The sequence below is a fragment of the Camelus ferus genome, chromosome 16, assembly GCF_009834535.1.
Source record: "Camelus ferus isolate YT-003-E chromosome 16, BCGSAC_Cfer_1.0, whole genome shotgun sequence".
Taxonomy (NCBI): Eukaryota; Metazoa; Chordata; class Mammalia; order Artiodactyla; family Camelidae; genus Camelus; species Camelus ferus.
The window spans coordinates 46,705,504-46,772,731 of NC_045711.1; the positions used below are offsets into that span (position 1 = coordinate 46,705,504).

At 52.3% G+C, this 67,228-nt stretch overlaps 5 protein-coding genes and 1 long non-coding RNA gene across 13 annotated transcripts in view; 5 read left to right on the plus strand and 1 right to left on the minus strand.

The window, feature by feature from the left end:
• Positions 1-1,641: 1,641 nt before the first annotated feature.
• Positions 1,642-10,219, plus strand: HOXB6 (homeobox B6). The gene is made up of 2 exons (XM_032457840.1): positions 1,642-8,274; positions 9,317-10,219. The coding sequence occupies exons 1-2, from the start codon at positions 7,860-7,862 to the stop codon at positions 9,574-9,576; spliced, it is 675 nt and encodes a 224-aa protein (XP_032313731.1). The 5' UTR covers positions 1,642-7,859; the 3' UTR covers positions 9,577-10,219.
• Positions 10,220-12,133: 1,914 nt separating this feature from the next.
• On the plus strand, positions 12,134-14,700 carry HOXB5 (homeobox B5). Its single transcript, XM_032457832.1, has 2 exons — positions 12,134-12,801; positions 13,475-14,700. Exons 1-2 carry the CDS (start codon positions 12,240-12,242, stop codon positions 13,720-13,722), a joined length of 810 nt encoding a protein of 269 aa, XP_032313723.1. The 5' UTR covers positions 12,134-12,239; the 3' UTR covers positions 13,723-14,700.
• A 1,107-nt stretch (positions 14,701-15,807) lies between these two features.
• Positions 15,808-56,465, plus strand: HOXB3 (homeobox B3). Of its 7 annotated transcripts, XM_032457824.1 has the most exons (5): positions 39,987-41,774; positions 42,660-42,770; positions 49,706-49,793; positions 52,675-53,273; positions 54,123-56,465. In XM_032457824.1, the coding sequence occupies exons 4-5, from the start codon at positions 52,826-52,828 to the stop codon at positions 54,968-54,970; spliced, it is 1,296 nt and encodes a 431-aa protein (XP_032313715.1). In that variant the 5' UTR covers positions 39,987-41,774; positions 42,660-42,770; positions 49,706-49,793; positions 52,675-52,825; the 3' UTR covers positions 54,971-56,465. The 7 variants fall into 7 exon arrangements, with proteins under 7 accessions (XP_032313720.1, XP_032313714.1, XP_032313717.1 ...); XM_032457829.1 differs by lacking the exons at positions 39,987-41,774; positions 42,660-42,770 and adding an exon at positions 15,808-15,825; XM_032457823.1 differs by lacking the exons at positions 39,987-41,774; positions 42,660-42,770 and adding an exon at positions 32,115-32,168.
• On the plus strand, positions 27,434-32,056 carry HOXB4 (homeobox B4). Of its 2 annotated transcripts, XR_004311835.1 has the most exons (3): positions 27,434-28,111; positions 28,954-29,857; positions 31,991-32,056. XR_004311835.1 is itself a non-coding variant. In XM_032457835.1 (2 exons), the coding sequence occupies exons 1-2, from the start codon at positions 27,655-27,657 to the stop codon at positions 29,250-29,252; spliced, it is 756 nt and encodes a 251-aa protein (XP_032313726.1). In that variant the 5' UTR covers positions 27,434-27,654; the 3' UTR covers positions 29,253-30,502. The 2 variants fall into 2 exon arrangements, 1 of the variants encoding a protein (XP_032313726.1); XM_032457835.1 differs by lacking the exon at positions 31,991-32,056 and having other exon boundaries at positions 28,954-30,502.
• A 3,784-nt stretch (positions 56,466-60,249) lies between the features above and the next one.
• HOXB2 (homeobox B2) lies at positions 60,250-62,431 on the plus strand. Its single transcript, XM_032457831.1, has 2 exons — positions 60,250-60,792; positions 61,569-62,431. The coding sequence occupies exons 1-2, from the start codon at positions 60,414-60,416 to the stop codon at positions 62,240-62,242; spliced, it is 1,053 nt and encodes a 350-aa protein (XP_032313722.1). The 5' UTR covers positions 60,250-60,413; the 3' UTR covers positions 62,243-62,431.
• A 2,102-nt stretch (positions 62,432-64,533) lies between these two features.
• Positions 64,534-67,228, minus strand: part of LOC116669228 — a 5,389-nt gene continuing 2,694 nt past the window's right edge. Inside the window, exons 2-3 of the long non-coding RNA XR_004326568.1 lie at positions 65,117-65,213; positions 64,534-64,933 (exon numbers count right to left, since the gene is read on the minus strand). This is a non-coding gene — a long non-coding RNA (uncharacterized LOC116669228). The remainder of the gene's footprint in view (positions 64,934-65,116; positions 65,214-67,228) is intronic.

Consider the following 67,228-nt stretch of genomic DNA (forward strand, 5'->3'; position numbering starts at 1 on the left):
CTTATTTCCTTTCCTGCTTTTGGGCACTGGTAGCCCAATTCAAAATACGGGAGTATTCAGGGTACTTGGGAAACACGGGGTGAATTTTGGTGGCCGTTGTTTTGCTCTAAAACATCCCCTTGATCGAGGGAGAAAAACCAGGAGGATGGCGCCTACAGCTAGACCTGCAGAGCTGATTTTTAGTCTTTATTCGATTATAAACCCTGAATTATTTAAATTTAAAGAACAGGCGACCAGACAAAAAAGGGGAAGAGAGCGAGTTTAAGGAGAATGCTTAATTTGAATTTGCAAGTAAAAGGCTCCAAAACCTGCAGTTTCCCCCGTCAATGACCACTGAACCCCCACCCCACCCCCCAGAGAGCACAGGGCGTTATCCCTGAGAACGTGGGTGTATGGACATTTGGGCGGGAGAGACCAGGGTCCGGCTTTACCCTCCAATTTCTGAGGTGCAGGGGTGACAATCTGGTGGCTAGACTGTTCGCCTTGGCCTCCATTGGGGCCACCTTTCTTCCCGGAGCAAAAACTAGGCCCTAGGGGATCTAAAGCCCCTACACCCGCAATGCTACAAGCCTCACTGGTGGGGTGCCCACCATTTATAAGACTGGGAATGAAGGGGATGTTCAGGGGGGAAAGGGGGCACTGAGGCTTTCATTTTGCCCTAATACAAGTGGCAACCCTGGACACTGGGTGCTGCTCCAGATTCACTCCCAAATTGCCTTAGAACAGTCCCTATGTGGAGGTTTTGGGGTGAATTTTACTAGAATGGAGGACAGCGCTCCTGTGAGAATAGAGAGGTTCCAAAAAGAGCCCCCCTTCCCAGATGGATGTTTGTGGCTCCTCCGCCTGATTCCCTGCACCCCAAATCTCACCCCTCCTCAGACTGGGGTTTCCCCAAAAATCGAGAAGGAGAAGAAAAGAAGATGGCGACTGAGAAAAGGGTTGCTGGTGGAGCAGCCATGAAGAAATGCAATAAATTCCTTGTTGTTTTATGAAAATTTACAACTTTGTGATAGAAGTTTATGAGTGGTTGAATCCAGCGATTGGCCAGCGCCGGTCATGTGGCCGGGCGATCGTGAACATGAACTTTTTATCATTTCCCTGGTGGTTATAATGCAGCATTCTTTTGGACACCACACCTAGGTCGGAGCACTGTCGTCCTTCAGGGCTCCAGCCTCTTGATATTTTTATACTTCAGTATCAGCTCGATAAAGCAAGAGAGAGAGAGGAAAAGACAGGGGGAGAGGAAAGAAGAGAGAGAGAGGGAGTGAGAGAGAGAGAGAGAAGGAGGGGTGGGAATTACACAAAAGAGAGAACCAAAAATAATTTTAATTTCTAACTTAATTTGCTTGCTGATTTGGGATTTTAGTCATCATGGAGGGTAAATGGACAATCTGCCCAGGACTGCAGCCTGATACCATTTTTCAAAGCCAGAACTTACTCCATTTTCTATGCAAATATCAGAAAAGCGAAACACCCTCTCTCTCAACTCTGAGAAGGGGAAACAACGGCTCTCAGGTTGGGACAATATTATCTGGAAGATGAAGAAGAAACCGAACGCTCTTTTTTTTTTTTTTTCTCCTCCTCTTTCTCCCCACCTCTTTCAATCGGAGGAAAGAAACCCCAAGGTCTGCAAAGGTAAGGGATATTCTACAATTCTCTTCTTATATTTTTGCTTCGATTTTGTAGGGGGTGGGGCTTAGGTTTGTCTCTCTCCTCCCCACCCCCAAGACGGGGCTGAACCCCACCTCTGGGCGCTGCAGGGAGAGGCTTCCCAGGAAATTTGGTGCTTCCAGGAGGGGGAGCAAGGCAGGGAAGACGGGAGGAGGAACCGAAAGGGGCCACGGAGGCGAGCTCTAAATCGCCTTTTTAAGCTGGGAGGAGAGGTTTAAGCCAGGGGGCTGAGAAAGAGAGGATGGGGTGTCTGAGCTTTGGGGCGCTGGTAGAATCCGGTTGCTATGGCCTCTGTGGGCTTGTGCCCCCTCCCCCTCCCACCACCCCTCCCTTGTTCCGGCCTCCCCCAATTGCCCCCATGCAGCTCTCTTGCCCGGTGCGAGTTTCCAGTATCGTATCAGTGGTTTCCCGGCAGCGTTGGCACGAGGGGCGGTGGCGCTAAGGGACGTCCTGGTCTCTGGAGGGCCTGGAATCTCCGCAGAGGCCAGCGAGGGTGAGGAGGTGGCTAGAGAGACACAGAAAGAACAATTCACAGAGAAATACTCATTATCTCCCTTCGGAGACATTTCTGAAATTAAAGGGCTGTGGGTGGAGGCACCCAAATAAAAGGAGAGCCCCCCAGGAAGCCTTCCTGAGAATGCCAGGTCTTTCGCCACTCCCACAGGAGGGAGCCTCGCTCTGCAGGGAGACAATTTTGTGGTTTTTAATGCGGTAGGTTACAGCGTGTTGGTTTCTGTGCAATATTGATTCTAATACTTGTGTCTATTGGTATGAGGTGTGTGGATTTCGGTGCAGGAGAAAAGTGTGCATCTGATATGGAAACATTTCAAACTTTCCTGGATCTAAATGTGGTGATTGTGAAGGAGCTGTTTAGCATGTTGTTGTTTTAGGCTTGTAAATAAAAAAGAGAGAAAAAACAATTAAAAGAAAATCCCATTAGGGGACCTGAATGTATCCAGACTGAAAAGCTGCCTGGCACTGAGCTCAGACACCTAGTCCTGTCCCTTCGGCGCCTGATTCATTCCCCAGCCAGGCCTCCTGGGGGGTGGGGGAGAAGAACCTTTGGGCTGGAGGCTGAGATTCCTAAAGTAGCTGGTGGGGTGGAAGAAGGTGTAAGCTGCTAGGTGAGGACTTAAAAATAGAGTGAGAGGGCTTCTGGGGAAGCTGTGAGTCTAGAGATAAGTGTATTTGGGCGCCAAGGGCAGGAGAGACTGTGATTTAGTTTGGTTTGAAGGAATAGGTGATTGCTTTTCTCTTTTTAAAGACCAGATGCAGAGCATTCAGCCTCGGGCCTCTGTCTGCCTAGGGATTGTGGGGTCTGGGCGTGTGTAGAGGGATCCTGGACGTTTCAGTCTTGAGCTGGGAAGAGAGAGACGCAGCCACTTGTGGCGTGGAAGGGGGGCCCCTGGAGGCACAGGTAGCTGCCCTCGAAGCAGGCCCGGAATGGGTGCCTGAAGGGTCCCCTCGGCTGTGTATCGAGAGAAGTTCTCGGTCAGCACCCACGGCACTCAGAGCCTATTCTCAAAACGAAAAATTTCGCAAACCCACCCAGACTAAAGGTCTTTTTCTCCTGTAGTCTTGGCGGGGCATAAATCATCCCTTTGACAGTTTGCTCTGACCCAAATTATGCGGTTTGCTGCCATCTACCGTCCGTTTGGAGACATGCGGCTTTGGCGCCGCAAGCCCCGCGACACTGCCTGAACCCGGAGCCCCCGCCGCTCGGGTTCGGCGGGATTCTGGGGGCTTCGGCCCAGATTGTTGCTTTCTGCTGGATCTTGGTTCTCGCCTGCCCGCGTGTGGATTCAAGAACAAATGTTCTCTCCCCCTTGGCAGCCGCATCCCAGAGCCAAACCTAGCGGCTGGCTGGGGGAAGCGGCTTTTTCTAGGGTATATTTTAAAAGGACTAATGCTGCATCCCGCGGGCAGGCAGGGGGCCCTGAATCAAAGGGTTGAGGGGAAATCAGAATCGAGAGCCCTCTCCCCTCTACCCCATCAAAGCGCAAGAGGGGATCACCAGGGCCGCTAGGGAGATACCAGGCCAAGACTGCTCAAGGTTTATTTGGTTTTCTTTTCCGCCAAGGGAGGGGGCCAGCAGGGGAGGCGCCGAACCCGGCAGTTCCACTTGGTTGTCAAAAGACAAACCGGGTCTGTGTTCTCCGTGTTGGCTAGTGGGTCTTGCCAGTTTCTTGGCCGGTGAGTCTGTGGTGAAGGAATTGAGCTGAGTTTTCGGGAAACTATGGTGTAAGCAAGTGAGTGTGAGTCCCCTTCCCCATTCCCGATCGTTTCAGGCGAAATCGACACAGATAATGCTTTGGGGAAAAAACGGGGAGTGGGAGTGGGGATCAATCATTAAGGAACCAAACCATTGTAATTTCCGTTCCTGCCGGACCCCTCACACCCGCTTAAGCTGACTGCTTTCCCAGAAGGGGGTGGCGAGGGCGGGGGTACGCGCCGCTGCCGCTGCCTTTGAATATTGGCCCCTGTCTCACGGGTTACTGATTAGCTCGGGCTTTCAAGCCGCAGGAGGAAGCTCTGGTCGCTCCTTTCAAGGTGCTGTGGCCCCAGTTCCTGGGCGGGGGATCCAGGAAATTGCCTGCGGTGCCAGGCAGGCCGAGGTGTTACTAGGGTCTGGCTCGGAGTTGGAGGAGCTGCCGAGGCCGAGGGGCCCAGCGGTACTGGGAGCAAATGCGGGGGCTGCGACCCCTCCAGGCTTCGGTGCCCTGAGAGTCTGGGCAGTAGGAGCAGTCCTTTCAGCTTTTCAGCAGAGAATGATTTTCTGGCGGCTAGAAGGCCGGGCCCACTGCGAGAGGCCCCAGGGGAGCACGCCTGAAAAGCCTTGGGCCCCTCGGAGGTTTTTTCTTGAAGGCAAGCGAAGGACAGGTAGGGAGGGGAAGGCGGCTGGTACAGAGGGATGAAACACTTCAGAGCTCTTATGGTGCTGGTGCCGGTGGACCCAGGGAGAGGGAACAGAGCGCCACTGCTTCCCGGAACAGAGACGATGTCGTTCATTTGCATAATGGAAATGATGCTTTTGTACCGCGAGTTGGACCAGCCGATTTTAAGGCAATGTCCCTACTAAACAGCTCTCAAAGGTTGGGAGTGGCCACACTGCTCCTCTGGGAACATTAATGTTCCCCAAACCCAGAGAAACACACAGAATTCAGGGGAAGAACTAGGTTGAGATGTTTTAATTCACCCCACCCCAGCCAGGGTTGAGAGTGGGGTGGGGGAAGGTGTCCACAGTCCAAAGAGCTGGGTGTGGGGTGGGAGCATGGCAGATGAGAGGAAATACAAAGCCTGGACAATGTCTCAATCCCCTCTCCCCTACACATACCTACTGGCAAATACCCTCCCTGAGGTTACCAGTAAAGGAGACTTTTACTCCCAAGCTGAACACAACTTAGACATTTCCCTGGGAGCTGCAATGTGTGTACCTCCACAAGACCACAGATTCACAGCTCAGAAAATTACAATTATAAATCCTGCCTATGGGGTTTCTAGACAATCCTCCTGTGCGTACTCCAGACTTGGTACATATTTATATCCACCTCTCCATATACACACTTTCTCCTTGAGCAGGGAGAGAATCCCCGAACCAGCTGGTGGCTGCGCCTGCTGTGTATTTACATATTTCCCCTTGAAGACAGATCGACAATGGCAGTGGATCGAACCACAGACAGATTCTTAGAGATCTGGCTCCAGAAACCAGGCGGCCTCTGGCTCAGCCCTGCCTGCCTGCTCTTTCTCCCAAACAAACGGATCAGACGAATAAACGCTCATAAATACCTCTGGGCTTAGATAAGAGCGATGAGGCGCTATTTCCTTTCATGCTGGACTCCAGGCGCCCAGGCCCTGCTTTTGCGGCTCCATCTCATGACAGGCAACCTGCAGAGGTGAGGTTAATTTGGGGGTATGGCTCTAAGGATAAGGAGATTATTTCATGCTTCTGTCACAGGGAAAATCTCCCTCCCTCATTGGATCTTGTGTCATCCAGGCTTCACAGGAAAGCCCACACCTTTCAGTCTTAGTATAAAGACATTACAGCCAGAGAGGAGGCAGGGTGGGCTGAGGCCTAAGGCCCGGCCTCAGTGGCAAGGAGGAGGGAGATACACAAGGCTCTCTCCCCACCTTGCTCCTCCTGCCCAAAAGTTTCCTGTTCCTCTCTAGGAGTGGGCCTAATCACAGCTAGATTGGAACACTTGTGACTCTCCATTATTAGGAAGCTTGAGTTTATTTTCTTAAATCTTGACAAAATCCCGATAGAGTCAGGGTAGGAAGTAGTTGATGGGGCAACCAGGAATAGCCACTTAGCCATGAAGGTACAGCCCAGAAGTTGTCCTAAGCTCAGGGAGCTTTGTAAGCCATTTTGCAAGCAACCAAGTTCCCACCCTTGGTCACCAACCTCAGCCCTCTACCACTTCCTAGTGTCTTGTGCCATCTTCAGTGGGCAGAATTGGCCCACAAAAAGAAGCCCAAAGAACAATCAGAGGAGGGTCAGCCTAGCCCTTTCATCATCAGATTTTGTCCCACACCCTGGCCTTTTCTTTGTCCCAGGTCCAAAGGTTGTCACCCTTTACTGCCTGGCCTCCATGTGCACATTATAATGTTAAAACCACACCGTGATTCAGGCTTCCAGCCTGGCTCTAATGCTCATTTTCCTTAGATGAAGGAGAAAGAGAATGTCGGAGATGCACACCCTCTCTTGCACCAAAGCTTGTAGACAGCAAGCTGGTGATACAAACACGAGATATAGGAGGGGTTGCAGAGATGCTGAGAGACATACAGAAGGGTGGCAAGTATCTGGAGAGGGGATGCAGAATGATACGTTGTAAGCTGCCTACTGAGACCTCAGGAGCCCCGCCCCCCATAAAACTGAACAAAACTCAAGTCTTGAGAAAGAATTAATTTTAAAAAGAACTGCCAGCTCTAGAGAGACCTGAAAAGGAGTGAGGGCCCCCTCTCTTCCCTGTGGTCTCTGATTGCCTCCTATATCAGGAGGGTTTGAGGACCTAGAACTGGAGAGGGAAAAATTTCTTCCCTGTACCCAGACTTACTGAAACATCTTTGATTCCTAAGACCCTGTCACCCAGGGTATTCTAATGTCTTTTGGGGAAGGAGGTGGGATGGAGTGAGGGTTGCAGGCAAGATAGGGATCAGACAAACCTAGGCTGGGGGATGTCCCTCCCCCTCCTCTCCCTATCCCCAAGTGAAGAGAGGACTAGTCCCTCTTCCCAGTGCCCCCTTCCTGTGCCAAGACCAAGCAGTACATACTAGAACCAGGTAAGATGTCTTGTGCAGCAGTGGCCGTAGCCTTCCCAGAAGCTCCTGGCCTAGCCGCACAGCTAGTGAGAGAAGCTTGGGCTCAGACCCTCCTCCCAATTCTCAGCCTTCTGGGTCTTCTGGGCTGCAGACTCTGGCCTGCCCCTCAGACCTTAAGAGTTGTGGAGAAGCAGAAATAATAAACCCAGGCTTGGAGGAGACACAGTAGATCTGAGAAACAGGAAAAACGGTTTTCAAAACCCTTGGAGAGGGTTTCATCTTCTTCGCGTCTCTTTCTGAAAACGATGCTAATCAACGGAGAACTCATCTCTCCTCTATCAACACAAAACCCGAGAAACAAGCCTTCTCCTTTAGTTCCTTCCTAAGGAGATTGAGGTTCGAGATTCGGATATATTTATCCACCTTCCCTAGAGGGAAGGGGCTCAAGCAACGCAGGGGTTAACTTTTCTGAAAACACAATTAACTTTTCCCTATCCTGCATGGGGAGGGGAGGGATATATTTAATCACTGGGGGATGGGGTGGTCTCAATCCAAATGCTCCCTCCTTTCGCAAGACGCCTCTTTCGCAGATCCTACGTAGGTGGAAGGGGAAGCGTTGTGCTGTTGGGGAGAGAGAGAAAGCAGAAGGAGAAGAAGGAGGGGGGGAAAAGGTTGATAGGTTTGTGCGCGGGTCCCTCGCCCGGGCTGCGCTCCTCCTGGGTGCTATTTGACAATTCCTGCCTCTGCCATTGGTCAGTGTTGGATCAGATGGTTGTATTTCCTTCTGGCCCTCACTGGCACCTCGCCATCCCCCCTCAGCTAAAACCCAATCTCAGATATACTACTAATAGGCGCGGCGCTCGGACTATAAAACACAACAAATCATAAACCCGGCGGAGCAGCAGCGGCCGTGCGCGCCTCCCCTCCCAATGAGTTCCTATTTCGTGAACTCCACCTTCCCCGTCACTCTGGCCAGCGGGCAGGAGTCCTTCCTGGGCCAGCTCCCGCTCTACTCGTCGGGCTATGCGGACCCGCTGAGGCACTACCCCGCGCCCTACGGGCCCGGGCCCGGCCAGGACAAGGGCTTTGCCGCCTCTTCCTATTACCCGCCGGCCGGCGGCGGCTACGGCCGAGCGGCGCCCTGCGACTACGGGCCGGCGCCGGCCTTCTACCGAGAGAAGGAGTCGGCCTGCGCGCTCTCGGGCGCCGACGAGCCGCCCCCGTTCCACCCCGAGCCGCGGAAGTCCGACTGCGCGCAGGACAAGAGCGTGTTCGGCGAGGCGGAGGAGCAGAAGTGCTCCACCCCTGTCTACCCCTGGATGCAGCGGATGAATTCGTGCAACAGTGAGTGAGCCTTGCTGCGGCCGCCTTGACCTCTGCGGGCCCCCCTCCCGGAGACAGAACTAGGGAACACCCCCCCGCCCCCATTCTCCCACAGGGTGCTGGGTTGGTGTCTCGATTGGAGCTAAGGGACGATTGGGCGCCTGCACCGGGTCTCCCGCGCTTCTCTCCCGTCCTCAGGAGTTGCAAAGTTTGCAAAGTCCCAGATGCACTCGGAGCCAGGGGGAGCGAGTGGGTTCTCTCGGAGCGCCAGGCCGCAGCTGGGATTCTGGGTCATGGAGATGGGCAGGACCCCCTCCTCGCAGTCAATGGGGGCTTTCCTTGGCGCCCTCAGCTCTAGTCGGGTCCCCACCCAAAGACTGTTCATTGAAAACGGAGTGCGTCATGGGAAGGGGAGCGGCGTGACACTGGCGAGAGAGAGTTGTGTCTGTCCCGGACTAGGTTTCCCTGGGGGTCAGGGGCTGAGGAAAGATGAGGCACCAGGAAAGGGGTTGTAGTCAGAGGACGGAGAATAAAGGGAAGAAACAGAGGAAGCGAGCAGAGGCGGAGAGAGGGAGAAGCAGGCTCCTGGGTCTCAGGTTGGATTATTTGTCGGCCTTAAGTCCCAAATTGATGTCCATTAGCGGGACACGAAAGTGAGGAGCCGTTAATGCCGACTGTGGATCGATCCACGTCATTACGGATTAAGGGCCGGAATCTATCACAAGGTGGTGGGGGAGCCAGATGAATGGAAGGAAAAGATGCGGCTAGGAAGAGACACACCTGGCCAGTGCTTCCCCAGCCCCTCCCCCTAGGCTCGGGTGGGATTTAAAACTGTTCCTCCCATCCCCCACCAAGAATCTAGACAGAAGGCATTAGCCTAGGAGACCCCGAGGGAATCTGGAGGGGGCGCTGGAGGAGTGAGGAAGGGGGCTGCGGAGAACAGGGAACAGGGAGAGTGGAGGGCATCCCGGGACAGGCTACAGTCCACGTTTGAGGGTCGAGTGGGGGAGGGGGCTCTGGCCCTGGTGACCCCAGGCCTCAGCATCTCCTTTCTGCGTAACAGGTTCCTCCTTTGGGCCCAGCGGCCGGCGCGGCCGCCAGACCTACACACGCTACCAGACGCTGGAGCTGGAGAAGGAGTTTCACTACAATCGCTACCTGACGCGGCGGCGGCGCATCGAGATCGCGCACGCCCTATGCCTGACCGAGCGGCAGATCAAGATCTGGTTCCAGAACCGGCGCATGAAGTGGAAAAAGGAGAGCAAACTGCTCAGCGCGTCTCAGCTCAGTGCCGAGGAGGAAGAAGAAAAGCCAGCCGAATGAAGGCGCTGAAAGGGTGGTGGTTGTGGGGGACGCAAAGGGAGAGGCCTCTGGGGAGCCGAGGGCATCCGAGAGCCTCGAGAAGGCTCTGCGGGCGGGGGAGCCTGGGGAATTGCTCTCCTGAGCCCAACAGGCGGGGCCCAGCGCTCTCCCGGACCCCCGCCCGCAGATCTGTCGCTGGGTGCTGGGAGGCCGTGCTGCCTGAGCCCACCCAGCACCCCAGCGCCCCCTCCATCCCTGCGGAACCGCCTCAGCCCGAACAGGCTCCCCCAGTGAGAACTGAGGACCAGACTCACTTGATGTTTCCTGGAAGCAGAGCAGAATGCTCTTGTCCGTGTCGCGTCTCATTTCTTCCATGTCCCCGGTGCACGGTTCAATGGTAGATTCGCAGTTCCCTCAGCGGGGGGGCTCGAAGACTCCCTGACCCCAGACCTCTCCCATCCCCTCCCCAAAGCCACTGGAAGGAGCACATACTACCTAGAAGTAAGAAGAGGAGCCTCAGAAGAAAACAAAGTTCTATTTTATTAATTTTCTATGTGTTGTGTTTGTAGTCTTGTCTTAGTTCTGGACGTGAAATACTTCGGTAATAATATTAATATTATTAATAATGATAATAATAATAATAATAATAAAGATGTAAAAACTCGCCGCTTAGTCACCTCTGCTCCTCCCCTGCCACTCCCCCACCCCCACCGCCACCCCTGCGTCCCCGTGCCGGAAACTCAGCAGCAAAGGCAGGAGCCCTGGTCGGCCCCAGCGGGCCGGACACGAGACTCGGAAGTTACAGTTGAGATAAAGGCTGCAGCGGTCCCGCCCAGGCTCCAGCACCGCGCCCGCCAGTACTGAGGCTCACAACGGCCTCTCCTGGTGCAGACTTGGGGGACTCATTCTCTAGCATTTCCTCGTTTGTCCGTGGCACGAGGACCACCACCGAGGTCCCTTAGCCAGGAGCTCCTGCAGAGACCGAGCCAGGCGAGTCTTGCGCCTCGGCAGCACTGTTCTGTCCGCATGATCGCTGAGGCCCGCCGTCTTTGGCCTGCCCACATGGCCTGATCTCCGCCGGCCTTGGCCCTCTGCTCCTGGCCTGTGGCTCTGGAGACTAAATTGGGGCCACTGGGTATTTATCTCTCCGCCAGCAGCTAAAGGCTCCAGGCATCCCTTCCTGTCTCAAGTAGTAGCTCAGTGACAAGTAGGGGAATGTGAAGCCATCGGCAGGCACGGGGTAAAGGACAAGATTTTCTCTTGCTCTTTGGAGACCTGAGGGCGGGAGGCCAGGTGATGGGGCAGTTCGGTCTCATCCCATCAACCAAAACCGACCTATTCTATCCCCACCCCACCCCTCACCCAGGCAGCAAGCTGCAGAGACTGTTTTCCTTTCTTCCTCCTTCTCGCTCTCTTTTTTATTTTTAAAGAAAATAGCCGCCTGGCAGAAGGGGCCCAGCTGTGGCGGTCTCTGGCTGCCCAGAGTGCTCAGGAAGGCACTGCCGGTCCTCAGAACCCCTTTCTGGGGAAGGAGTGGGCCTCTCGACAAATTCTGAAACTACCCAGCCACCAGAATGGGACCTTGAGTGGAGCTTCCCAAGGCAATAGCAGGCATCTGGTGAGGAGGTTAAAGGTTTCTACCTTGATCCCGAACTCTGAGAGCCACATTTACACCCAGACCCCAATCCCCGACGCTGTAGACCTTGCGGTTTTTCTCACAATGAGGCCACTTAGCACCAGCTGGGCTTGTCTTCTGGGGTCCCTGTCATGCTCTGCCACCCCTCCGTTGTAGGCTAAGGATGGGGAGGAAGTCAGGAAGAGGATTCCAGACTTCTAAGAGGATTAGGAGAAGTGAAAGCTTTTCCTTCAAACCCTTGGCTTAGCCCTGCCGGCTCAGTCTGGATGCTGTGGACTGGCCATTGCAGCAGGGTCAGGAAGCAGGCCAGGCCAAGCTCACAAGGAAACCAGTTGCAATAATTGTTTTTCACACATCTTCCAACCTCCCTCTCATTTCCGCCCCCAACTTTGAGATTTGCAAAGCCCCAGTAAAGGAAGAGCAACTCAATCTTTGATCATCTTATCCAGAGTTAAAATAATAATAGTAATAATAATAATAATGACAGGGAGAAGGACACAGAGAGACGAATTCCACTTCCATATAAGTGGGTAAAGGCTCAATCGGGTCTTTCCTCTAAAAGATTCAACCCTGCGGGTGAGCCTAGGCCGGATTTCTTTTTAGCCGAGCGATAGCACAGAGACAGCAGGGAGGTCGCCGTCGCCGCCATGGCGGTCTGCGGCCCGCGCTCCCGCCGTTCGCCGGGAGGTGGCGCGCTCTGCTCAGAGGCCGCCGTCAACCTTCTCCGTTTCTCCCCCTTCTCCTTTTTCCCCCTCTCTCCGAGGCTCGCATTGAATCGGCCCTAACGATTCTCGGATCGTCATTATTTGTAACCATAGAGCATGAATTACCTCTTGAGGTCATCAGCGAGAATTTACGACTGGTCAACAAAAGCACGTGATTCCCTAACGCCCCCCCATCCCCCTTCCAACCCCCCCCCCATATTTGGCCGCATACATAGCAAAACGAAGTACAGTGCATCGCTATAATTCATTAATACATCATAAATCGTGAAGCACAGGGTTATAACGACCACGATCCACAAATCAAGCCCTCCAAAATCACCCAAATGAGCTCGTACTTTGTAAACTCCTTCTCGGGGCGTTATCCAAATGGCCCGGACTATCAGTTGCTAAATTATGGCAGTGGCAGCTCTCTGAGCGGCTCTTACAGGGATCCCGCTGCCATGCACACCGGCTCTTACGGCTACAATTACAATGGGATGGACCTCAGCGTCAACCGCTCCTCGGCCTCCTCCAGCCACTTTGGGGCGGTGGGCGAGAGCTCGCGCGCCTTCCCTGCGCCCGCCCAGGAGCCCCGCTTCAGGCAAGCGGCGTCGAGCTGCTCCCTGTCCTCGCCCGAGTCCCTGCCCTGCACCAACGGCGACAGCCACGGCGCCAAGCCCTCTGCTTCGTCCCCCTCCGACCAGGCGACCCAGGCCAGCTCCAGCGCCAATTTCACCGAAATAGATGAGGCCAGCGCGTCCTCGGAGCCTGAGGAAGCGGCGAGCCAGCTAAGCAGCCCGAGCCTAGCTCGGGCGCAGCCAGAGCCCATGGCCACCTCCACAGCCGCGCCCGAGGGGCAGACTCCGCAGATATTCCCCTGGATGAGGAAGCTTCACATCAGCCATGGTAATTCTCGCTCCCTTTTTTTGTCTTCTTGGCTTTCCTTCTCCGCGTTTGGGGAGGGGGAGGTTAGCGAGGAGAGCTTGGCTTTTCCTCAAATATAGATTTATTTTTTTCCAGAGGGGGAGAAGTCTCTAAGAGGGTCCTCACAGCTCGGGGGATAGAGCCAAAGAAGGTCTTTAGCTGGGGGGTTGGGGAGGAGTATTTTTTAATAATTTGTTCCCAGATTCGCCTTAGGTTTTATTCGCCCAGCTACACTAGCTTTAGGATGAAGGATGGGGTTTAAGTAACGTGGGGAAGGGTTCTGCTTGCCCCCCGAAATGTTGAGACTGCTTCTAGCAGAGGAGGGGCGAGCAGCAAAACGAGCTTTCCAGGGCAAAAGTGCAACCGCTCTCCTCCCTCCCGGGGTGAGCGGCCGCCTGAGCCCAGCGAAGGGTGAGGCACAAGGAAGGAGCAAGAGACAAAGCCGGGCGCATTCGCTGCCGGCAGAAGTGGGGGCTGCAGGGAAGGGGGTGCAGAGAGCGAGCTCGGATTCGGGCGTCTGGAGTGGGGAGGATTGGAGCTGCGGTGAGCTGGGTGCCGGGGACGCCTGGGTCCCGCTCCACGCCCCCCTCCCACCCAGTGCCCCCTCCCTTAACCGGAATAACGTTGCCTCGCGGCTCTGCTCCGTCTGCTCCAGATATGACCGGGCCGGACGGGAAAAGAGCCCGGACCGCGTATACCCGCTACCAGACCCTAGAGCTGGAGAAGGAGTTCCACTTCAACCGCTACCTGACGCGGCGGCGGCGCATCGAGATCGCCCACGCGCTCTGCCTGTCCGAGCGCCAGATCAAGATCTGGTTCCAGAACCGGCGCATGAAGTGGAAGAAAGACAACAAACTGAAAAGTATGAGCCTGGCTACAGCCGGCAGCGCCTTCCAGCCCTGAGCCCGCCGGGAGGAGCCCTGGGCAGCCCAAGAGCCCGTGCCGCCCCCAGCCCCGGCCCCTCCAAGCCTCCCCGCGCTGCCGCCGCCCGCTGGGGACCGGTTCCCACGAGCCTGCCTCGCCCGGGCCCTGTGTTACGATTTTTCGTTTGGTCTTAGGTCTTCCTGTGGCTCCCTCTCTCCTGGACTGGTTAATCTTATTATTGTGAATAATAATGATAATTATTATTTTCCCTCTATGGTCCCCACTCCCCTCCGCTCACCCCAAATCTGCCAGTGTTTCTGAATGTTCGTGTCTGTGGTTGCACTCCTTTCCCCAGGAAAAAAATGAAACTCGCATGTTTAATGTGAACTTTCCCCTCCCCATCTGTGTTCTTCTAACTTATTTATAAAAAGATGATCGCAGTATTTTGAGTTTCAGCTTGAAACTTCTCTAAAAGGGGCGGCAGTTGAGGTGGGGTAATACCGCAGCACCGGGGCCCAGCTGAGCTGGCCTCCAGAGAAGCAGTCCATGACTGTGTCTCTTTCCACCATCCTCTTCCTCCTCCCTCCCCACTCCTAGGCCCAAGTCTCCCAGTGGCTTGGTCCTGGGGTGAAAGGGGGCCAGGGAGGACCAAAGGAGTGATGTTGAGAAGAGGGAAGGTAAATAGTGAGATTGAAGTTCCTGCCGCCTGGGTAGGCCCTGCAAGGCCTGGTCTGGGAGCACCCGGAAACAAAAATAATCCTCAGTGTAAAATGTCTTGTGTATTTCTCTGTGAATCGATGGGTCTGGGATAGAGGGCCCAAAGCTTGTAAATATGGGGATAGTCTGGGTCAGACCCATCCCCTCCTCCCCACCCATTTCGCTTCTGAGACCATTTGTAGTGAGCAAGTGGATGCTGTGCTCCGTGTGAAATCTGTCTTTGCCGGGCCTGTCTCAGTGATTCGCTTTTGGTATTTGTTTGTAGCTTTCCTTGAAGTCAAATAAATGTTTCCCCTATTCCATTGCCCTTCCACTTGTCTTTTCTCTGGTGGCCTGTCTCTCCCATCACTGGGCACACCCTAGACCATTTTTGATAGATCTGGGGTACAGGGAAGGGAAAGCAGGATGCTCATCAGCAGCTACTCTCAGCCACCTAAGTCCCTGCCTGGTCAGCGGTGCTTGGGCCAGGGGACAGGCTTTCATGCCTGGGGGACTGAGAGGCCCTGAAACCCCACATGAGGCTGGGGCAGGGGAAAGGCTGAGCTGGACTCTACCGTGGCCTTCCACCAGCTGGCGAGAAAAGCCTCTGGAAACCTCTTCAGGGAAAGTAATTTGGGCCTAAGTCCTGAGTAGGAGGCTCCTGGCCTTTGGGAGTGGTACAGGCCTGCCCAACCCCGCTAGCTGTCCCCTGGTCCAAATCCCAATTCAGTTCTACCACCCACTAAGGCCAAACAAACAAACAAAAAATCAGCTCGATTTCAAAGGTTTCCTCTCACCCTCAGTCTTCTCTACACCTATTAAGGGCTTGCTCTCTCCAGGGGTCCAACTGACCTCCCCTCTTAACTAGGAGCTGGGGCGCATCCTAGAAAACCCCTGGTTCCCCCATCAGCTGGACTGGCCCAGGGCCAGGGCCCAGTCCTCCTCTGTCCAAGTCAGCCTCCACCCTGCGCACAAGAGTCAAGTCTGGACACTTACCCGGTCAATCCCTTCCAGCTTGGCCCAACTTCTTACAGGACTTGGGGGGAGGGGGAACTGGTGAGGAGGCAGCCGAGGGTTGTGGAGGCTCTACTGGGCCCTCCTTCCTCCTCACCCCTTGACTTTGTCCCCCTTTGTCCATAGCAAACTATCCCAAAAGTCGCTATGACATTTAGATGTCAAATGGATAGGGGTTTTATCTTGAAGTTAGATCGTAAAAATCGCCGAGAAGTCAGACAGATACCCCTCACTGGCTCGAGAAAGTCACGTGAGGTCCATAAAGTTAGTTTTATGGTTTTGGGGAGTTGACACCGCGCGGTATATTTCACATTCTCCAGAATGTTAAGTGACACTTTAACTGCTCGCCGTGGTGGGGAAGGGGGCAGAGGTAGGTGAGCGCTCTCCCAGCCCAGAAGGCGGTGGCGGCAGCCCAGGCCCAGCTCTCCCGCAGTAAGTCGCTTCCAGTTTTCGCTTTTCTCCTCGCGATTGTGGGGCTGGGAATTGGGGGAAGGAAATCTTACCTCCAGCAGGGCTGTAGGGTGATAAGTGGGGCAAGTTGAGTCTGCTTTTTATACCAAGTTCTGACAAGTTGGGTGTCTGAAGTGGGGGCACTCAGTTCAGTTTGATAAGGCCTCTGAGGTCGGGGGTGCTTGGTTTTATCTGCGGGGGCGTCTGACTCTTTGTGGGGAAAAGGCTCGTGTGGGTCCCTTCAGTGACCTTGGAAATTTAGGGGGCAAAAAGGAGGGGTGTGTATTGCTGAAAGGAGGACCCCCATGTGGGGGGCCACTTCACTACTAGATATCTTCAGACAGACATCTCTCCACCCCCAGGAAAGAGACTTTATGACATTCATTTGTCAGGGGTGTGAGGGGGTGCGCTGCTGGGCACTTTTATCTGGATCCATCTGAGCTGAGAAAAAGCACCCGAAAGGCTAAAGCAGCTGCTGTGGGCTGCCTTGTGCTGGGGCACTCTTTGGCTTTCAGATCTTTGAACCCCACGAAAAGGGGGTACACACCCTCTCTTCTCCATGACCTCATCAGGGCTGTCCGGGACAGGGAGTGCAGCACCTTTGCACCCAACTTCAGCCTATTGGTCCCAAGCCAACCTTCCGGCTTGGCTCTAAGTAGGGTCCTGAGGCTCAAGTGGGGAACAGACAGAGGGGGCATTTCCCTCAAATCCAAAACCTAATTCCGGGCCAGGAGCAGGCAGAAGGGGAGAGCTTCCTTTTTTGTCTTGAGGTGTTAGGTGTTTAAGTAGATCCCTGGCAAGCCCTCTAAAAATAAATGTGCTGAAGATCACAGACCCCAACTGATTGGAAAAAAGGGGGGGATTTAGGAGCTGGGAGAGAAAATGGGAAAGGTGCTCTCTTTCCTCTCTTCTCCTTTCTTCTTCTCTCCCTTTCAGAGCCTAAAGGCCCCTTCGTTTTTGTGGCACCACAAACCAGAGGGATTTCATTATTTGACCCCAGGAGGTCCGTTATTTTTTTAGGATAAGTCACCCTCCTTCTGAAAGCCAGAGGCATCTTCCTCAGCAAATTTTAAGACATATGAGGGTCAACCATGATATCATTCCTACTTTTGCCAGCTCACCATCTCTAGAGTCAGTTCACCAACTCCCGTTGTCCCTGGAACTGGACATGTGGCACCTTAAGGGGCTTCTAATCTGTGGAACAAGGAGAGGGTCACAAGATGCCTTCTGTTTCATAGTAAAGAAAGTCTGTGCTCTCTCCCCATCTCCTCTCTGCTCCCTGAGCTGTCCAATCCCTGCCGGGATCTGACTTGCAGGAGACCCTTCACAGGCTTTGAGTGCAAAGAGGACAGAGAGCTTGGGGTCCTCACCTTGGTTTGAAGACACAACTCCCCAAGAATGATGGGGTATTTGTATCCCTTGGGAAGGAGACTCTAGTCAGCTCCCAAAGGATGTCAAGCACCATTTAAAATAATTCTAATCAATTTTGCAGGTACAACTTCTGCAGGCTTCCTCTCTGGACAAGGCAAATGGGTTGAATGAGGTGCAAAGGAAGAGTGCAGTGGGGGCAGAATCTGACCTGGGGCCTCCAGGGAAACCCCAGTCCTGTTGTGCCCCTGGCCTCACTCTAATGCTGCCACTCTCTCTGAGAAACCTCAGACCACCCCCCCCAAGGCTTGCCCCTGAAGATTTTTTTGGCCCCCTCCCACATTAGTTCTGCAAAGTCTGATAAACAGTGTGTGGGGCCAGCAGCCCAGGGACATCTGCTGGGCATATCTAGACAGATTTTCCGGAATGGCAAAGAGCAGCCCCTGGCTTCCGCTGCAGAAGCCACAATTCTTGGAAGGGTCTTCTCCGGCTCTGAGCGATCCTGCCTGGAGAAGATGCCGCCCTAGCTGGGCTTTCCTGTTCTCCACTTCGAGTTCTCTGGGCAATGTCTCCCCTGAACTGCAGCCAGGATGCAATGGGGGAGGGGATGAGAGTTTCCAAATGGTTTCTGGTGCAAAGGAACCCTCTCTGCCCCAGACCGGCATCCTCTTCTCCTGTCTTCCCCAAGACAATCTGCGGTAAAGCTGCTCCTTTCTCTCCTTCTCTATCAGATTCCCCTTTCTGGCTGAGTCCAAGCCCCAGCCTTCTGAGGTGCAGGCCGGCCAAAGCCCTTATGCCCATCCCTCCAGACCCTTCACCTGGGGCAGGGCGCAGGAAGCCAGCAGCTAGAGGGTAAGACTGCACTTTTTCCCTCTGAGGCCAGCTTGACCACCACTCAATGGACAATTTAATTTTGTTTGGTTTCGTTTGGTTATTTTTTGGTTTTGTTTTTTGTTTTGTTTTTTGTTTTGTTTCTCTGAGGCCGCCGGGTGGGAGGAAGTATAAAGAAGTGTAAACAGGAAAGCCAGCCAGGCCTGGAGTTCCAAGTGCCCATATTTCATCGGCTTCCTCTCCGTAACTGCAGCGGGGACACTTAACTCTTCCCTGGCTGTGAGACGTATTCACCGGGGTTAGGGGAGCAGAGTGGGGGGGGGGGGCAGGATCCAAGTGGAAGCTCCTCTCTCAGGCTGCTTCCTTGAAATCTGGTTGCTGGGGTGGAAGCCAAGGATTCAGAGCAAGGGAGAGAACACACTGCTTAGCACAATCCCCCAAACTCAGCTCCTGCCAGGACAGAGCAGAGAAGGCTGTAGCCTGCATGGGCTTCTCAATTTGGGGCCCAACCCCACCAACCAAGGAGGACAGGGCTAGCAAGAACCCCTCCCCTCTTTTAGGGGAGAGCCCACTGGTCACCATCTCCATATTCGGAGTTTCTCAGAGTAATCAGATTTTGAGGCTAGGATCTGCCCACAGCGGGATTTATCGATTGCTGGAGCACTGTTTCCCATCCATATTAATTAACCCAGACACCGCCTGGAAACCAAGCTGTTTGGGGAGGGGGAGAGGAGAAATGGGGGCCCTTAAGGAGAATGGACATTTCTCCCTAAGAGGCGCCCCTGGGGCCCAGATTGGAGAATCGATCCCCACAAGAAACATGTGTCTTCCCCAAGTTCCTTGTTCCTCAACTTCTCAGCAAGGGTTAGTGTGACTTACTCTTCCACAGTCTGACTCCACACACGTCTTTAAACACCTCCAAGGCCCAACACTTCCTTGTCAGAGTGAGTTTGCCCCAGCACTCAGATGGATGGATCCTCTGCTGGTTGGATGTTCTCAGCAGGACCTTTCTAGAAGGGTTAATGCCTCCTCCCCACCTTCCTTTCAACTCCCCAAAGTAGAAACTTTTTATGGTTTTCCAGCTTGTTTTTAGTGTTTGTTGTTGGTGGTAGTGATAGCCTTCCCCTTCCTCCTGCCCCTCCCTCCAAAAAGTGATTAAAATCTGTTAAAGGATTTAATTAAGAGAGTTAAATGAAAAGGAAGGAGGCGCAAATGAGTTGGGGGAAAAAACCCACACGAAAGCTATTCTCAACGATTAAATCGCCATTTTAACAATATAATGGAGTTTGCATCCTGAAAGGGGAAATCAACGCTCATATCTCATCAATAATTCATAGAGTCCGGGATCACGCAGAGGTCAGCAGACGGGGCCGGAGCGCCAGCCTACTTGGGGCTCTAAGCCTCAGCCTGCCGTATACATTAAGCGCCGCCGGCCACCGCTGCCACCTCTGCCTCCCTGCCCGTTGGGGGCAGGCCCACAGGTTTAAGCCTACTTTTCCTTCTTTTGTCGAATTTACTGAGACCCAAATTTTGGGCTCCAAAAGGAAGTAGGGGATTTAGGAGGCAGGAGAGAACTGGACTTCCCAGCAATCCTGGACCTGTCAGACCCTGAATAGCAACACTTCCTAAGTTTTAATCCTATTCTCTCTCCCTTCTTTCTCCTATGTTTTTAGGCACTGTCTACCCTGTCTCTTCTCCCTAAATCTCCTCTTGGAGAGGAAAATGTGCTCTTTGCAGCATCCCTTAGCTTCTCCTCCCTGGAAACATCTCCCAGGCAGCATGGCCATGCTCTGGCCTTGCTCTCTGAGTGGATTCGGGCTAAGCCGCCAGAGCTGTGGCCTCTGAGCGAGGCAACTGGCTTTGGTTGCCACAATCCCTGGCTTCGGAGCGCTGCGGAGTAGGGATGAGTGCATCTAGGGAGGAAAGTTACCTCGCAGGCACCCGTCCCGCTTGCCTAGCTAGGGGATGACCCAGACCAGGTGGGAAGGAGAGGACTCAGCCTGAAAAGAAGCTTTTAGGGGAGCAGAAGAGGGAAAGTCTCAGCATGTGGAAGTGTCTCCTCTTTGGGGCTTGGAGGCATGATGGAGTACATTTCTTGTTCCAGTCTCCCCTTCTCTCTAGTATGTCTCTCTAACTCACTCTCTTTTCTGTTTTCCGACCCCTAAGTGACCGTACAGCAGGAGAAACGAAATCCTTCCCTGTGAGAGGTGGGGGCCTGGGAGGCTGTATTTGGGAACAAGGGAAACCGAAAGAGCGCTGGTTGCCCCGCGGCCGCTGTGCTGGCCGAGAGGCAGAGGCTGTAACGTCCCCGAGCTGCCAGTAGAGTCCGCCTTAGACCAAGTTCACAGCCAGGCTGGAGCCTCCGAGGCGCCAGCGAGCGGCGGCGCAAGGTGGCCCCGGGACCGCTGGGCCTCGCATAGCCTGGATACTGAGCTCTCTCTCCAGCCTTTTGGCGCCTGTGGCCCCCTCCGCTCCCAAGGAACACTTGATCCAAGCTCTCTCCACTCTTCACCCCAGAAACACCCTTGTCCAGGTCAGCCCATTCTATGGCTTCCCATATGTTCTCTCGCCCAGCAACCGCGGCCCCACTCTTGGGGACAAGAATGGAGAGGGGTGCGTCATCAAAAGCTCTTCCAAGCAACCTAACAGGAGAGACCGGTGGAAATGCGGGAAGTGGTTTTTAAAAAGCCGGAAATGGAGTCAGCATCTTTTTCCGAGGAGGAGTTATTTCATAATAATAATAATTAAAAAAAAAACCTACTGCTCTTCCCCAGGTCTAAGGCCCTTGTGGGGGGCGGGGGCGAGGGGGGCGAGGGGGGAAGGGCAGGGAAGGCATTTTGCGCTTGGGTTTCTGCAGCCGGCGCAGCAGAATGAGACCCTGGGCGGTGAGGCCAGCGTTATTGCCAGAGGGGTCGCAAAGTTGGAGGGTCAAAAGTTTACCGCGTGCGTGAGCCGGCCGCGGCGGCGTCTAGCGGCGGGGGCGGGGGCGGGGTGGGAGAGGGAGGGGAGAAGGCGGGGTGTGTGTGTGTGTGTGAAGAGAGAAGAGAGCGAGCAAGGGATGCTCGAGGTAAGGAAGACTTGTGGGCTCGGGCAGTGGGGGAGCGGAACTGGGGAGCGGGAGAGGCTGATATCTGGGGAAGGAGAAACAGAGAGGAAGAAACCTTCCTCCCCAAACCGGCTCTGGTGGGGTGGGGATTGGCAGAAAAGGAAGAGCTCTGGGCATGGTCAAACCTCTGCGCAATTTTCTCTCCCAAAGATAACCTTTGAGTCACCATATAAAATTTAATTAAAACCTACCCAGCCGCACGCATTTAAAAAATCCAATTACCCACACGTCCTTGCAGGACGTTTGGTGGGGCCAAAGAAGTCTTCCAAGGTGAAGACCTGATTCCCACCAACATCAGCTCCACCAGGCTTCCCCTAAAGGGGCCAAACATCTGGCTTCCCCAACTCCCCCTCCCTCAGACAGGCCTGTTTTTCAGCGATTCCTAACCCCCAGGCTGTGTCCAGGCAGCTGGAGCCCATGACCGTGGGCCAGGACTGGAAGGAGTTTAAAAACTCCCATCCCTCTTTCCAAATTGCTTGGGTTTAAGAACTTGGATATCGAAAGGTTAGCTTAATTCTCTCGCTGTCTCCCCAACCTACATTTGTATGTTCATCCAGATTCCCTCTCTTCCTATTTCAAGGAGGGAGGGGAAATTAGAAGGAAAAATACTGAATGGCCTCACAGAGATCTTTGTAATTGGAATTGAAACAGGCGACCTGAAATGAACCTTGAATCCATGCATTAAGCTTAGCTCATAAGTAAAATGCTTAGAGAGACTCTGTAATTATAACACCAGGGCATATGCTTATTTGGGGGCTTTAAATGACTGTTTGTTGCATTATGAGATGTCATCATACTCTCTTCTAAGCATTTAATATAGGAGGTACACTCTGGGTGTTTGTCCTTCCAGGATAAAGATAACCTGAGTTTTCATAAAGATGTCTTTTGAAATATGCCCAGAAGAGACATGGTTTAATGTCAAATTTCAAATTAATTTGACCCCAGTCTTCGACTAAAACAACTAGAGTTCTCATTTCTATTCAGTTGGCAAGTTCTTCTGGGGAGTCAGGCCAGTAAGGAATTCCTGGGGTCCAGAGGAGGTAGAGGTCAAAGCCTAAACCAGAGAATCTATCTCTTTCTGTTCCTACTCAGTCTCTTTTTCCTACATTCCAGGACAGAATATTAGCAAAGTAATGGTTCTGTGGAATGACTGAAACAGCCCAAGGCCCTGGGCTGGAGGGGCCTCAGAATGAGGAAAGGGAGTCCTCTGCCAGCCCAGGCCAAGCTGGGTGCCTTGAGACGCTGTCTCAGACTTGCCAGTGCTAGAGGGATACCCCCTAGCAGACACTCCCTAGATCTGAACTGGGTGGAAGGGGAGTCACCTGACCTAATTCTCCTGGTTCCTTGGAGGTTGGAGAAAGGGGGAAATGTGTTGTTGGCAGTCCACCCATTTCTAATACTGGAGGGACAAACCAAAGAAAATCTCAAGTATTTTTAACACCTTTTTGGTTTGCTTCTGAACTTCCTTGTGGTGGTGCTGGGGTAAGCAAAGGAGTTACTGTACAGATGAAAAGTCGTTTTAAGCAAAAATGGAGGTGGGGAGGATGTTGTTTGATTTTTAAAGTAGAATTAAAACCTCTGACAGCCAAGTCCCCAGCTTTGATGAGTGCAGTTCAGTCCCTCTCTCAGGATTCTCCTCTCTGTCTTCCCCAAACCTGCTGGCCAAATCTCAGTGCCAGGAGGTGAAGCGGTCATTCCTGGGGCCCTGAAGCCTCCAAAGTTTTGGCAGAAAGGGGTGTCTCTCTGACATTGGAGGAGGGAATAAAGCAGATGGGGTGGACAGTGTGGGTGGGAATACTGGCTCTGCCAGTGCAGCCGTTTATAGGGGAGGCAGGAGGGAAGGGGGCTCTGGTTCAGGCCTGCTCACTGGAACCCAGATCCCCACATTTCCACTTCTTCAGGTGCCAGCCATAAAGGGAACTCTTTGATGTCCTACCCTCTCCCTCTTTGTCTGGGAACCAGAGCTGACAAAAAATATAGGAATGATGGCGTATCAAACCGGGGGCGGGGCCGGGCTGAGTCCTATCCGAATGGGACTGTTAGGGTCTGGGGGTTGGGTGAAGGGAAAGAGAAGGTTCTGGCAAAAAGTAGAGCTGGAGAGGATGAGCTGAATCAAATTCCTTACTCTGTCATTTTTCTCCCAAGTAATGACCTGCGCAAAATTCAATATGACCGAACGGACTGCGCGAGCGTATTATAGTAACTGCCTGCTCGTGGGGGAGGCCCGAGAGGGGTGAAACGCAGGTCACGGCGTCTAAAAATTATTAAAATGTTCGAGAGCTTCGTGACGTGTCTAGCTGTTTAACAAAGACTGCCAGAGTATGAGATTAATACGAAAACTTGCTCTTCACAAACAAAAACCCAAAAAAAGTCTTGCTCCGGCCACCAAGGGGGCTCGCAGCTCCTCTGCCCGCCGCCGCGGCTCGGTTTTCCGGATGCACAATAGTGGACCAGGGCGAGCTCGGCGGCGGCCGGGCGGGCGCGGGGAGCGGCCGGGCGAGGACTCCTTCCCGCTCCCCTCCCGGCCTTCGGCTCCTCCCCGGCGGCCGGTGTGGCCCGGCCTGGGGCTCGCCTCCTCGGCCCTGGCCCTGCGGTTTCCCTCCGTCCTCGCAGACAAAAGGTAGCCGAGGCCGCGCAGGCTGGGCAAGCACGGGACGGCGAAGGGGGCCGAGCAGCGAGAGGTCACTCCAGCAACCTGTGGCTGCCAGAGAAGGTGGCCGGCGGGCCAGCGAGCCACCCAGAGCGCCTGGGAGGTGGCTCTGTAGGCGCGCGCCGAGCCTTGGCTCTTTTTTATTTTTACTCTCATGCGTATGATGATAGTATTCTCCGGAGGTGAAGGGGAGAGGCGGCCTCTTGCTCTGGTGGACCCCGTCTCTCGGGAGTCGCTGATAAACATTGTCCACCCATTTCGGAGGGACGGGCTGGGGTGGGCGGTGCGGTGCCTCGGTAGGATGGGCAGGTGGCGGCTCCCAGCGCGCAAAAGAGAAAATCTCCACTTTCAGTCATACCCAGCAACCCCTCCAGGCTCTGCCTCCCATCCCTCTCACTTGGAGTGATGGGGCACCTGGGCTGCATCTCTGGTGAAGTGTAGAGCAGTAGAGAGGCCCGGTGGCCAGCCCAGCGGCCCTCCTCAAATTCCAAAAAGCCGATGAGTTGGACGGGTTTCAGGGAGCAGAGGAGTTTAGAAGGATAGGAGATACGGGGTTGGTGGGGAGGAGCCTCGCCAGTTGGAAAGGGTCATGGAGCCCCTCATAAAGTGACCTTTGACAAGACTTGGAAGGCCCTACTTGAGGCTGGGGGTCTGATGGGGGTCCGACCCACACATTTGGTCTGTGGGTCCAGGGCCAGGTGCCAGTCTCCCTGAGTGACCGAATAGGGGTCTCTTGGCAAAGATAACTATGGTATTATAGTCCGTGTGTGTGTGTGTGTGTGTGTGTGTGTGTGTGTGTGTGTGTCTGTGTCTGTGTCTGTGTGTCTGTGTGTCTGTGTCTGTGTCTGAGAGAGATTTAAAAAATATTTCTGAGTCCAGCCTGGTTTGGTGTTAGAAATCAGGCCTGGAGGCCAACATTGGCTTCCAACAATCTAGTTTTGGGATAGAAAATTAGAAGGTGTCTGGATTAAGTTGCTGGCAGGTGGAAGCTCTCCTCCTACCCACCTGCAAGGGTCCCAGTACTGGAGACAGGCAGAGACCTTTGGAGTATGGTGGTTAGAGGGTTGTTTTTGGTACTGTTGATGTGTTTGTTAAAGAAATTGATATTATCCTGACTTGTTCACTAGGGATGCAAGTATTTCTCAGATCTAAAGAGGTGAGTGGGGAATCTGGGTGGCGAAAAGTCTCCCCTCACCTTGTGAAGGCCCTCAGCTTTCAGTCTAGGACTCATTTCCCTCCAGCTCAATCCCCAGTCTCCCAGCTTAGTAAATTCAGTGGTTACTGGGAGCCTCAGGATGTTTCTTTGACAAGCCCAAATGTCCCAGGTTTCCCAGATCCCCATTTTGGTCCCACTGCCAGCAACCCTAGCAGGTGGCTGGGTGAGCAAGTTTAGACAGAGAGCCAGCCTGGAGCTGGGGCGGGGGGGGGGGGAATGGGGTTCCTCCTCACACTTTGGCTATCATCCCCTTTTTCTGGTCCCAGGAGGTATTGGGGGTTGGGAGGGGCTAGACTATCATCTGGTTGCATCTTTTATGGTTCCTCATCGCCCTCATTCGGAAATGAAATGCCTTTGATCTTTTTCTCAGGTTGTAAACGGAATTGCCCGTCATTAAATATCCGGGGCCCCATCTGCTTGGTCTCCTAGCATTTTTCTTTACAGCTGTTTCTCTTTTTACCATTGAATTTTTCCAAAAGGACTTTTATGACACCCCCTTCACACCCAGCCACCTCTCTCTCTTCCCTTTGCTGAGAGGCGCCTTGGAAAATATCTAGATATTCGTTTGATCGCAAACTAAAGGCTTCGAGAGGAGCGGAGTTGCCGATTGGGGTTTTGTTTTTCTTAAAAAAAAAAAAAAAAAAGTAAAAGTCCTGGGGGGAGGGGAGGGGCGCGAGGGCACCCAGAAGGGCCTAGTTCTGACTACACCGCCCCTCCGCAGCCTCAGGATGACCCTTCCTCCTTTTGTGCTTAGCTAATGTTTACATCTCATAATTCATGCGCCGCGGAGAGTTGCGCAGCGGCCCAGAGGTTCGCGTCCCCTTCTCGGGACCGGCTGCTTCTATCTCTAATAGAAGAGAAAGAGGGTTGAAAACATCGTAATCCCAAGAATGGACCCGCAGTGCCTTTTCCTGCTCCCAGAGCTCAAAACTAGAACAAAACGAAATAAAATCAAAGCACTCAAACCACATCCCAAACGAAGAACGCTCGGAAAGTAGGAGGACTGGAAAATTTCTGGGCCAAGAAGATCTATCTGTCTTCTGTATATACCCTGTAGATCCGAATTTGTGTAAGGAATTTTGTGGTCACAAATTCGTATCTAGGGGAATATGTAGTTGACATAAACACTCCGCTCATTTTTTTCCTAGAAGAAAAAAAATTTTTTTCTAAATGAGGACCATCCAGTGACTGACCACACGAAGACTCCTTCCTTTTTCTTTCTTCCTCTTTCTTTTCCTCCCTCAACTGGTTAGAGAAGAAGGAATCATCTACCGGAAATCTTCCCATGCCTGCCCTTGGCAGCCTTGGTCTCTTTTCACTTCTCTTAAAAGGTTAATGTTGTTGCTGATGATTTTTATTTTATTATCTCCCTCCAACCCACCTATTCCCTATTTGGGGCTCAGGGAGACTTCACCGAAAATCCGGTAAAAATGACGGTTGTCTTCAGCGTGTCCAAGCAAAGGAAATTCGCTTTTCAAACGGATGCCGAGGTCGCCTTTCCGTTTGGGTTCAGAACAAGATGCCCTGGAAATATGCGATTATCAAGGGGTGTTACTGTGTGGGGGTCGCCCGTCCATCCTATTCCCCAGCATCACAAGGATGTGAGATTTCTGCCCGCTCAGGAGGCAGCTGCATTAGCGGCAATTAGAACGACCTGATGCCGTGGTTAGCGTTACTCCAGCGGTTCTGGAATTAGCAAACTGCTATTCAATGTGCTCTCAAAAGTTGGAGGTTTTTCACTCCAGAGCTCATGTTCAGTGTGGGGAACCAAGTCGTTTCTCCTGGCTTGGGCCGCGTGGGGTAAGGGGAGGAGTGGATAGGCGAGGGGAACAGACGGACTGACTGACACAGTCAAACTAATAGCGCAGCTAAATGCGATTTGGAAGGCGAGGTCTCCCCGAATTAGTGCATGAATTTCCTATCGATCCGCCCGCGGTTCCATTCATCTCTGACAAGTCCCTCTGTGCACCCGCCTGCTTGCTCCAACGCCTCCTCTCTCACTCCCTACCCCTCCCCGTTCGGCTGCAGAGAAAAGCCCCACGCTTAGTGCCTCTCCCCCGTGTGGGTTCCCCTCTCCAGGCAGAGCCCCTAGTCTACCTCTCACTTAACTCCCTGCACAGACGCTGGGTGCAGTGTCTCCCTTCCGTCGTGAGGAGGGCCTGGGGGCCTAAGGAAGGCAGGGAATGCCCGGCGGAGGGGAGACAGGACAGGAGGGGTCACATCCGGAGCCCCAACTTCTGAGGGGATCCAGGGATGGCGCTCTGCCCAGCGCCCCAACAGGCCCTGGGGTGGCAACCTGCTTGGTCGCTATCCCTCTCTCTCACTCCCTCCCTTTTCCCCCGAACCGGGAAAGCCAGGCGTGGAGGCGGTCGCCCCGCAGGAGCCCTATGTAAATCCTGGTGCTGGGTGGGTGGGGAGGGGGAAGAGAAGGGGAAATAAACCTCTTTGGCTGGAGTAGGGTCCGGGTGAGCAGATTTCCTTATCCGGGAATCGCAGGCGGGGCGGCCATTGGCTCCAAAGATCACGTGGGCCCCTAACTTTGTTCACTTGACAGTAAGTAGGAGGGCTTTCGGAAACAGGAAAACGAGTCAGGGGTCGGAATAAATTTTAGTATATTTTGTGGGCAATTCCCAGAAATTAATGGCTATGAGTTCTTTTTTGATCAACTCAAACTATGTCGACCCCAAGTTCCCTCCGTGCGAGGAATATTCACAGAGCGATTACCTACCCAGCGACCACTCGCCAGGGTACTACGCTGGCGGCCAGAGGCGAGAGAGCAGCTTCCAGCCGGAGGCGGGTTTCGGGCGGCGCGCGGCGTGCACCGTGCAGCGTTACGCGGCCTGTCGGGACCCTGGGCCCCCGCCGCATCCGCCACCACCCCCGCCGCCCCCGCCACCGCCCGGCCTGTCCCCTCGGGCTCCTGCACCGCCGCCCTCCGGGGCCCTCCTCCCAGAGCCCGGCCAGCGCTGCGAGGCGGTCAGCAGCAGCCCCCCGCCGCCTCCCTGCGCTCAGAACCCCCTGCACCCCAGCCCGTCCCACTCCGCGTGCAAAGAACCCGTCGTCTACCCCTGGATGCGCAAAGTTCACGTGAGCACGGGTGAGTGCGTGGGCACCCTTTCCCCCTCCCACCCCAACGCTTTTACACCAAAGGGACCTCGGAGGCATGGGGCGGGGGTTGGGGGGAGAGCCAATTGTCCCCGCTATAAACTCGCCATTGCCGGAGATTTACGGTCGCCTGTTTTCAGAGTCACATAATTACATCCCCCATAAATTTTTATGGCCGGGTGGGCCCCGCGCCTTTGAAGTCGGTTCCCCATCCTCTTTGCCATTCCCACCAGCGACTTTTTCACCAGGGAGATGCAGTCTCAGTGAAGTTGGAAATTGAGGAGGGGTGTAGAGGTGGGGGAGGAGAAGGGGGAGGAGGTAATCTGTATTTAAACGGAGAGTTGAGTCAACTCCCAGTATTTATTTTTTCCTTTCTTTCCTCTAGTCTGGCTTCTTGGCTTGAGAAGTGGGCAAAAGTTTTTACTGGGGGCAGGCACTGTTTGGAATCTGAGCAGAGAGGGTGGGAACTAACAGAAGAAAGCCCTAGTGAAGCCCTCCTCCCTTTTTCACCCCTCATTCTCCCATCCCAGGCTCCAAGCCAAGTGGAGGGAGAGAGGAGGGATTGAAACTTCCTGAAGATTCTCCCCCCTCCCCACCCCAGACACCCAAACAACAACGTCGAGACCACACAACCCTCCAAAACTTAGAAATCTTTTTCTCTTCCTGGGGTCCCGCTTTCTCTTTCGTCCCCACCCCCTCCGGAGGAAGAAGAGGTGGTGGGAGAGGGAGGGAGGGAGGGAGGGAGACACTGTGTTAGCTGGAAGAAAGGGCTCTCCCTCCTCCCTTTCGGGGCAATAAAACTTTCTCTTTCTCCCTGTCTCTGTGTGTGTCCAGTAAACCCCAATTACGCCGGCGGGGAGCCCAAGCGCTCTCGGACCGCCTACACTCGCCAGCAGGTCTTGGAGCTGGAGAAGGAATTTCACTACAACCGCTACCTGACGCGGCGCCGGAGGGTGGAGATCGCCCACGCGCTCTGCCTTTCTGAGCGCCAGATCAAGATTTGGTTCCAGAACCGGCGCATGAAGTGGAAAAAAGACCACAAGTTGCCCAACACCAAGATCCGCTCGGGTGGCACCTCAGGCCCAGCCGGAGGGCCCCCTGGCCGGCCCAACGGAGGCCCCCCTGCGCTCTAGTGCCCCCCGCATGGGAGCCGAGAACCTCGGGGCGGGGGTGGGTTCCGTGCGCGGGGAGGGGGTTTGTGGGGAGATGCGGGAGGGGACCCTAGGGCCTGGGCCCTGAAAAGCCTACCTGCCCTCCCCCCACTTTGTCTATTTACACGAATAAATGCAGAGGAGGGGGGAGGGGAAGCTTTATTTATAGAAATGACAATAGGGAGCCGGACAAGGCCCCCCAGAAGCAAGGTTCAAGTCTCTGGCTTTCTTCCTTAAAAAAAAAAAAAAAGAAGAAGAAGAAGAAGAAGGAAGAAAGAAAAAGAAAGAAATAGGAGGAGGCTGCACTCCTCGTTTTCAGCTTTGGCGAAGATGGATCCACGTTTCATCTTTAATCACGCCAGGCCCAGGCCCATCTGTCTTGTTTACTCTGCCGAGGAGAGGACGGGCCTCGGTGGCGACCATTACCTCGACACCCGGCTAACAAATGAGGCCCGGCTCGGCCGCCACCGCCTCCGCTGCTGCCGCCGCTGCTGGAAGACAGCCTGGATTTTCTTTCTTTGTCCCCCATTCCTGACACCCAGCGAAAGCACCCTCTGACTGCCAGATAGCGCAGTGTTTTGGCCACGGTAACACACGCACACAACCTCCCTCCCACTCCGTGCCCTCTCAGGGGGACGCTGACCGCTCACCCCTTGCACGCGGGGCTGGGGAAGGGGCAGCAGGAAGGGGGCAAGCTGAGGCGGGGGGCGGCCTCGGCTTCGCAGGAGCAGGGCAGGGCAGGGCAACTGAGTCTGAGAGAAAGAAAGAGAGAGACCTAGAGAACAAGGGGGCCTTCCTCTGGAAGGTCAAGCCATTCCTGGCGGGCTGACGGGGCAGTTGAGTTCTGGGAGCTGGGCACAACCCTCTTGCCAGTCTGGAGTTGTACAGGGGAGGAGGCCTTTTCTCCTAGACAGGAAATGAATGTGAAACTAGGAAATAAAATGTGCTCTTCCCATCTGGGAGATGATGTTACAGAGACCTCTCCCATAGTTTATCATTGTTGCATTGATTATTATTATTATTATTATATTATTATTAATTATTATTATTATTATTATTATTATTATTATTTTATGTGATGTGCTTCCTCTCTCCTATTCTTTCTGACATTCCAAACCAGGCCCCTTCCTAGTTCTGGGGCCATGTGAGTCTAGAACCCTTCGTTGGTGTGAAAATGTGTGTCCTGTACAGAGTGACAATAGAAATAAATGTTTGGTTTCTTGTGACCAGCACGGCGTGTTTTTGTTGAAACCTTGTTGTAACGATGCAGATGAATGCCACCCAGCATATATTTTTAAGCACCCCAGCCCATTCGGCCTCACATTGTATGTGGTTGAGGAATTTTTTCAAAGGGTCCAATGGGAATTTCTATCTCAGAGGACTCCAAATCGTGGTAGCTGGTTGGTTTTCCTTTTTGGGTGGATGTGTTTTGTTTGGGGCTTTTAATTTTTTCCCTGTAGTCCAAAAATGCACTGAGAGGACTGGGAGGGCTGATTCCAATCCCTAATGGGGGGAAAATGTTTCATTGTAGGACACAAGAGGCTTAAGTATGGCAAAGGCTTTCATATTGTGATTTATTTGTCATAAGCAAATAAAATGCGGTTAAGCCATCTCCTTCTAGACAGACGGCTCTTTGCTTATTAAAGTTCCGAGAGAGGATTCTGCGTGGCCAGCCTCTTTCCTCCCGTGTAAGAAGGTATCGTTTTCCTCTGAGGTGTTTAAGGTTTTAATGAGTCTAATTTTTTGCACAGATGTTTCTGGGTGTTTGCAGGTTTTCAGAGTATTTTTATATTACAAAGGAGCTAGCCGGTGCCATAGCTCAAACTCTGACAAGCAAATAGATAATCAAGAAGACAAATGGCCTCTTTTGTGAAGCCCTGCTCCTGTATTAATTTTCATTTTCTTTCTCATAGAAAGTATCGAAAGTACGACTGGGGACCAAATAGCTTTCTGTCTCTGAGGTCCCAGTCACCCCTAGAATGGAGTGGGGGAAGGGGATGGGGGTGCAGGTGACCCTCAGAAGCTCTGTCAGGCTTGGGCCGCTTTGGGACAGCACCCAAGAGAAGTTGTAAGGTCTGGGGTCTCCAGCCTCAGCACTCTGGTCCTGTGGTAGCCCTTGGTACAGCCATCCTGCCTCCCAAAAACTCCAGGCTCCGGAGAGTATATGCAATTAAAAGTCGTTTTTTGGTCCCGTTTCCCTTCAGAAAATAAAAATAGCCAATTCCACCAGCGCATTTTATTGTTGTTTGTTTTGTGTTGCTCTGGAGTGTAGTGCCTGGGCATTTGAGGCTGGGTAGGGCCTGGGTCAGACCGGGCCGGGGTTCACCAAGTGGGTAGGGGCGTTTGAAATGCCCATTTCACTGCTGCAGGGAGACTCCTAGCAAATTGCCCAGACCTGGAAGATGAGAGCGGCGGGCTTTGTTTTCGGTGGAATCGCGGTGTGATGTTTAGCTTCCAGGGGATGCGGCCTCCCTTCCCTTCCAGAGGGGGAACTGTTCTTAAAAAGCATATGCACCCCCTCAGGAATGTCTCTATAGAACCAAATCAAAGCTGCTCTTAGGAAGGTATGAATAGAATAAAAAAAGATTTCTATGGAGCTTAAAGTTCACAGCCATTCTGTGTAGACAAGAGCTAAGAAAAATGTGAGAATTATACAGAAAACCATTAATCACTTCTTTTCTTTAAATACGTATCCTCTCTCCTTTGTTATTATTCAACAGCAAATCTCCGCAGACCGGCTGTTGGGGGAAAAAAGTGTTAGCTGCCACTCCCGGATCTGCGAGGGGGAAAAAATTTGGAACCATAAAGTTGAAAACTTTTTTCTCTCAGTTTGGAAGAAGCCGTTCGTCATGAAAGGGATCTGCAGAGTTCAGGCGAGAGGAGGCGAGAGGCGCAAAGGTAACAAAGCCCCCGCCTGGGCTGGCTTTTTTTTTTTTTTTTTTTTTTTTGGATCGTTTTATGAGCTCTTTTTACAAGGGAAAGAAGCAGCACTCTCTCGCCTCCTTTTTCTTTTTCAACTATCTTTGCAGGGTTTTTATGGTGGACGCTTGGTCAGGTTTGATGCCTTTTATGATGACTGATGCTTGAGTCGGGGAGAGAGAGGGAACTGACACCTGGAGGGTGTTTGAACTGATTGGGACTGAGGTGTCAGAGCTCCTGAAAAACCCCAGAAAATGTTGTTTGCGAGGCAGCTCAGAAGTGCTTTTTCTGGTTTTAGAAAATGCCGGAGGGCCTGGGGAGCCCTGGCGTGTGTGCATGTGTGTCTGTAGCGAGGTGCACATGGGGCTGCTGTATTCTGTGACTCTGCTTGTCTAAACCGGAGGCTGGTGTCCCACATGTCTGTTTACCAGTGGGCTGTTGTCACTGCCATCTCCTGGAAAAATGGAATGCAGTTTTTGGATGGAATGCCTCAACCTCAGTGCTGGATATAGGTGGATGTCTTCGTTTTTACTTTTCCTGTCTAGTTTGGGATTCTAGACAAATATTTGCAACTCTCTGGAGCAGGAAACTGTTCCTTTCACAGGGGAGGTTCGTCAATGCTGGAATCTTCCTCTTTGACTCTGCCCCCCTTCTTCCTGGAGGCTCAGAGTTTGCTTTGGTTTCCTTTTGCTCCTTGGTTTGGGGGCTCTGTTCCCCTCTCTGGGGCCCTGCTTCTGAGGGTGAAGGAGCCAGTGGACTCTGCCTCAGACCAGAATGCACTGGCCCCTTTTCCCCGGGGCTCACTGAGAGTTTGGAAGCAGGAGGCTGGCAGGAGAGAGAGTTCATGGAGAGGCCACGTTTTCTAGGCGATTAGCTCAGTATTAGAACCACAAAATGACCTCGGAAGCCCCTTGACCTCTCTGAGACTGGACATTGTGTTGGCTCTTGCCTCCTGCCCAGAAGGGAAAGTCACACCTCTGCAGGGAGGGGACCTTGTGTGTCCCATCTTCTCCACTCCCCAGCCCCCAATCCCTTCTTTGCTATCTTGGAATTTTTGGGTTGTTTTCCTATTACTGTCTACTGGGGAAAAAAGAAATAAAACTTTGAGCACAGCTCAGGGAGGGAGGTTGGGTGCTGGTCTGTCTCTCTGTGCAGACCTCCTTCCCTCAGCCAAACTCCACCCCCACCCATGTCCAGTTCATCCTTCCTTCTTTCCTGTTTCGTTGGAGGGAGCTGAGGGAAGAAAGACAATGGGGGGCAGCTATGAGAGGTCCAGGGGCCTCAGAGAGCTAGGGAAACTAACCCTGGGTCCTAAGGAGGGAGAAGGCTCCTACTATGGCTACTGTTTCAAGGTCTGTTATCCAAATCCACAGCCTCTCAACCCATTTTCTGAAGTTCCTTTGTTTAGGAAGCTATTTCTAAAAATCACTCTCACCTCCTTCCCCTAATCCCCAGTCCCACCCTAGCTACTCACGGAGCCCATGGAGTACCTCCCCACCTAGAGGAGCAAGAGATGGGAGGAGGGCCAGTGTAGTCTATTCTGGCCATTTCCAGGGACCGCTGTGCCACATTAACCAAAGTTTCCAGCAACTTTTAATTTTGAGAGGTGCGTGGAGGACTTGCTAAGAAGTGAACTCAGAGCCTTTTCAAATCTGCATTCTACTGGCTGGATTGAAAATCTACACCAGCAACCATCCTCTTAGGAGGGGATAGAGACAAAGGGAGAAAGACAGACAGACGACAGACAGACTCCAACTGGGAAGAGGAAATGTTCCCTTGAGTTAAGACTAGGAGAAAAAAACCTTGCTGGGGTATATGTGAGGTGTTGGTTTGCATCTTGAAAATTGTCTCCTGTATCTTGGGGACTCTGTTTCAGGCAAGGAATAACTGGCATTGGTTGGCATTCTCTCCTTTGTCCCTGGGTGGCTTAATAAATGCTGGAGCTGGAGGCCTTGGTAAAAAAGGGAGTGAGCAGAAAGGCAAGCAGAATGGCTCCTGGAATGAAAATATTTGGGGCTCAGGGGATCTGTGCGCCCATTACTCATAAGTGCAGATAACCAACTGTGAGCCCTCTGTAGACCCAGGTGACAAATATCTAGTCACCTGGGTCTTTATAAGCTGCTCTCTGCAATGTGAGGATTAGAGGACCACCACAGGGAAAGAGGGAGAAACAGTGGAAAGGGAAGGCTGGGGTTCCTTCAAGGGTTTCAGCCCCACAGGCAGAACTGCGGGATCTTCTGGCTCCCTCACTCCCAGATCTCAACCTCTGCAGAGCCCATCATTGAGGGCAGGCTCCCCAGCCCCCTGGGCTCACCTTCTTCGATTTTAGCGGCCATCCCAGTCCTTTGAATATTTGGACCTCTCTTTCTCCATTTCCCTGGCCCTCCGGCCCTCCGCACCCTCCCTCCTACTTCCACCCACCTGAGCAGACTGGGAACCCACAGTCAGGCCAGAGCCCACCACCAGAGCAGCCCCAGCACCGGTGGTGGGTCTCCCTGGGAAGCGGTGGCCTGGGAGGGGGGTCTGGTTGGAAAACGGAGTTGGGAAGTTTCCCAGCGTGAGTTGAGCGCTGACGGATTTGTGATCGGCCATAAAACCGGCGCGTTCAGATTCGTAAATCAATCTCGCCTTTCTCACAGTATAAACGTTCGCTTTATCGGCAGCAAGAAAGCGCTCCGCTCGCGCTCAGGCGCTTGTTTATTTGAACATGGACATTCCCAGGATCCGAAAAGAGTGTGGGCATTTTAACAGAACCTGTCCAGCGTGCCTTTGCGTCATCTGCTGTTCTTTTTTCTTGTCCTTTAAAAATAATTTTTTGATTTCAGAGACTGCTGTCCTCCCATGCTCCAGCATCTCTGTCTCCTGCTCTCTCTCCTTCCCACCCCCTTTCATATTTTTCGTTTAGACCTTAGCGAAGTGCTTTTCTTTGGAGGACTACTTTTAATGGACTTGTGGCCAGGACTTTGCAGCGAGTTGCCCTTGCTGGAGCCCGGCGCGGGGCTGAATTCAATACCAGTCTGCGTTTTGTCTCTGCACAATCAAAGCCGACCACCCCCCTACAGAGCCCGGGCCTGCCGGCGCCCCCACCCGAGCGCTGGGAGCGGGATTCCAAGGGGTCTAGGCCGGCCCGGTGCCTTGGGCAGGGGCAGCGCTGCAGCTACCGCCAGACCGGATACCACATGGGGGTGGCTGTTTTTCTCGGGGGTTGTTGGGGCACCTGGGTCCTCAACCTTCTCCCTGTTGAGTTGCTTTTGGTTCAGACCCCTCCAAACAAACCACTGGCAGCCCCTCGGCCCCATGTCCATCCCCCACCCCCCAAATGCCAAATGGCATCTCTTTTTCCCGGTCTGCCTGCCCCTGCAGCCGTGGCTGCCCCCGTGCTGCTGAAGATAAGACTGGGAGTGTGGCCGACGGGCTCCTGCAGGAATGTCTTCTCTGCTTCCCTTTGCAACCCCATCCCACACTGTGGCCAAAGACTGCGATTCTGATCCTAACTGGTCTGCTCCTTCTGGCACCAAGCTGTATGTGAAGGTTTGGAGGGATGTTTTGTTTTGTTTTGTTTTGTTTTGTTTTTTTACATCTGAGATGAAGTCTCTGTACATTTCTCTCTCTAGGCCCAGGGAATGGATTTCTCCTATCATCACCGGTGTTTAACCCTTTAATATGCAGCCCCCATCTTTTTAATTGATCAGTCTCCATTGTCTGCCAATTGGAAGTTCAGGGTACTAACACCTGGAAAATGGGGATGGGACAGATCAGGCCAACTTCAAAGCCTCTTTCTTCCCTTTCCTTCCCCTCCCCTCCATTTCACATCTCCAGTTGTCTTCACTAGTGTGTTGTGGGGCAGGGTGTTACATAGGTATACAGAGACTGAGTGTCCACTTCTTTTGTGTAGGAACCTTAGTCCAGGTCTTTGTCTCTAGAGTGTATTCTCAGTCAGTCAGTAGAATTTGGTTCCCTGTAATAGTAACACAACGGGAAAAAAAAGTCCCCCTTGTGGTTACACTCAACTTTGGAAGCTCCCGATGCCATCTCTTTATCCTGTCCTTTTCCTGCCCTTTCAAAAGGCACCACAAAAGATTAAAAGGGGAGTTAAAGCCAGAAACCCCTTCTTTATACATATATAATCTAGACTTATGAAGTATTTCTTTTGAAATTCGTTCCTTTAGAAATTGTTAGTTATTTAAGAAAGAGGGGGAGTAGGTCCCACTAAGATAAACACTCTAGGAATGAGGGAGAGAATAGAGTTGGGGGGAATCTTGATCTTAAAAGATGCAGAGAGAGGAACTAGCAGCTGAGAAATCCAGGGGCTTGGAGAAGGGCTCCGAGCCCATCCCACCCCACCCCCCAGATGCCCCCTGCAGACTATTTCTGCACCTCCACGAACTAAGCAGAAGCAGGAGGAGAAGGGAGACAGGAGAGGTGGGCCGTGGGTAAGTGTGTCTGGGGGGTGGTTACGGAGTGTAGGTTCAGCAGGTACAGATGCAATTGCGGGAGAGAGGAGAACTCGCTACTATTCCATTGGTGGGTTGGGGGGAACCTATTTTGCAGGAAAATTTCTCCTCCTGAAGGGGAAGGTCATAGTGGTCCTTTGAGCCTGAAATCGAAAGACCCCCTTCCTCCTCCTGGTCACGTGATTCATTAAATAATTAATGCCGAGGTTGCAGAATAGATATGTATTCGTCAGGAAAATCGCAGGCTCGGTCTCCCTGTTTCTGACGTGCAATTCAACTGTCCTTTGAAAAACAAGCCTGTACCCCGAGAAAAAAAAAGAGAGAGGGGGAGAGAGAGGGAGAGAGAGAGAAAAAGAGAGGGAGGCAGCAATAAAACAGCCCCGCAGCCGGAGCCACACCACGGGCTGGGGTATTGTAAGTAGAAGGGATTTCTCACTACCTACCGCGTCTTATATGTCCATGTAAATTTATTGTTTGTTATTAATGTTATTGTCGTAAAATGTGACAAATAGCCATCTTCATTTCCTGCCATTTCTCTTCACACGGTGCTCTGTGTGTTTATACCCATTGAGGCATTGCATAGAGATTTTAGGAATATTCCTCTTCTCTCTCTCTCTCTCTCTCCCTCTCTCTCTCCCTCTCCTCCAACCTTTTTCTTGATTTATAGCAATATGGGTGTCAGCTTCTCGGCCGGCGTGCCAGCCATTGTGTGTGTGTGTGTGTGTGTGTGTGCGCGCGCATCTGCGTGTGTTTGTGAGCGAGTTGTGTTGTTTATGGCCATGTCTTTGATAAATCATTTCTCACAGAAAATGATGTGGAAGCTGGGCTATTTCTGCGGCCGGGAGAGAGTCACTCTCGCAGGCACTTCCTCTCGATCTGCTCTGCTCTGCTCCCAGGAGTTGGTTATTTCAGACGATTTACAGTAATATATCAGCAGTTAATATGAAAGCTCTATAGCTGGAGGTCTTAAATTACAGCATCTGTGATTATCAATTAAGGCAAGATTTGTATAAATTTGGTAAACCAGAAATGCCTCATTGGCATATAAACCCAGTCAAAGACCACGACCTAATATAAAAATTATATTTGTGAGCCTGAGAGAGCCAACATTCCTGCAGCAGCAGACAGAGCTTCATTTTTCAGCAGTTCCCCTTCAGGAGTTTGGCTGCTCCGAAGCCAACCGGGGGTAAAGAACCCAACTCTGAAGGCAGAAGGAGCCTGGGGGCAAGAGAGGTGGAGGCAGAGGAAGAAATTACCGGAGTTGAAGGCAAAGCTTTTTGTAATCGATGGGGACCAAATAGAAGTCTTCTGCATTCAGAGGGGGCTGGAGGGATTAAGTTACAGTATTAAAGCTTAATCTCTAGGACTGATGTGTATGACAGGGTGTTGAGGGTGGGGAAGGAGGTACCCAAATTGGGGGAGACAATGGAGGCAGAGGTTGAAGGGCAGGGAGGGAAGCTGAAAGCTTTGGCTCCCCACCCTCCTGGCTAACAAAACAAGGAAGTGAATTCACACCCCAGTAGCCTTCCTTCGACCTCCTGAAACAAAGAAAGTTTCCTCAGCAGCGAGGGACTATGTGTGTTTGAGGCTAAAGCAGGGAGAAGTTCTCTAAGTTCTTCTAGAAAGGAAATCCAGGAATCAGGTGGTCCCAGAAAGTTGAAGAGTATTCCAGGATGTGGGGTGTGTTCCTCTCCCTAAGCCCCCATCCAAAGAGGGAGCAAACAGGGTGCGGATTGGGAGGGGGAAAGCTGGTAACTATCCTCTCCTCTGCGGTCGGTAGGTTTCATTTGGAGGTCTCAGTCCCTCCCCAACAGGGAAGGGTCTGCTGGTGGAGAGCAAAGGCAGAGGTGGCTTTGGGGGATATTACTCGTTGTGCCCCAAAGTTGTTATGGATGAGGGCCAGAGGGCCAGAGGGCCAGAGCCTTTGCCAAGTTTGGTCCAGGCTGCTAGCTTCTCCTTCCCTGGCTGGAGCCTGGCCAACTGACTTTATAGCCACTATTATCTGTGATACTTAACTCTGCCTGCTAGTGTAAACCTTTGAGCAAGAAAATTAGAGTGATGCCGCACCCAGGTGTTAATTATTCATGGCATCAACTGCGCAGTGGAGCAGCGGCTTAGGCCCCAGTCCAGGCACATCCAGGAGCTCACTCCCATGGTCTATTCCCAGTGGGCACTGAGCCCTGTCCTTGTTAACAAGCAGCTATTTTGGGTGGGTAATGGGTGAGGCCTCCCAATTTGGGAGTCTGAGTTGAAAAGGGTTTAGGGAGAAAGAGAAGGAGAAGGTCAAGACCCTAGTCTGGGATAGGTGGGAGCATTACCTGGCCTACATAAATGGAAGAGTCTGGATTCAGGGGCAGCTTTGATGGGGCTGGAGGCAGCAGACCTGAGGGAGAGGGGGCTCCAAACTCTGCAGGCCCCCCATCTGTGAGTGTTGGAGAATCCCACACTCAGTGTGGGAAGCAAGTATGTCCTTCTCCCTCACCTGGGAAATGAAGGGGGGTAAATGTGGAGTGGGTGAGTTCACCCCCAATCTAGTGCTCCAGAATTCAGGCCAAAGTCTTGGAATTTCTGAGAGATGGGGAAAGGATTACTTCTTCCTTGGAGAGGAAAGGGGACATGAAGGAGAAGGAAGAGGGTAGAATGATATCCGAAGCTTGTGAATTCAACCTGCTTTGGAGGATGGGGAATGGCAGGAGAAGGCTGAAGGACTTGCTGTCTGGGACAGCCCAGAGCTAGTGGGGAGAGCTGGGAGCCAGTCCCACAGGCCCCTGCTCCTGTGCTTCCAACTCCTCCCTCCTTCTCATCTCCCCTCCCCCTGCTGCCTTCGCCTGTGACATGGAGGCCTGATCTAACCACCCCCCCTTCCTCTCCATTCTCTCAGCCCCCTTTAGGTCTTTGTTTCTTCTGGCCCTGGGGATACCCCCTCCTCTTCCCTTTCCCCAACTTACACACAGACTCTTCCCCAGGAGACAAAAGCACAGAGACCATCCCTCCACCATTATCTTTTAGTCAGTCGCTGGCCCCTCACCGAATGTGAGTCCTGGTGCCCTCCATCCAGGCATATAGGCCTACCCCCCAAACTCAGCAGGTTTGTTGTTGTTGTTTTTAAAACATACATTTGGTTCATTTAGCCATAAAGCACCCTGCATCTTACCAGTTCTGCACACACACACCCCATTTGCTTCTGTGCTGTTCAGGAGATGGGATAGAATGCATTTGACGGCAGGGCTTTAGGAATGCTGCTGACTCTATCTTCTCTCCAGACTCTGCTAATGTCCACTTTTTCTATATAATTATAGTGTTTATCCCTGTGCCTTTAAGCTGGGCTGCCAATGCTTTAATAACCAGAGGAGTTAAATAGAACGATGAGGAGGGAGAGGTTGAAGGAAAAAGAGGAGGCCCCAGAGAGAGACCAAGCAGTAAGATCCCTTTCTGAGGTGGGAAGTCAAGGCAGAGCCAAGGAGAGGATGGCAGGGAGAATGGAGGCTAAGGCCAGTCAGAGGGGCTGGGAGGCTGTCCTGGCAAAGGGAGCCCCACAACCTGGATGGGTACACACACACACACACACATACACACACACACACACAATCAGAGTTAAGTGAGATGGGAAGTGGAAAGGAAACCACTCCCTTTGCCCTCTCCTCTGTAAAAGACATCTCCATGGCAGAGGGATGAGTTTCCCCTGCAGAGGACAAGGACCTAAGGCGAAGGGCTCCACATTTCCCCAAGGAGAGGGGCAGCCTAATAGGTGAGCCCAGAAGTGATTTCTGGAGACGCTCCTAAGTCCTTAGCAAAGGCTCAATTCAAATTCACTTAAGACAAAGATAGAAGCAGAATGTGAGAAGACAACGGAACTGGGAAGGGACAGAGACCACAGAGATGGTTAGAAAAGGCAGAGAGAGAAGAGAAAAACAGAGACAGAAATATGGAGAAAGAGCACATCCCCCTTGGGGGGGGGGCACAGATTGAGGAGAGGGCTGTAGGGTCTGAAAGCTCCTCCAGATTCTGTGCCTTCTTAAAGGCACCAAAGCCGAGGCCATTCCAGAAGAAACTGTCCCTAGAATAGGTCCTGGGGGTGCTAAATCAGGTGTGAGGCAAAAGGGGTAGGAACTCAAGTGTCTGGGAATGGCCAGGGTGTCTTGGGCACTTCAATCTCCTCTCCCACCACCATCATCAGTAACTTAGAGATTGGAATCTCCCAAAAAAGAATTCCACCTTAGGATGGGATGGGCGGGCTGCTGGTTGGGGTCTCTCACACCCGGACCCTCAGAATCCTCTCTGGTCTCTTTCCCCCTCCTGGGTTTCGTTGCTTCTTTCCCTCTTCAGGGACAGGGAGAAGAAGTTGATCTTCCAGCAGCCTAAGAACTTTCCCTCTCACCTCCAATCCACATCTCCCTTGAACCCCCAGCCTGAACAAACGGATGCTACCCTGACTAATCTCCCTCCCCCATCTTTCAGGAAAGAAAAGGAGAAAGGGAAAGAAAGTTGCCACCAGCCTAAGCAGCTTTAGACAACTCCAGGGAAAATGGAAAACGCAAATCTTTCTCTCTTCTCCAATTCCTCCCATCACCCACTGGCCGCAGCTCCGCTCCCTCCAACCATCGCGTCCCCCATCCGCCTGTCCCGTCCTGCCCAGAACTCTCTCCCTTCCCCTCCCTCCTCCGCCAGGCGGGACATATGGAACCCATTTCGCCGGTGACATTGAAGAGCCGCCGCGCGCCCTCCTTCCGCCATGGCGCCCCCGCTCTCCCCGGGCCGCGCCTCGCCGGGCCCCTGCCAGTCGCAGCTCCTCCGCCCGGCCGCTCGGCCCGCTCGCGGAGCGAAGCCGCCACCCGGCTCCGCGCCAGGCCTGCCCGCCTCCCGCAGCCCCACGCGGGCCGCCGCGCGCGGAGAGGGCGCCCCGGCTGCTGTCCAGTGCGGGCCGCGTGAGCGCCGGCCGCCCGCCGCCTCGAGGGCCGAACAAAGCGGCGGCGGCGGCGGCGGCGGCGGGCGGGCTGGGGGCGTGCTTCCGGGCCTCTCCCCGCGCTGGCGGGGCCGGGATGAGGCCGGCGGCTCGTTCCCCACCGGGGTCCCGGGACCCGGGCCTGGCCCGCCGCCCGCCGCTGCCCGCGCCCTAGCGGAGGTCGCACAGGTAGGTGTGGGTGCTGAGTGGGCTCCCGGGCCGGCTGGGGTGGAGAGCGAGGGTGCCTGAGACCCCAGGCCCGGGTGCGGAAAGAGACGGCTCCGAACGGTGGAAGACAGAGATGGGAGCAAGTTAAAAAGGCGGTGGGGGCGGAGGATGCGGGCGGTGTGGAGGAATGCGGCCCGCTGTGGGTGTGCAGACAGGACCCGGTTAGGGCCTGGAGAGCGCTCCCGCTCAGGAAGGGTGTTGGAGGCTGTGTGGAGGGGTTTCCAGGGGGAGTTGGGAGATCTGGGTTGTGAGGGAAATGTGGGGGGCATTTGCTGGGATGGAGGGCGGCTGGGTGCTGCTCCCACAGTCCAGCTGCCACCATGGCCAGAGCCTTTTAGCACCTCGCGGGTTATTTGAAGCTGAAACTACAAGGGGTTGCGCTGAGGCCGGGTGTTAAACTGAGAAGGTAGGAGAGGGGGTGATTTATGGCTTCAGAGAAGCTGTGTTTACTCCCTGCCTGCTCTGGAAACCAAAAACCAAACAGAGCAGAGGCAGGAGAAGCCTCTTTCCTTGGAGTGAGAGGCGATGCCAGGTTGATTTGCTGGGATTTATTTTCCCAGATGTGGGGAGATGGTGGGAACTGTCCGTTTGCAGGCACAGGAGAGTGTGCAAGCATGCACATGTGTAGGTGTTTTTGTGTATTGAGTGATTTGCACATTGTGTGCTAAGGCTGGGGTTTGTCGGGTACAGTGTCACTTTCCAAGTGGGCACAAAGGGAGCTCGAAGAGGACTCTGCATTCTCTGGCCTTGGTGCTCTGGGATGGGATAGCTCTGGACACACTGCTGCCCAGTGCTCTCGCCATGGGGTAGTGCTCCGTCCTACCTGTGCTTTCTTTCCTCCCACAGCTACATGCAGCAGTACCCACTTGGCCTGGTCCCTGGCCCCTGTGTCATCTGCCCACGCCGCCTGATCTTCACTTTGAACCTTTAACTTTGTCGTGGGAGACTGAGGAATTAGTGAGCACAGCTGGGCGGAGAGGAGTCGGGGGAGAGGAGAAAAAGGCCTGCGGTGGTGGTTGGGGGGCTTGAGGTTAGCCTGGATTCCACCAATACTGCTCAAATTCCCCCAAAGTCTCTGTTTGGGAGGGGGCGAGTGAGCACAAAGGAGAACAGAGCAAAAGAGCCATGCAGGATGAGGGGGGTGGGGAGAAAAATATTTTGACCCCCAGATTGTTATTTCCGCAGGCCAACTGGTGGCTCTTGCATTTCTGTCCAGACGCCTGGCTTTGCCTGGAAATTGTTTTGCATTAAATTTTCTCAGCCACAGAATTATCTTTCCTCGCCTCCAGCTAAACTTGCATTTTTCCACCAGACACTTGGGCCCCGCACCAATGAAATCTGAGAGGAAGCGGCTGGGCCCTAAGTGGCCGTAATTTAATTGATTTTATCATAAATCATCAACTTGATGAAGAACTCGAGGTTTCAGTGAAGTAAATTGATATTAATGGGAGTTTCTTGAAATGCAAACTCGCCGCATTGTTGGGGCATCTTGAGCTGGGAGAGGTAGATTACATGTGTCCCAGAGCATAGAGCTTGGACCCAGAGCCCAGCACAGCTTTAGGGGGTCAGGAAAGCAAGCTGTGAGGGGCAGCTGCAGGCAGACCAATTTCTGTAGGGGAGCAAGGCAGAGAATGGAACTTTGTCGGGGAGAGAGCAGAGTCTGACTCTATGAACCCTGCTGACAGTCTTGGGAATGCTGGTCTCCAAGTGGGGGGAGACTGTTGGAGAAGCTGGTAGGTGTGTGGGCAGAGTTGGGGGTCGGGTGAGAAGGCCAGGCTGGTACAATGGGTGCATTGACTCCTGGTTAAAAATTGCCAGGTTGAAGCCTTCCTCCTCTAATTACACAAATTAATTATTTACTGCTCAGGATGCTGTGTCCAAAAATAGCACTTTCAATTTGGTGTTGAGGGTGGAAAACAACCCACCCTCAACACTGAAGAGCAGTAAAAATCAGTGCACCAGCCTCTGTGGGGACCAGGAGGTCCAGGACTTGGACTGGGACTCAGCAGTGGGAATGTATGCATTTAACTCCTAGGAGGAAATAGTTTGCGTTTGGCTGAGATGGTGTCCATTGTCTGACTCAGTTTATTACTGCTTATTTTTGCCCACTTTCACATCAGTACGCACAGAGAACCACAAACTGTCAGCCCAAAATAGGACCTCGGAAGATCATTTAGCCCAAGCCCTCCCCTCCATACATATGCTCTGGCTTTACAGAAGGGGACAACTGAGGCCCAGTGAGTTCTCTGCTTCAGATCCCACAGCCAATCTGGACTGCCTAGAATCCGAGCCTCCTGATTCCCAAGGCTATCCCAAGTATGACTTTAGACAAGTCACTCCCTGGCTCTGGGCCTCAGTTTCTCTATCTGTAACAATGGAAGGGTTGGCCCTCCCTGAGTTCTTCCTAGTTCTGACCTTGAGTGACTCTCTAGTGCTTGGGAGCAGCTCCTGCATCTGGGTATAGAAATCACTGCATGCATATTTGCAATATACAGGGAGTTTGTATATTTCAGAGCAGTGGTTGCTCACTCTGACTGGCTCTAGTAAATCCATTGGAATCTGGACTATTCCTCATTCTGAAAGTGTCCTTATTCTCAGCAAAGGAGAAGCCCAGGCTTAGAGCAGAGGAGACAGAAAGCAGTGGGAGGGACTAGTTGGCTGGGTTGGGCTGGATTGACATTTGGAGTGGGGCTAAGGAAGGAGGGGGCTCAGCTTCACAGAGCAGGCACTTTCCCTGCCAGGAGCTGAGGCTGGAGTTTCTGGGAATGCAGCTTTTGTAGTTCCTCCTACTCCAGCCCAGGGACTGAACTGTGGTTTCAGAATTTAGATTCTGTGACAACAGGCCACCACTGCCCTGACCTCCGAGTCTTTGAGCCCTTCCTTCTTGTGAGAGGGCACACGCAGGGTACCACAGCACTATACCAGGTCTCCTCTCAGGGCAGCCAGGACAGAAGGCCTGCAAGGTAGATGGCCCCTGTCCTATTTTATTTTCCATATCTTCCCCTAAGTGGGGGAAAAATGATAAAATTCAAAAGAAGTGGGGCTTCTCAAAGGTTGCATGGTTGTGAGAAGGGACATTTCTTGTAGGACCAGGGATATGAGGCTAGCAGAGGAGGGGAATTTTCTAGACTGCCTTGAAAAGTGTGGTCAGGGATATGAATTCTGATGGAGAAAATGGAAGAGATGGGAAACAAATTCATCTTTGGGGTTCTGGAAATCAGTCTCTGGCCAGGTAATCTACTTCTTAAAGTCTTACCTCAAACTCTATTTTGAGAGAAGAAAGGGAATAATCAAGGGCCAGCAGGCCCTGACTCTGGCCCTATCCCATTCTGACTTTGGAGTTTTATATTTGGAGGCAGTTTGGGAGGCCTTCCGCTGATTGGTCATTAATCCGGTGAGTTATTGTCTGCTAAACAGAGGTCACGGGGAGAGAGACATCCAATCTGTCAGGAAGAGACCTGCACAGTCCCTCTCAGCAGGCTGGGCCCCTGTTCCTCTCTTGCTAAATTCTCCCTTCCTTCCCCAGCAACCCCCACCCCCCACCCCACCCCAAGCTGTCCAAGATTCTCCCTCTGTCCACCTTTGTCTCTACATCCCCTGGGGTGGGGTTTGCCAGTCCGGGACTGAGATTCTAAATGACATGGACCCCAGATTCAGAGGGGCTCAGATGCCAACAAGGTGCCCACCTGCCCTGACTTGGCCCACAGCACCACCATCCGCTTATCAGCGCGTTAGGGCGGCTTCCGTGGTCGCGGAGCAGACTTTGCAAACCCTCGTGGCCGCCCTGTTTTGTCCTGTCTCCTTTTCCCGCTCTGACGCCTGGTGTGGGGGAGGAGTACAGCTTGGGTTTTTCTTCTCCAACCTTAGCGGCCTTTTTCTTCTTTCCATCTCTGCTTCTGCTGAGCCGGGTCTACAGAGGCGTGGGGCTTCTTTCCTCTCCGCCCCTTTGTTCCTTCCAGCTAGGGCATCTTACAGCGGTGGGAGTTGGGGATCCAGAAACCGAGAGCAGTCTTCAGCAGCAATTCCCATTTTACAACCCCCAGCATTTTAAATCTTTATTTCAAAGAGATGGAGATTCGGGTGCATGTGTGAACTTTTCAGAACTCTGCCACAGCCACAAAGTTTGGCAGTGAAGCTGGAAGAGTGTAGGACGGGGAACCCAGAAAGGACCAGAATGAAAGAGATCGCTAAACGCCTCGCCCTGGACTCCCAGGTCCTGGCTTCTCCGTGAGCCCGGAGGGCTAGGCGAATGTGGGGCTGCCTTAGCGGGGGGCAGGATCCTTGGTCTCCCCAAGGCTGATATCAGAAATCGATTTTAAAGGAGCCAGCCAGTTTGTCCTTACTGAGAGGAGAATTTTCGTTTGCTCTTTGATGGTTTTTTGGGGGGAGAGAGAAACAGACATGATCCCCCTAAGGCCTGGAAGGGTGGGCAGCCAGTGACCACTAAAGGGGGTTTTAAGGGCTCCAGGTTCCCCGGTACTGGGTACGGATTAGGAGGTGGGGAGGGGAGTGCCGGGTGCTCTGGCTCTGGGGAAACTGAATCAGAGAGGGGGACATTTTCTCTAATTTTTACCTTTATTGTTAATTCCTGCCCTTATTAGCTTACACTAAGGTTTCTATGTCTTAATCTTTCAATTTTTCTTTTTCAATTTCTCTCTCCCACACTTGGTAAGTTGCTCAAGTTTCCTCCATTGAATCCAGGAAAAGACTGTTCCCTCTCCTCTCTCTAGTCTGCCCCTAAAATCACAAATTCACTGTCCAGACCCCAATGTCTTCTCTCAGACCCTTATGGTGTTTCCCACCCTAAGGTCCCTGCCCAGGCCCCTCACTGCCCCTCCTTTGTCCCCTGAAATTTGGAGGGTCCCTAGCCTGAAGCGACACCTCAAACAAATTGGGTGCCCTGGGGTTGCCCGTTCTACTCTCTGCTCCTGACCCTCCCAGCCCCAAACAGGGGCAATCAGTGAACCACAAATCTCCAAGAAAAGGAATAAAAAGGCAAGAAAGAAAACAAACTGGGATCTAATTGCATCCCAAGCATTTCAAATTGACTCTACTCTCAGAATGAATAAAGAAGCCCCCCACTCCATCTCCTACCGCATTTGTGGGCGCTTATCCTCTGAGATTTTTCTCCACGTTAGCTTTCTTGTTCCCAGTCCTCCTTTTCACTCCCACACCACTGCACCCCACCTCCTTGTATAGCCAGAAGGGACCACATGAGCTGAGGCTCCGGGAGGGGAGGGGTCCACTGCTGTCTCTACCCTCGGCTCAGCTCCAGGCCAATCCTCCTGCAGGCCCGTGGCTGGCTGGGTGCCCTCTGGGTACTCTTTTTATTCCTTGAGGCAAAGCTATGCAGTCCCACAGGCTTCCAGGACCTCTTCTCTTAATTTCCTAGTGACCCTCCCTAGCTAAAGGTAGCAACAGCTAGGCGAGCTGGAGGGTCTGAGATGCCTTCTTGACTTTAATTTTAAGAAGGAAAAGACCCAGAGGTGCTGTTCCCTTAAACCTCTGGAAGCCTCCCTGGGCAACCCACCAGCCCCAAACATAGGGTCCAACCTAGCAGGTCTCTAACCAGATCTCAGGACAGACTCTGCAGACACTACTCAGGCAGCCCTAACTGCTCTCTCTGAGGTTCCTGGCTTGAGCCCCAACACTGGATCTGACTTGGGCATTTTCTTTCCTTGATACTAATAAATACAGAAAAATGGCTTCCACCTTCCATCTTCACCTCCCCAACACCCTTCCCTCAGCCACCAACTCCCAGCTCTCTAGGCAGGTGGTAGGATCCTCTGGACATCACAGTGGGAGGCTCTTCAGGCAGGCAGTTCTTATTGCTGAAAGGTAGGGAGGCCATGGGTCCCCACCTCCACCCTCATTCATCTGGGCACCAGGAAACTGCTTCAGTCCATGAAGCTTGACTTGGTGGGCCTGGAAGAAGTGGGGGCCAGAGGAAGCCAGGGACCACTCCCTAAGAGAGCAGGACCCTTTCTCAGCCCAAAGCTAAGCCTGTGAGTGAGGTGCCAGAGGATGTGAAGGAGGCTTTGCCAGACACAGCCACCCTCTCCTGGAGGGAAGACAATAGCTGGAGACCATCTCTCACCTTTTTCTCCCAGTCTCATCTCTCCTGGTTCATCCAGATGGGAGAAGGCAAAAGCCAAAGATTCTAACCAGGAAGTCACAGGGTAGTGGCTGGCTCTGTCTACGCGGAGTTAAGAGAACAAGATTTCCAAGCTGCCTTTGTAGAAAAGAGAGACTGTCGGCCTTCTATTTTACCCCCTAAGTCCAGAGTCAGCAGTTGGGCAGTTGCAAACACTCCTGCTTTTGGAAATGTCCTGGTGCTCTTTTTGTCTTATTCCTCCACCAGGAATGGCTCTTCCCCCACCCCCGCCCCAAATCTGCAGACACCTACATTCTTACCTCCTGGCTTCCTCCTACAGGCCTCCTGCCTTTTCCTGCCCTTCTCAAACACACCCTAAGAAAAGTTTAGCTTTTGTAGTTTTCCTCACTTGTGCCAAGAATCCTAAAATCTTGCAGACCTAAGAGAAATAAACAGGTTTGTTCTGAATAATAATAAAAATAACCATCCTCCATCTCTTCTGCCACTGCATTTAAAATTAAGCCATTTTGCTGGTTCTTCTAATCTTAGAAGTACAAATGTCCTTATCACCTCTTAGCTTCTTCTGCCTATCTAGAGGTGAGAATCTTAACAGAAACTTCTTAGTCAAGTTCTTACAGCTTCTATTGCCAGCCGAGTCTGGAGCTCAAGCTAAACACTGAGTCCTCCTTTTGTCACCCTCTCCTCAATCCCCCTCCCCCTGCAAGATGGTCTGGATTTTTAAAATAATCACTCACCGCTTGTTGTCTGTTCTCAAAAATGGGGGGAGGGGGGATGTTAAAAAAAAAAAAAGGTCTGGCCTTCCCCTCTACCAGTTGGAAACTGGGCCTGGAGATTTGCCGGGAGAGAGGAGGAATAGTGAGGGTGTAGGGAAGAGAAGAGACAGAGAATGGGAGACTCAGAAGGAGGGAGCCAGAGCGGGAGGGCGGGAGACCAGCCACCAGTCCCGGAGGAGAGAAACAACTTGGGGAAAAAAAAGTGTTCTCACTTGGAATGAATGCGGAGGAGCACCCAGCACCCCCACCCCACCCCGGGGAGGCCAGGGCCTTTGACTAGGCCTCCCAAGCGACTTCCCCAATTAGACTAAAAAGGGTTTATTAGTGATGGGGCAGAGGAGCTGTGAACTACACGGGCTTTGCCGAGTCTTTGCGCTCCTCTTCCTCCCCAGCCAAAACCCTCAATTTAAAAACTTACCTGTTCTTAAAAAACAAAAACAGAAGTCAAAATCTCTACCTTCTTTTCTTTCTCACTCTTTTTTTTTCTTTTTTTGCCGGGGGCGGGGGGATATTTAAAAATCCCCCCTCCCCCATCACCACCATCACCTTCTTTCCTTATCAGGCATCTAAGCTCGCTAAAGGGGGAGAGGTGGGGGTGTGTGTGTGAGCTTGTGTGTGTGTGTGTGAGTGAGTGAGTGAGTGTGTGTGTGTGTCTGTGTGGTTTTTTTCCCTGTGCAAAAGCAGAGGCCATTGTTACGGAGAGTAGGGCGTACCAGTCTTATAGGGCAACCACACTGTGGCGGCTTGGCCGTGCCGGAGCCCGGAGCTGGATTCTCCGCGAGCTGAGCCGCCCGAGCACCTTTCGGTCTTCTTCTATTTTTTTCCCGCTCCCCCACCCCCTCCCTCCTGCGCACCCCCGCTCCTAAGCCGAGTGAATTGAAGCGGACGCCGCGCGGCTCCTCCGGCCGGTCTGCCCCTCGGGCTCCCCAGCCGGGGTGGCTATTGGGGGTGGGGGGGGGGCGACGCAGCTTTAAACAGTGGTCTTTTTTTCCTTTGCCTTCAAGGAGGGGAGATTTCTCGCCTGCCGCTCGCGCTGGGGCTCGATGTGAATATATATTATGTCTGCCTGTTCTCCCCTCGTCGGTGGCTAAGGTAAGCTGGACTGAAATAGGCTATCAGTTTGTGAATGGCGGAGAGTATGTCTCAATGATTTATGGCCCATATGACTCCAATCTCGGTTCAAGAAGAGTTCACAAGCTTTAAGCTTCCTTCCACGCAGCGACTCTCTCTCTCTCTCTCCTCTCTCTCTCCTCTCTCTCTCTCCCTCCCTCCCTCCTTCTCTCCCTCTCTCCCTCTCTCTTCCTGTTTCTCTCCTTTCTCCTCTCTTTTCCTTCAGCAGCCAGATTCTGGGCTGAATTTTTGCCCGGCTGCTAAGAAGTGCCTAACCTTTTTCTCTCTTCCTTTCTTTTCTTTTATTTTTCTTCCTTCTATTAATTATTTTTTGAAGTCCTGGAAGGTGGCCTAGACCCTCTCCTGGGGCTTCCCTAGCCATTGTTACTCTCCCCAGCTCTTCGGGGGTGTGCCTGGAAAGGTGGGTTTCTTGGGGTGGCTCACCGCCCTTCTCCAGCGAGACCCTGGGGGGAAGCCGGGAGCCACCGTCTCCTTCCCTCCCTCCCTCTCTCTTGAGAAGCCATATGGAGCCTGGATTTTTCCAACATGGAGGCAAGGGAAATAGACATGTTTGGCTTGGTAGAGCTGCTCCCCACCCCCCTTCTCCTAGATCCCCAGATCTCGGATCCCCTCCGCATCTTTCCCTCTTCTCACTGTCCCACCAGCCAGGCCTCTGCGCCCTCCAGCCGAGCACGGCCTGGCAAAGTCCTGGTGCGGAGTTGCTAAGGCGCCTTTTAATTCGGTTACCTCCAGAGCCCAAACTTGCTGCTGCCCTAGGGCTCGGCCCTTCGCCCAGTGTGCTTGGAACCTGCCGCCGCTAACCGTTTCCGCATCCTAAACACTTTCTCTTCGCCTCCTTGGGCCAACATAGGTAGTCGCCCAGGGCTGAGACATCCCGGCGGCGGCAGCCGGAGGCTAACTCCATCCACAAACCTTCCTGGCCCTTTCTCGCCGCCGGCGGAGTCTCCATTCTTTCCTATCACGTCTCTGGCTTCTCGCTTCCCACACGCTCCTGCCTCGGTCCTGCGATGGTTTGTGGGTTTATTGGAGGGGGAGCGACAGGAATTTCGGCCCCAGGCGTCTAGTCGAATTATTGTTTTATTATCATCATCATCATCATCATCATCATCAACATCATTACTACTGTAACAATCATTTAGACTAAATAAAGCCAGGGCCAGCCATCCAACCACCTCCAACGTTTTTATTTCATTCTCCTATCTATTAATAACAAACTCAACTGATGCCTGTTAATTAATTCCCCCTTCAGCCAGGGCTGCTCCAAAGCTAATTTTGGTTAAATCATCAGAGGATAATGGTAATAATAATAAAGGGATTGGGTCAGCCTGGTCAATTGAACTCTGGTTCTCCTCCCTGAAAGGACTTGCTGCTTTGCAGACTCATGTGTATTTCCCAGAAACAAATTCTTCCCAGAAACCAATAGGAACTCAGGGCTACTGGGCTCCCTTTTGAGTATAAATCTGTGCCATTGAGAAAGGGATTTATGTGTGGGAGGGACTTCCTCCACCTGTACTCCTTTTATTTTCCTATTTTTAGTTTTCTTTGGAGTTGACCAGCTGGGCTGAATGAGATTTAAATAGTTCAAACTCGCATATCAGAAGAGAGGGTCAGTCTGGAGGTTTTATGAAAAGTGATAGGGAGAGGTTGGGAAGACAGATGTGGGGGTGAGATGCAGTCAGAAGTTTCAGAAGAAATACACAAAATCCTATGAAAACTTGAACCTTTATTTTTCCAGCACACTTTTAAAGCTTGCATTAAAATAATGATTTTTTTTTTTTGCCTCAGAGAACTTCAGTAAACAGGGGCTCCCTGTTTCCAACCCAGAGAATAATATTGTTCAGATTGCTTTGTTTACTTTTTTTCCTAGGGAAACTTGTTCTCTTTCAGAAGGCACTTTCTCATCTCTTGGTAGAAAAGTCCAGCAGTTATCCAATTTCTTTCTTCTTTTCTTCTTTTGGGGAAATCAAAGAAAACAGACTGTCAAGAAAAGTGTGGGAAAAATTGAGTCTGATGGAAAAAAAATGGAGGTGGGGGGAACCTAGGCCAAATGGTCGGGGAAATGGAAACAATCCTGTTCCATTTGGGAGCCCCATGGAGGCTGCTGGCTGTGGGGTCCCAGACTTGGCTAGCAAAGATTCAGACTGGGAAGTGGTGGTACCTGTAGCAGGGCCATGGAGGAGCCAGTTCCACTAGCTCTGGAGGTTAAAAATCTTCAGGAAGTTTCTAAGTCAGGCTGTGGTTGTCTTCATGAGGTGGGAAGGGAGGGAGAGAAGAGCTCACACCAGAAGGTTCCCTGCTCAACCTGTTTCTCCCTCCTGCCTCTTTTGGAGATCCTCAGTTTTTTTCTCCAGGCTAGACTCTGCTTGGATGAAAGAGACCTAGATGGAGGCAAAGGCAGGAGGCCTCTCAGCTCAGAGGAGGGTGTTGATGACGCTTTTATTTTGGAGCCTATTAGTCCCCCCCCAAACTTGAGCCACCCTATCCCAGAGTTGGGGCGGGGGTAGGGAGAGGGAGGAGGAGAGGTCAGGGGCTAGTGTGCAGGCAGGAGAGAAGCAATGGCCCTTGCAATATATAAGATTCTATATCTAGGCAATCCCCAAAGGAGTAGAGTCCTTATTTTTTAAGTGGAAATTAAAATTGGTGGGCTTCTTCTTTTAAAATTAAAGTGGCTGAAATAAGAAAAATCTATTTCAGGTCAAGAAAGTGGCCTCAGCATCTGCTGGGAAGACATTAGGTTGGGGAGAAGAAAAAACCCTATTGATGTCAGTTCCCTTTTCAGTTCCTAAGATGGATTCGAGCCCCAGTCCTCTTCTCCCCCTGTGTCTCTTCTCTCACCCTGCAGGTCAAAAGCTACGAACAGACCTCGGGAGGAGGGGGGCAGAACAGGGAGGGGGGGTCCGGCGTGCCACGTGACCCCCAGGGGTGCCAATGTCCGGTCGTGAGGGTATCAGACCCTTGCAAGTTGCCACCCACTGCCCGGGCCTCGCCAAGCGATGCAGAAAGCCACCTATTACGACAACGCCGCGTCGGCACTCTTCGGAGGCTACTCCTCATACCCTGGCAGCAATGGCTTCGGCTATGATGGGCCCCCCCAACCCCCCTTCCAGGCCGCCACGCAACTGGAGGGCGACTACCAGCGCTCGGCGTGCTCGCTGCAGTCCCTGGGCAATGCCGCCCCGCATGCCAAGAGCAAGGAGCTCAACGGCAGCTGCATGAGGCCGGGCCTGGCCCCGGAGCCCCTGCCCGCCCCGCCCGGCTCACCCCCGCCCAGCGCCGCACCTACCAGTACCACTAGCAACAGCAGTAACGGGGCCGGGCCCAGCAAAAGCGGCCCTCCCAAGTGCGGTCCTGGCTCCAACTCCACCCTCACCAAACAGATATTCCCCTGGATGAAAGAGTCGAGGCAAACGTCCAAGCTGAAAAACAGCTCCCCCGGCACAGGTACCAGCTCTCTGCCTTCCTCGCCGTCAGCTTTTGTCCGGGCCAGGAATGTCAGTGTTATTCTAACACCCAGCCCCTAGGCGCCCAGGCGGCGGTCTGGGAACAATATCAGGTGGCGGCAGCGGCAGCGGCGCATTTCCCGTGCCCCCCACCACCTGATGACCCCTGACCCCGCCAACTCCCTCTCCCTCCTGCCACCCTCCACCTGAGTTTCTGAGGGATCCAGAAGGCCAGGTGCTCAGCCTCAGCCCTTCGCAAGGCCGCAGAGCCACGAAACGCTGCCAGTAGACGCAGAGTCGTCAACGATTGATTATTATTAAGTATGATTACTGTGGGTATTAATCACAATCGCTTGGGCGGCCCTGGGTCCCGGCCTCCAGGCATCGCAACCTCTTCGCGCCACACTTTCGTGCCCTGCCCAGAATGTCCAGACCCCCCCAAGGGTTCTCAGGCACCTACCCTGTCCACTGGACGGGGCGTGGTGGAGGTGGGAAGGGTGTCTACCACACCTAAAATTGGGGATAAGGTGGGGAGAGCGTGCGCGAGAAAATCCAGCCCTAAATAAATGGCCATGCGGCTCTGTCTGCGTGACATGATCAAATTTTCATAAGCTGGGGCAGCGAGAGGAGAACAGGTCTCTTAATAAATGCCACTATTATAGAGTGTCCGCTAATGCGACGGGCGTGGGGGTGGGGGGAGAGGAGGAGGCGGGGACGCGAAGGGGAGGGCGGCGGGGGCTCCGAGTCCAGGCCTGGATTTATTAAGAAACGATGCATTCAATTTCGGCGTGTTCAGTAATTATCTTTTATTTCATTTTCTCCCCTTCCCACCCCTCCCCCTCGGATCCAGCGGAGGGTTGCGGCGGCGGCGGTGGCGGAGGAGGAGGAGGAGGCGGAGGAGGCGGCGGGGGCGGCGGGGGCGGCGGCGGGGGAGGGGACAAGAGCCCCCCGGGGTCGGCGGCGTCCAAGCGGGCGCGGACGGCGTACACCAGCGCGCAGCTGGTGGAGCTGGAGAAGGAGTTCCACTTCAACCGCTACCTGTGCCGGCCGCGCCGCGTGGAGATGGCCAACCTGCTGAACCTCAGCGAGCGGCAGATCAAGATCTGGTTCCAGAACCGGCGCATGAAGTACAAGAAGGACCAGAAGGCCAAGGGCCTGGCCTCGTCTTCGGGGGGCCCCTCCCCCGCCGGCAGCCCTCCGCAGCCCATGCAGTCAACCGCCGGCTTCATGAACGCCTTGCACTCCATGACCCCCAGCTATGAGAGCCCGTCCCCGCCCGCCTTCGGCAAAGCCCACCAGAATGCCTATGCGCTGCCCTCCAACTACCAGCCCCCTCTCAAAGGCTGCGGCGCCCCGCAGAAGTACCCCCAGACCCCGGCGCCCGATTACGAGCCTCACGTCCTGCAAGCCAACGGGGGCGCCTACGGGACGCCCACCATGCAGGGCAGCCCGGTTTACGTGGGCGGGGGCGGCTACGCGGATCCGCTGCCGCCCCCTGCCGGCCCCTCCCTCTACGGCCTCAACCACCTTTCCCATCACCCCTCGGGGAACCTGGACTACAACGGGGGGCCCCCTATGGCGCCCAGCCAGCACCACGGACCCTGCGACCCCCACCCCACCTACACAGACCTCTCCTCTCACCATGCGCCTCCTCCTCAGGGTAGAATCCAAGAAGCGCCCAAATTAACACACCTGTGATGGGAGATGGAGGGCTGAGGGATGAGGTCCTGGAGTAGGGGAGACCCAGGAGGGGCAGAGGCTGTGGAGTTCTGGAGGTCTGAAAGATAGGGGTAGGGAGGTGGCAGTCAGGCTTTCTGGGAAGAAAGGGTCTTGGGGCTCCTTCCCCTCTCCCTGGCCTGAGAGGTTGCTTTTTAAAACTGTCCTGCAGCCCTTGGTCAGTTTGCCTGCCAACCCACTGGAAAGGAATCCACAGCAGATTAGAGATGACCCCATCAACCCCAGGCCTCCAGCAATACCCAGTTGGAATTCCACCCTCGGGAATGGCACAGAGGAAGAGGAGATAGGGAAACAGGCAGAGAAGCACATTTCAAAAAACAGACAAGATGGCTAGGCCATCACCAGCCAACTTACCTTCCATCTCTGTGTCTCTGTGGTTAATTCTTCCAAATCTTGATTTTTTTCCTGACAATTCTCCTTTAAAAAAAAATTTAAAACACATTTCAAAAACCCAAGGGCACGAAACACGTCCCCCTCCCGCCTTCCTGAAACTTCAAATTTCTTCACATCTATTTGAGGTTGATTGGGCACTGCCTCCATTTCTAGTCACACATTTTCCTGCTCTAGGACATTACTATCTATACCCCGCCCCCATCAATTATAGTCTTCAGAGGGCTCAGGGATGGTGAGAGATCCTGAAAATCAGAGCTGTCTATATATATATATATTTGTCTTTTATGGAAAATCTGGGAGGTGAGGGCAGGCAAGTTGTCAGGACTGAAGGTTTGCCCATTCCGCTGCCTCCCATCTCAGCTCCAGGTCCATCCCCCTCTCGCCACAGAAGGCAGTTGGCAGCACGAGGTTCTACACTTTTATTTTCTCCTGTTGCTCTCTTGACTTAACGTGAAAACAGGGTATATTTTAACAAACTGTCTGTCCCAGGCAGGGGCTGCAGCTGGGCCTTTGAGCCTTGCTCAACCCTGGACAGGACACTTTTGTTGCACTTAGAGTTTACATTTTAATGGATATAAAAACAACTGTGAGAGATGCCTGGGCCTGCAGGAGTCTAGCATCGCTCAAAAAGTGTGTGTTCTAGTGAACATTTTCATATATATTTATTGGTTATAGCCTGTTAAAATATTTTCTTTTTTGTATTATTTATCCCCCTACATTATGTATTTATATGAGGGAAAAAGGAAAAAATTGTACTTTTTTTAGTATTTACTTGTTATAAAGGACGTTGTGTTCCCTGTCATGTAAAACCAGCTATTTTAGTTATTATTGTACTCTAGAAAAGAGCTGTAGATTTATGTTAAACTCGTACTTATGAGCAATTGTAATTAGTTCTAAAAGGCATGAACTCAGCTCCTAATTGTCACTGTATAGTCCTGAATTTGTAGAATTAGAGTTAATTCCCTCTTGGAACTTTCTTTGTTCTTCTGTAGTTACTTTTTTCCTTACTTAAAAGGGTTGTCTGTCAAACAATTCTTGAATAAACTTTCTGTTATCAATTTTATCTTGTCCTGGTGGTCCAATTTAGATAGCAGAGCAGGCTGCTGACTGCCAAATTTCTCCCAAGGGAAGAAGGACGTTGAAGACTCTATCTTGGCCTTTTTGTCCACTGCTCAGGCCCCTACCTCCCCTTTGCTGTGTCTCAGGTTTATGTGCTTTTTCTTACACACAAGCTTGGAACCTTCTGCCAACTTCTTTAGCTTAGATTTAACTAACAAGTTGAGGGTAAGGGGAACTCGGGTGCTCTCTCTAGGTCTTTCTGTTTGGCTTCTTTGCCTCTCAGTTTTTCTCATTCATTGACCTTTTGTCTTTTTGCTCCTTTGGTCACAACCTCCTCACCCCTCTCACCCTCCACCCCATCAACAACAAAAAAATCTGGCCGATTACTGTTTCTTCCACGCAACCTAAACTTCACAGTTCTCTTCCGGAGCTACAAAGAAGTCGTCACGTGACCTGAAGCCCAACCACCATTGGGTCTAAAATGAAAACAAAGGAAAATGATTAATCTAAAAAAAAAATCTGAGGCCTAGACTTCTCAGGTCAAATCTTAAAACTAAAGTGAAATTAAATCACTAAATAAAACAAGGCAGAGGGAGAGGAGGCGCGTTTGATTTCCCCTGCCAGGGAAAGGGGAGAGGAGGAGGGTGGCAAAAGCTGTTGGATCCAAGCGTAAATAAAATGGTCCCCTGGCTAATGTGCCGCTCTGTTTCCATGATCCTTGGGAAAACTTCATTTCTTAGTCGTGCTTCCATAAAAGTTTTATCACACTGGAGCGAGGATAGAGAGGGTCTGTCAAAGATGAAATGTCACCACCGCGTCACTGAAGCCGATAAGAGCGAGGAGACAGGACGGCTGAAATATGGAGCTAATTCGTTGAAAGAGAAGCGATGGCTGTATGCTGAAGAGTTGCATAATTCTAATTGTAAGCAATGCGCCTGCATTGCTTAATTAGGAGCATATATTTGGTGGTAGTGATGGGGAGGGGCGTGTCGGTGAGAATCGTTCCAGGCCTTCAGCCTTAAAGCCAGGACTGATTTTCATTTTTATGTTGCATCCTGGCAGTCCAAGGTTAGTAATTACAGTCTTTATGCAACAATAAATAACAATAAAAAAGCAACCTGAATTCTACACCCTCCCCACCACCATCACCACCACCACCAAGTAGGATTTTAACTGGACTAGGTTCATCCAAGCAGCAAGCAATTTAGCATTGGGTCAGGCTATAATTTAAAGGCATAAGAGCATGCAAAGTTTGATCGGGATCAAATAACACTCAAGGGTTTTTCTTTCTCTCTCTCTCTCTTCCTCTTTCCTGAATAACATTTTCTGAGTGATGTAACTAGATGAAGCACCATGTTTGGCTCTGAGGGTGGAGCGGATTGATTATTTATCTAGCAGGAGAAAGGTAGGCCAAGTCAGAGAATCTAGCTTGAGTTTGAAAAACAGAGCTTTGGCTTGAAGCTGGAATTGCCAACAAGAAAAATAAGGGCCACCTTGGCTTGATGTCCCCTACCCTGTTCTCTGAGAGATTTCAGGAGCTAGCTAAGCAGCCAAAGTCGAGGCGGGAATATCTGGGCTGTAAGATTCACAGCACGACAGGGGGAGGGGAAGCAGTGTCTCTGGGAAGGAGGGCTCTCTTGGCCCCTTTTAACACCCAAGTTTTCTTCTGTTCTCTAATCTGGCCGTAAAATCTGTCAGCAAGGTTAGAGAGAGCCGTATTTCCTGCAGGGGCAGCCGGAGTTGTTGCCGAGAGAAGCGCTCGACCCTGCAGGCAGCTGGAGAGGCTGTGAAAAAACTTCCAGGGCTTCTCAAGGGGGTGGCCGGAGGGAGAACCCTTTCTCAGGCCTGCCTGCGCAACTTCCAGACAACAATTATTCGGAGTCTTCCGTGCCCACTCCTCACCCCCACCCCCATCCGCACCTCCAAATGGCAAAAATTACTTTCTTTGGAGCCGAGTTGGGCATAACCGTCTCTGGTTAGTTTGCCCAGTTTTCAGAGCAGCTCTCTTGGATCTGAGCCCTCCAGAACCTGCCACCCCCCTGTCCCTGCAGCTCCCCCCCTCCAACTCCCCTTTTTTTCATCCTGGCTCTCCTTCACCCCCACCCTTCTCCTCAGATTTCTCTGTCCTTTTTAAATACTCACCACCGCCCACGCGGCTGTTACATTGACAGAAAGTTTCTAGTTCCAGCTCCCGGCTGAGTTGCCATTTCTCTGCTAACCAGCTTTCTCCTCCTTGCTGGGCGGCCACGAGCAGGGAGGGGGAGGGGAGGCCAGAGCCGTGGGAGTTCTCCAGACAAACTTTCCACCCAACGCAGCGCCCTTCCTCTGTCCCCATTTCCCATCTGTTTCCCTGCTCTCCCAGAATCACCTTTCTCTTTTGCTAACACCCCCCCACCCCCAGGCTTTTTAAAGGGATGTGGAATTTCGGCTGTTCCCTCTGCTTTCCCAAAGAGCCAAATTCTTTGATGCCATCGGAGGGAGCTGTCAGGGGGCTAAGATTGATCGCCTCATCTCCTCTCCGTCCCTCTGACCCACTTATTTAAAAATCTTCCCCCTGATCGACTTTTCATTTTCTGCTTTGAGATCTAGTTTCCCACCAATTGCCTGGGGCCCTGAGTCTTGTGTCCCCTCCCTCCAGTAAATTACAGCACTTTGTAAAGTTCATACTATCTTGATCTTCTGAATATACATTAAAAAAAATTCCCCTCAGGGGCCAGAAATGGAATACCATTTCAGTGGTCATTATTTTTCCACCCCCTCCATGTTCATTATTTTCCCACCCCCTCCTCTACCTTGCCAGGGGTTTTATTTGTTTGCATGATAGCAAAAATGGGAGAGGTATTCCTAGGTGGGGAAAGCTCCCCACTCCCCATACACTGACCTGAGTTTTGAAAGTTCTTGAAGTTAAATCAGTAACCTTGGTTCTGGTTCCTGTCCCTGGATATAGATGCAGATACAGGCTTGAGGCTTGAGTGGGTGCATGTGTATCTTAAACTCATCTGTTGGGGGTGTCATAGAGGAGTGCAGGACAGGTGAGGAGGGCAGGTAGACAGAGGAGCAGGGTCAGTGCTACAAACACTGTGCAGAGATGGGAACTGAGACCACACAGCTATGTAGGCCAGAGGTCCAAAAGCGCTTCTCACTATCTATCTCACTCCTCTGTGTCAGCCTAGGAGTGCTTGTCGATTTTCCAAGATTTATCTGTTGCTTTTGGCGGGGTGGGGGGGGGGGAAATGGACATAGTGGTGCTGATGATTGTAAATCTCTTCCTTACAGCACGGTAACACAGACCTTTCTCAAATGGCGAAAGCCTCGTTCTACTACCTCTGCCTCCCACATTCAAATCCTCATTCAGCTTTCTTTCTTGGGTCAGGGGAAGGGAAGGGAATGATGCTGACCTTGTAATGAAATCATTAATTTACTCTATTAAATTATTTGGAAAAGAGGAAGAGTTCTCCCTTAGGTTCTCTTGTTTCCCAGGGTTCCAGACCCTCCCATCCTCAGCAGGGGATAAGAGAAAGAGGTTCTTTAGCTATTCTGAAGAAAGGGAGGGACTAGAGAGGGAGTGTAGGACTGGGGGGCTCATGGTGTCCAGGTCATGGTCCTCTAGAGTTTTTGAATCAATTAAAGCAAATAATGCTCTCTGTTTTCCACCAGGCCCAGACAAGCGATTGGCCAAGGCCGGTCCCGTGACCATGAATTCCCTGCAATTTCGCCGGCGTCCTGGGTTTAATAGAGAGAGTCCCCATACGCTTGTATTTATCAGCAATATACAATTATAAAGACCCCAAATTTAAAAAAAAAAGAAAGAAAGAAAGAAAGAAAGAGCAAAATCTTCCCCTCCCCAAATCGCTCCATCACATAAACCTGGGGGGGGCAGGAGGGGGGGTCCCTTCCGATCCTCCCTCCTGACGCCCCCCCCCGCAGGCCCCCTCCCCCACCATTGAAAGCCATGAATTTTGAATTTGAGAGGGAGATTGGGTTTATAAACAGCCAGCCATCGCTCGCCGAGTGTCTGACTTCCTTCCCCGCTGTCTTGGAGACATTTCAAACTTCATCAATCAAGGAGTCGACATTAATTCCTCCTCCTCCTCCTTTCGAGCAAACCTTCCCCAGCCTGCAGCCCGGTGCCTCCACCCTTCAGAGACCCGGGAGCCAAAAGCTAGCCGAAGATGGGCCTGCTCTGCCGCCGCCGCCGCTCCCCGCCGCTCCCCTGGCCCCCGAGTTCCCCTGGATGAAAGAGAAGAAATCCGCCAAGAAACCCAGCCAATCCGCCACGTCTCCCCCGGCCGCCTCCTCCGTCCCGGCCTCCGGGGTCGGATCACCCGCAGGTCGGTAAGCAGGGTAGGGGTGGGGTGAGGGGCAACTAGAAAGAGATGGGGAGAAGGAGTGATGGGGGTGGTAGAAAAGGTGGTGAGCCTTTTGGGGTTCCTTGCCCCCGTCGATTGCAGGGACGAGGAAGCAGACTAGACCCATGGGTTTCAGGCCTGGCCTCTCGCTGCTAGCATTTTATTTTCTTCTACAGCAGATTTTGGAAGCTGGTTGAGGAGGACTTTTTTTTTTTTTTTTTTTTTTTTTTGTGCTAGAAGAAAAGGCTTCGGTTGAGGTTTTCGCCTTTATCTGTGTAGAGGAATGTGTTGTTGCTGGGAATGTGTTGTAATCTGGAAGCAGGAGAAGATTCGGTCCCATCTACTGCAGCTCAAAAGGGGGGTGGAGGGGTTGAAGCTAGGGAGGAAAGGCGAGGAACAATCTTTCTATATGAACCCTCTCCCGAGGCTGAGTTGGAAAGTGACGAATCGAAGGGTCCACTCGGAGGACTTGGGAGGGGGTTCTGAGGTTCTGGGGCGAAAGGGAGCCCTCCTTACCCACTGCGTGGCCCGTCGGCGGCTCTCTGAATGCTTTGCCCTGACCGGGGCCGGGTCTGACAGTGAGAGCGGGGCGGGAAAGAACCGAAGAGCCGAGAGGGAGAGAGAGCAGCTTTGGTAGGCGGGAAGGGCCGGGGATGCTGCTGATACTGTTGGGCGGATGGGGGAGTCTTTATTTCAGCCAAGCTGAGGTTGGGCTGAGGACGCGGCCCGCGTTGACGCCTAGCCTGCTTTCCCTGCAGATGGCCCGGGGCCGCCGGAGGCCGCGGGCGGCGGGGCGCGCAGGCTGCGCACGGCTTACACCAACACGCAGCTGCTCGAACTGGAGAAGGAATTCCACTTCAACAAGTACCTGTGCCGGCCGCGCCGCGTGGAGATCGCGGCCCTGTTGGACCTCACCGAGAGGCAGGTCAAAGTGTGGTTCCAGAATCGTCGCATGAAGCACAAGCGGCAGACGCAGCACCGAGAGCCGCCCGACGGGGAGCCGGCCTGCCCCGCCGCCCCGAAGGACACCAGCGAGCTCGCCGAGGAGCCCTTGGCCAGTCCGGGCCGCCCCTCTGCCTCGCGGGCGGCGCGAGAAGCCTGCTGTCACCCGCCCGAGGTCGCACCGGGGTCCCCGGACCCCGGGCCTTTGGCCGCTGGCGTGGAGGGCGCGGGCGCGCGGATCCCCGGCGGCGCGCTGCGCGGGGCCGGAGGGCGGGAGCCCGAGCCCTTGTCGGAAGACGCCTTCCCGGAGCGGCAGGATTCGCCTGTCCTGCCCGACCTCAACTTCTTCGCGGCCGACTCCTGTCTCCAGCTGTCAGGGGGCCTCTCCCCCAGCCTCCAGGGCTCGCTCGAAAGCCTGGTTCCCTTTTCCGAGGAAGAGCTGGACTTCTTCACCAGCACCCTCTGTGCCATCGACCTGAAGTTCCCCTAATAACCCGCTTCTTCCCCCATGGCCCTCGACCCCAGCCCTCTTCAGCTGCCTATGGGAAACCCGAGGATCCCCCTCCCCAAGCCGTATAGACTCCTTTATCTGTTTTGCTAAAATTCAGGTATTACTGAATTAGCATTTAATCCACTTCTTTTCTTCTCTCTCTAAAATATTGGGCACTCGGGCATTTTTTAAAAAAAAATCACACAGAAAAATTCCGTTTGGTAAAGTCCTTCCAACGAAATCTCAGGAATAATTAAACTTTAGGGGGGCTTTCTTAAAAAGAACTAGAGGAACCTATTTTCCTCTCTCTCTTTTTTTTTTTTTTTAAGTTTTAGACCGTAGATTATTTATTGAAATTCTTTAATAATAGGAAAAGGGGAAAGTATTTATTGTACATTATTTTCATAGATTAAATAAATGTCTTTATAATACAAAAACGAATAAGTGTTTGTGTTGGGACCCAGCCCCTATCCCCTGTACCCTCTAAGGCCGGTCCTCACTCCCTCAGGGCCAGTGCCAGGTTTGTCTGGCCCTGGGCGGGCTAAGTCCGGATGGTACAAAAGGAGCCCTATTTGGCCTCCCGCTTCTCCACCCGCAGCTCTGAGAAGAGTGGGGGTGTTGCTGCCACCCCCTAACAGAGGGCCTTTGGCCCTGCTTAGAAATAAAGGTGGAGGAGAGAGTGTGTTGCTAACTGAAGAGGATGCAAGGAGAGGAGGCCTCGGGGACAAGTTTTGGAGTCCTGGAGAGAGGCGCGGAGGTTCACCTGGATTGGGAGCGGTGCCAGGGTTTCCTAGGCTTCTCGCCTCGGTGCCCTAAGAGGGGTGGAAGGGCTTTTTCCAGAATGCAGGTTCCTGGGGACCCGAAGCCTGGGAGCATAGGCAGGGCCAAGGAGTGGAGAGAAGTGGATTGGAGTCAGGGGTTTTCTGAGGAAGCAGGGCCCATACCCAGGGATGGTAACTGGGCTCCAAGTAGTCAAGGAGCCCGACTGGAAAATGTAGCGGGACGAACGCCAGCGCTCTTCAGGCTCCGCAGACACCCTAGGGCTCCTGGGTTTGGGAGGAGGGTCCGAGGAGATGCTGAGAACAAGCCTGGAGAGCCTGGGCAGCGTTGGGAGGTTCTTGGCCTGCAGGGAGCGAAGGAGGAGCGAGGAGAGCGGGAGGGAGACAGGGAAGCAAGGAAGATGCTCAAAATGGCGCTGGGGCCGGGCGGCAGGGAGGGCGAAGGAAGAGACTGTGGCCGCCATGACAGCCGCCTAGGGATGCGCAGGGTCCAGCCCCAGGGATCGTTCACGCACCCACCTTCACCTGTCCGGATCATCCGCGTGCCAGTGAAGAAAGGGAGCCAGAGAGCATCCTTTTAGTTTTCATTTTGTTTTAAAAATGAGCCCAATGGATGCTGAGGACGCGAGATGGACCGAGAGTCTGTGAGAGGTTGGGATTGGGAGGGGGTGAGCCGCAGGTCTCGCAGGCCTGGGTCTGCCTTGCCGAATCTGACTTTTGAGCCTCCGCTCTGGGATTTGAAGCTCGGCCAGAGCTTTCTCCAAATGCAGACCTACCTGTCTTTGCCAACAACTTCATTTGCCATCTCCTATCCCCCACCACACCTTGCCCGGCTGCTTGCAAACCCGGTAAGCGAAAAGCAAGGATCGATCTCCCCATCTGCCTCCGCGTTTGTTCCGAGGAACGTGGAGATTTAAAGGGCCCTGGAAAGCCATCCATCCTCCTTAGGTTTATTTAATATTTCTCCGGCTCAGAAACAGACACCGCCAGGCTACCTCCCCAGCAGCTGCTGCCATTATTTAAAGGCAGTTTATTTCCCGGGCCTCCCAGACTTTCCCCTGGACCAGCAGGACCGGGACTTGAAGTACTAGGCTCTGAGAGGCAAGAACTGTCTAGGAAAAGCCAGGAGCCAACATAGGTCGTGACACATAGGACTAGACAGGCCCTTGCAATTTTTTTCACCTGGTCCCTCAGTGTGGGAGGTACACACATCTTACTCAGCTGGAATTTAATCCCTTAAACTGTCTTAATATAGAATTCATCTCCTGCATTAAATAATCTTATGTCATGTTAAATTGCACTTATTTCTCTCATAAATATATTAATATAGAACAATTAGATGTGTTATTATAATAATATCGTGTATCTTAGTTTATTTTCCCTCATAAAATATATAGGTATGAAATAAATTCAATATATTAAAGTAATAATACACAGCTTATTGGCTTATGTGTTTATTTTCCCCATAAATAAATGAATATACAATATATTAAAACCACACTGTACATCTCATTGGGCTGTGTGTTTATTTCTCCATAAAATATGCCCATAGGCAGTGTTTAACACCTTAAAAATCACAGCACATAGCCATGTCTACACCCACAAAATAAAACAGACATTTCAGCTGGGGCTTTGATGTCCACGGACAGCCAAACTAGATAATTTGGTCTAATTAAAAATGCTCTTTCAGCTTGTAACAAAGATCAAGAATACCAGAAGGATCTTGCTAATTGCCCACCTTCCAGCTTTCTTTGGTCAAAAGGAGAACACCTTTCATCAATGCCAAAGATGCAGGATCTGCTCTGCTGGAGAGAATTCACATCCTGGGATCATGGCCTGGTCCGCAATTCACAGGGGCGTCTCCATTTCTCTAAAAGCCTGCTGTTCCAGGAACCAGCAGCATTAGCACCAGCTGCAGGCCAGTTAGAAATGCAGAATCTTAGGCCCCACTCCAAGCCTACTGAATCAAAATCTCAATTTAGCTGATCCCCAAGTAATTTATATGCACATTAAAGTTTGAGAAGTACTGCTGGGTCATAGTGCCACCTTGCTTCCTGCCTTTCTCCCATGCTTAAGAAGTTTTGACCCACTTTACCTGGTCACTGCCTTCCAGTCCTCCGCAACACAGACCAGTGGCCCAAGGGCATGGAATTTCAACTCCTGCTTGAGGCTGCATCATTCCTGATTCTTTCCTGTCAAAGTGAGTGGGGGATCAGGACGATCCAGCCAAAGTCTCAGTCTACCTGTTTAGATCTAGATATTTTGTATTTCCTGAGGGTGAGAAGCAACTGATCTGATCCAGGGAACCAGGAGGCCCAGCATTTCCCTTGGCTGATTATTAGAGAAGAGTTGGAAATCTTTTTACAGGCAACACAGAGCTTTTCTCTCTCTCTCTCTCTCTCCTTTCCCATGTTCTCAAAATTCACTGCCTCTGATGCCACCATAGCAGAACAAAGAGTCAAGGCATTTCCAAAAGGAAGTGACTCCTGTTTTCAATCTCATCCAATTTCAAATTCAAAGGAATGTCTGGCAATTTGGGATTCATAAACGACTGGGATTCAGGATGTCTGTATTCCAAATTAGCTCCTTTTCCTTGTTTCATCTCTAGGGTCATCCTCTTTAACCTAAGTTTTCCAGGCTGGCTCTGGAGAAGGAAGAAGAGGAGGGGTTGTCAGATAAGGCAGCAGACCCCTCAGTGATGACAGGTTAGAGGGCAATGCCAGGTGGCTGCACTCACTTATCCTATCCTGATCTGGGCAGGGCTCCTCTTGAGTGGTCTGTAGCACTCAAACTGGCTGTGGTTGGAGTGGGAAGGTTTCAGTGCAGTCCTGAAAGCTCCCGGTCAGTCTGCCCTACTCTTGGTGAGTCATTCTTTTAAGAAGAATGATTCATTAATATGGTAAAAGCAAAAGACCATTAGATTGAGGAATTACTTGCAATCACGATAACCCTGAGTCATTAAAAAAATTTTTAACTTATGCCTGGATAAGTCCCTTCGCCTTCCTAGACCTCAGTTTCTCCAACTGTAAAATAAATGGAAGAACTAAATGGCCCTAATGTCCTCTGCATCAATATATGCCAAAAGTCTATCCATCAGTCTTCACAAACAAAATAGTAAATATTTATTGGTTGTGGTGTCATGTGCTTTTAAATGGAGGTGGTGACTCTTGATGTTCAGTAATAACCCACCTCCCAAGTATCTGGTAGAACCATTTTAACAAACTTTAATTTGTATCTTTACTCCGACAATCATGCCCCAATCATTATTTAAGCAGAGTCAATTTACAATGTGTTAATTTCTGGTGTACAGCATGGTGATTCATTTATACACACACACACACACACACACACACATATATATATATTCCTTTTCATATTCTTTTTCATTATAGGCCATTACAAGTTATTGAATATAGTTCCCTGTGCTATATAGTAGGACCTTGTTGTTTATCTATTTTATATGTGGTAGCCAGTATCTACAAATCTCAAAGGGGGAGAAATCTTTTCAATGAGCATGTGACTGGGTGTAGTGCTGTGTGCCAGGTGTCAGGTATTCAATAAATATGAGTATTAAGAAGTGTCCTAGCCAAGTTTTCCTCTGGCTTTCATTCTCTGCCACCTTCCCCAACATTTGGTTATGTTCACTCTTGTTTGAAAAAGAGTAGGACATTTTATATAAAAAGAGCCATCAAACTTCTTCTTTAGACTTTAAAAGTCCCCTGTAGTCAGGTTTATCTGGTTGCTGAGTTGAGCATAGGTACAAATTCTGGGCCTCCCTTAACAGCTCTGCTGAATCCCCTGCCCACCTGTCCCCTAAATCTCTGACAAACACTCAGTGGCCCAGCTGCCCCCACTGTACATCTTCCTGAAATGTGCTCTATCAAATACATGTCCTCAGTTTGCAGAAAGTAGACTCAAAGGTCCCACATCATCCCCTTCACCTGTTGTGGCTTATGTGGCCCAAATCCTCCACTGACTTCTCCAGCCCATCTCTGCCCTCCTGTCCCCCAGCCCCTCCACACTCAGTGTTGAGGCAGATATTTAGTGCCTGAAGGCGATCTAACACACTGCTTCCTCCTCTGAGGGGAGTCAACAGTGAAAGAGCCCTCCTAAAACCTTCCCTAATTCTCAACCGCTGCAGAAAAATCACAGTTCATGTAGTCACTTAGTTACAAATTCAGCTTGATCAGTGTTCGGTGAGGTTTCC

What these genes read in the sequence shown, in the direction of transcription:
- HOXB4 (XM_032457835.1), top strand. Translation starts at nt 27,655, where the DNA reads ATGGCTATGAGTTCTTTTTTGATCAACTCAAACTATGTCGACCCCAAG. An exon ending in CAAAGTTCACGTGAGCACGG is followed by an intron (nt 28,112 to 28,953) that starts GTGAGTGCGTGG and finishes GTGTGTGTCCAG; the next exon opens with TAAACCCCAATTACGCCGGC.
- HOXB2 (XM_032457831.1), top strand. Translation starts at nt 60,414, where the DNA reads ATGAATTTTGAATTTGAGAGGGAGATTGGGTTTATAAACAGCCAGCCA. An exon ending in CGGGGTCGGATCACCCGCAG is followed by an intron (nt 60,793 to 61,568) that starts GTCGGTAAGCAG and finishes CTTTCCCTGCAG; the next exon opens with ATGGCCCGGGGCCGCCGGAG.
- HOXB3 (XM_032457829.1), top strand. Translation starts at nt 52,826, where the DNA reads ATGCAGAAAGCCACCTATTACGACAACGCCGCGTCGGCACTCTTCGGA. An exon ending in AAACAGCTCCCCCGGCACAG is followed by an intron (nt 53,274 to 54,122) that starts GTACCAGCTCTC and finishes CCTCGGATCCAG; the next exon opens with CGGAGGGTTGCGGCGGCGGC.
- HOXB6 (XM_032457840.1), top strand. Translation starts at nt 7,860, where the DNA reads ATGAGTTCCTATTTCGTGAACTCCACCTTCCCCGTCACTCTGGCCAGC. An exon ending in GCGGATGAATTCGTGCAACA is followed by an intron (nt 8,275 to 9,316) that starts GTGAGTGAGCCT and finishes TCTGCGTAACAG; the next exon opens with GTTCCTCCTTTGGGCCCAGC.
- HOXB5 (XM_032457832.1), top strand. Translation starts at nt 12,240, where the DNA reads ATGAGCTCGTACTTTGTAAACTCCTTCTCGGGGCGTTATCCAAATGGC. An exon ending in GAAGCTTCACATCAGCCATG is followed by an intron (nt 12,802 to 13,474) that starts GTAATTCTCGCT and finishes CGTCTGCTCCAG; the next exon opens with ATATGACCGGGCCGGACGGG.